Below are 72,089 nucleotides of genomic sequence, written 5' to 3'. Positions count from 1 at the left end.
ATCTCCGAAACTATAACACCTACAAACTTGAAATTTGGCAGATAGGCTCCTTTAAGGGCGTAAACATACGCTAAGAATGGGTTTTACGAAATTCGACCCCTAAGGGGGTAAAAAGGGGGTTGGAAGTTTGTATGAAAGTCCTATGTTTTTGAAGTATGAGACTTGAAATTTAAAATGTACGCTCTTTAGATAGTGAGAAGGTGTCCAAATAATGTATCTTTAGAAATCAACTCCTTTTTGGGGTTAAAACGGGGAATGGAGGTTGACTCCCTCATTACGAAATCTCCGAAACTATAACAGCTAAAAACTTGAAATTTGGCAAGTAGGTTCCTTATAGGGCGTAAACATCCGCTAAGAGCGGATTTTATGAAACTCGACCCTTAAAGGGATAAAACAGAGGGGTTGGAAGTTTGTATAAAAGTCCTATGTTTTTAAAGTAAGAGACTTGAAATTTTAAATGTATGCTCTATAGATGGTAGAAAGGTGACCAAATAATGTATCTTTAGAAATCAACTCTCTTTTGGAGTTAAAACGGGAGATGGTAGGTTGACACACTCATCACGAAACCTCCGAAACTATAACAGCTACAAACTTGAAATTTGGCAGGTAGGTTTCTTATGGGGCGTAAACATCCGCTAAGAACTGATTTTACGAAAACCGACTCCTAAGGGTATAAAACGGGGGTCGGAAGTTTGTATGAAAGTCTTATGTTTATGAAGTAAGAGACTTGAAATTTAAAATATATGCTCTATAGATGGTGAGGAGGTGTCCAAATAATGCATCGTAATCTATATATATAAAACAGAAAGGCCACTGACTCACTCATCACGAAAACTCAAAAACCGCTGGATGGTCTATCCATCCAGGTTGGACAAAGATAAAGTTTGGCAGGGATGTAGATTATAGTTAGCAGACGTCCGCTAAGAACGGATTTTACGATACTCCATCGCTAAGGGGGTTTATTAGCTAGGGGGGGGGGGGGTATAGTTTGTAGGAAACATTTACAGCCTGAAAATAAAACCAAAAATGTGGTGTGTAGAGAGGTTTTATAAAAATAACTATTAAATTATACTAAATTGTGCCTTTTAAAAAGTTACTCAGTTTGATAAGCATTTCAAGTGACTGAAATAAAAAAATAATTTGCGTTAAACATCTTAATAGTAATACATATCTTCATAACCACGAGGACGTAATCGCGGGCAACAGTTAGTGTATTATAAACAATGTCCCCAAAAGTGTATGTGATCGATTCGCTCAAAATTTACTGAACGGATTTTCATGCGGTTTCACCATTGTAAAAGGCTCCACCATTGGCAAGAGGAAGGTTTACGGAACGGCTAAGCCGATTTTGATGAGAGTTTCACTGGAAGTTTGCCGGCAAAACTTTGTGACACACTAATTTCAACGCGGGCGAAGCCGCGGGCACAGCTAGTTAACATATAATTGCGGCGATATAACAATGGTTAAAAATAATATTATAATTAAAAAAAAACAAGAAAAGCCGCCTGCGTGAAGAACAACTATTAGAAAGTCAACTGAAAAGGCTGGAACAATATAAAAATTCAATAATTACACAAACATAGCTAAATAAATCACAACAATTTCACACATTATGTACTGTACACTTACAAAAATCATGAAGGCGGCTTTTTCAATTATTATTTTATTTATGTGTTTTTAGTTAGACAAATTACGCAATCGATTCAATTTTTTTAAAGAGTGGTTGATTAACATGACATAACAATACACTTTATTGTACACCAACAGAAAATAATAATACGTATCAGATTGATTTTTAACCGCCTTTCAAAAAAGGAGGAGGTTTATTTATTTATTTATTTAATTAGAACCACCAACAGAATTGCATGTTTAAAAAAATTACAATTAGTTATATGTAAAGGTATTAAATATATACATATAATTTCTCTTAAGGGTAGTTACAGCATGCGCTTTAGACAATTGAGTCATCAGCATCCAAAGATTTTAAACATATAGGATTTAAATAAATAAAAATGCATATAAAATAAAGAACTAAATACATAACTATTACTATTGTAAATTAAGATAAGTTAATATTAGTGCTACATAGCTTTTGATTTGAGGAATCAAATGACTTTAATAGTTTCTTCTTAAATACAGCTAAGGCTATCTGCAAAGATGTCTAATTACTAGTTTTTAACTGTAAATTCTCTGTAGAGCCTACTCAGTCTAGTTAGTTCTTAATTCGACTGTATTTTTTTTTTTTGTATATATGTTACTTCAGAACTTTTGACTGGGTGGACCGATTTCGACTTGCTCGCAAACAATAAAACCAACTTCAATTACATCGACATGTAATACAACAAAGGTAGACGAAAATATAGTCAAGTAAATACGTGTTATTAAAAATTACTCAAAAAGTTGTTGTCAGATGTCGATGAAATTTAAATAAATAAATAAATAATCTATCTATCTATACATATATAAAAGCGAAAGGTCACTCATCACGAAATCTCCGAAACTATAACACCTACAAAATTGAAATTTGGCCGGTAGACTCCTTATAGAACGTCGACATCCGCTAAGAACGGATTTTACGAAACTCTTACGATCGACCCTTAAGGGGGTAAAACGGGGGTTGGAAGTTTGTATGAAAGTCCTATGTTTTTGAAGTAAGAGACTTGAAAATTAAAATGTATGCTCTATATAAGATGAGAAGGTGTCCAAATAATTTATCTTTAGAAATCAACTCCCTTTTGGGGTTAACGCGGGGGATGGTAGGTTGATTCAGTTATCACAAAATCTCCGAAACTATAACAGCTACAAATTTAAAATCTACAAGTAGGTTCCTTATAGGGCGTAAACATCCCTAAGAAAGGATTTTATAAAACTCAATCTCTAAGAGTGTAAAACGAGGGTTGGTAGTTTGTATGAAAGTCCTATGTTTTTGAAGTAAGAGACTTGAAATTTGAACAAAACTAAACAGAATAAAGAACAAAATAGAATAGAACAGAACAGAACAGAATAGAATAGAATAGAACAGAATAGAATAGAACAGAACAGAATAGTAGAGAACAGAATAGTAGAGAACAGAAAAGAACAGAACAGAACAAAACTAAACAGAATAGAGAACAAAATAGAATAGAACAGAACAGAATAGAACAGCATAAAACAGAATAGAATAAAACTAAACAGAATAGAACAGAACAGAACAGAATAGAATAGAACAGAATAGAATAGAATAGAACAAAACTAAACAGAATAGAGAACAAAATAGAATAGAACAGAACAGAATAGAACAGAACAGGACAGAATAGAATAGAACAGAATAGAGAACAAAATAGAATAGAACAGAACAGAATAAACTTATTAATTTAAAACTTATTAATTTATTTAATTTAATTGAGGTAGGGCACAGCAGGAATTTCCTGCTCAAAATATGGAGCAGCCCGACTGGGGTAGTACCTCGACCTTACAGAAGACCACAGCTAAATAATACTGTTTTCAAGCAGTATTGTGTTCCTGTTGGTGAGTAAGGTGACCAGAGCTCCTGGGGGGATTGGGGATTGGGTCGGCAACGCGCTTGCGAAGCTTCTGGTGTTGCAGGCGTCTATGAGCTACGGTAATCGCTTACCATCAGGTGAGCCGTACGCTTGTTTGCCGACCTAGTGACATAAAAAATAAGAATAGAATAGAACAGAATAAGAACAGAAAAAAACTTTATCTTTAACTACTTTGCATTATATTTCCTTTATATTTACACATTTCTTTTAACAGTAAGGTAAATGTACTATTATTCTGTTGTTTTTGTTTTGTTATGTTATTTGTTTCTAAGAGTGACTTCTGACAATGACATATTAATTATTGCCACAGATTATTACTGTCAGTCGTTTAGAAATGACAAGTGTTGTTAATATTTAATATTGTTGTTAATTTTTTTTTTATCCTACCTGTTAATGACTATATTGTTTTTTTTTTTTTATCCTACCTGATGATGACTGTATTGTGTTGTTTTTTTCTTTATTACTTTTTGCATATTATTGTTGTCTGGTACCAAAATCATGTCAATTTTTACACTTTTTTTTTTCTTTTTCTTTTTCTAATAGCTGGCGGGCGGGTCGTTAAATTGGACGTGTATATATATATATACACACATATATATAATTCATATTTATTTTTTATTTTATATATAAGTATTTTTTTCTGTAGTATCTCACATATATTAATTTATCTTGCATATCGTCTCATTTTGATAAATATAGCATATTTTTCTTATTTATTATATTTATATTTATCGTTAATGGATAGCGACAGCAACAACTCTTTCTATTCCTTCTCTTCCTCCTCTGAGGTACACAGCCTAGACTGTAGTTTTCAAAGTATTCCATCTCTTTCCGATAATCTTGTTTCTCAATTTCTCGATGTTCCTAACAATCTCAATGTCGTACACATAAACGCACAGAGTATTCCTGGTCATTATCCTGATCTTTTATCTAATTTTCAAATAGGGAATATTCATGCAATCATGGTATCAGAATCTTGGCTTAAACCTTGCTTAATGTCCACGTCCTATTCCCTCCCTGGATTCCATCTCATTCGCAACGATCGTGTTGGACGGGCAGGTGGCGGCGTTGCCATCTATCTCCGTGCTCACATCCCATATTCAGTCGTTCATAAATCTTTTTCTAATGATGGATGCGGGCCAGATCATCTCTTCCTCGAAATTTCGTTATCACGTACCAAGATTCTTCTGGGCGTGTATTACAACCCCTCATTGACTGTTGACTATTTCTCATCTTTTGAAAATCTTTTAGAGTTGTTTACTCCTTTATATAGTTATACTGTAATCATGGGGGATTTTAATACGTGCCTTCTAAAATTCGACGGGAGATCTTCACGTCTACGCTCCGTCATTAATTCTGCCAATATGCACATCCTCCCCCTTCAAGCCACTCACTCCTTTCCTAACTGTGTTCCATCTCTTCTTGACCTTATTCTTGTCTCCTCACCTGACCACGTTGAAAAACATGGCCAGTGCTCTGCGGATGCATTCTCGTACCATGATCTCATTTTTGTTTCTTATAAAATAAAACCCCCTAAAGCTAAGTCGAGAATCCTCCTGCAACGCAATTTTGGTGGTATGAACATGAACAGACTATGCGAAGATGCTGCTAAGATTGACTGGTCATCAGTACTTGGTGCGTCTAGTGTGGATGATAAAATTGCCATTTTTAATTCCCTACTAACCCATCTTTATGATGCTCACGCCCCGGTACGTCCCGTGCGTGTTAAGCATCTTCCAGCTCCATGGCTTACAGCTGATATTAAAGCTCTGCAAGACCAGAAAAACAGGGCCAAAGCGAAATACAAGTCCAATACAAGTTCGTCTAATTGGGAAAGGTATAAGATAGCTCGTAATCGCTGCAACAGGGCATGTAGAGACGCACAACGACGCCATATTCATAAATCTGTACTCGAAGAAATTTTTAAAATCACTTGGGGTTGGCAAAATCAAAGAGACTGTACTTTTTAATTCTTTCGACCTCAATGGTCTTAATAATCATTTCACAAATTCGTGTACTATCGATTCAGCCATACAAACTCCATTTGAATTTTCTCCCTTTAATTTTTATCAATTATCCGAGTGTGGTGTTAAGGAGAACGTACTGGCAGTTTGTTCTAGCGCAGTGGGCTGTGACGCCGTCAGTCGTAAAATGATTATCCCTATCATTGATCACATCATTCCTATCATAACACACATATTTAACGAATCCTTCTCTTCCAGTACTTTTCCTTCCTGCTGGAAAGACGCTCTAGTAATTCCCTTACCCAAAAAACCTAATCCATCTGAGTTTTCCGAATTTCGCCCCATCTCCATCCTACCTTTCTTGTCCAAGGTTTTAGAGCGTCTTGTACATCAACAGCTAACATCATTCCTTTCCTCGAACAACCTCTTAAATCCTTTCCAATCCGGCTTTCGGAGGGGTCATAGCACGGTTACTGCTCTTGTCAAAATTTCTGACGACATTAGACATGCTATGGATAACCGAAGTCTTACGGTTTTGGCATTACTTGACTTCAGTAATGCCTTCAACACTGTGGATTTCGATATTTTGCTTTCTGTCTTGCGTTCCTTTAATATATCTCCACCGGTCATTGATTGGTTTCACAGTTACTTGTATGGGCGCCGGCAACGGTTGCGAGTTCATGATACTTACTCTGACTGGGCTAACGTCGTTGCCGGCGTACCGCAAGGTGGCGTGTTGTCTCCTCTCCTATTTTCTTTATTTATTAATTCAATCAGCAAAAACATTTCTTCTCTCTACCACCTGTATGCGGACGATCTTCAAATTTATACCCATTCTAAGCTGGCTGACTTACCCTCAGGTATCAATCAACTTAATAATGACTTAAATAACATTCACAAATGGAGCAACTCGTTCGGGTTAAAAGTCAATCCTTCAAAGTCCCAGGTCATTATTGTGGGTAGTCCAAAGTTGATTAGTTGTATAGACTGGTCACTTATACCACCTGTAGTATTTAACAATACAATTCTGAACTACAGCAAGAATGTTAAGAATTTGGGAGTAACTCTAGATCAGTTTCTCTCCTGGTCACCTCAATTAACAGAACTTAGTAGAAAGATATTTGCAGCCGTCGGGTCACTTCGTCGTCTTCAGTTCTTTCTTCCTTTGCCTACTAAAATTGCACTAGCCCAATCACTCCTTTTACCGATTCTTGACTATGCAGATGCATGTTTCTTAGATCTTACAGAGGAGCAACTTAATAAGCTTGAGCGACTCCAGAATCTTTGTATAAGGTTCGTATTTGGGCTTCGCAAATACGACCACGTCTCCGATTTCCGCAAGAAACTCAAGTGGCTCCCGATTCGTTTTCGCAGGAATACTCATGTACTTTCCCTACTTTACTGTGTACTTTTCAATCCTGATGCCCCTCAATATCTTAAAGAACGGTTCACGTATCTTTGCAATTCCCATGAGCGATCCCTTAGATCTGATTCCAATTTACTTCTAAAAGTTCCTTCCCATAAATCCTCCTTCTATTCTAATTCCTTCACTGCTAAAGCTGTCCGCCTTTGGAATTCTCTTCCGCTTTCAATAAGACGTGCTTCTACTCCAGCCTGTTTTAAGCAACGTCTAAAGAAGTACTATATGTCCCTTAACATATAATATTCAGAATTTTAACATGCATATTTTATATTATCAATATATATTTTACATTTATACTCGTATATTAATACTATTTTGATTATTTATGTATGGATATTTGTACTTATATGTGTATTTGTATGAATTAATGAATCTATCATACACTATTTTTATTCATCCTTAAGAATATTGTACACTTCCTATCCGTCACTACTATATCATGTCCTGTGCCCAAAGGTTATCTGGAAGAAATCGCTCTTCAGCGATAAGATCGCCTTTGTACATCTTTTTTTTTGTAATTACTACTGTTTGTTTATATTTTGGTGTACAATAAAGAATATATTATTATTATTATTAACAGAAAAGAATAGAACAGCACAGAATAGTACAGAACAGAATAGAACAGAATAGAACAGCATAGAACAGAATAGAACAGAATAAGACACAGAACAGAACAGAACAGAATAGAATAGAACAGAATAAGAACAGAACTTGTGTAGGCCTGTGTCCAGGAGTGGACTGTATAGGCTGTAGTGATTGGCAGGTAGGTTTCTTATAGGACATAAACATCCGCTAAGAAAGAATTTTACGAAACTCGACTCCTAAGGGGGTAAAACGGGGGTTGGAAGTTTGTATAAAAGTCCTATGTTTTTGAAGTAAGATACTTGAAATTTGAAATTTATACTCTATAGATGGTGAAAAGGTGTCCAAATAATGTTTTTTTTAGAAAACAAATGGAAATTAAAATATTTTTAAATTTCAAGTCTCTTACTTCAAAAACATAGGACTTTTATACAAATTTCCAACCCCCGATTTTACCCCCTTAAGGGTCGAGTTTGGTAAAATCCATTCTTAGAGGATGTCTACGTCCTATAAGGAGCCTACCTGCCAAATTTCAAGTTTGTAGGTGTTATAGTCTCGGAGATTTGGTGATGAGTGACCTTTCGGTTTTATATATATATATAATAGAAAGGTCACTGACTCACTCATCACGAGAACTCAAAAACCGCTGGATGATCCATCCATCTAGGATGGACAAAGATGAAATTTAGCAGGGAGGTAGATTATAGTTAGTAGACTTCCGCTAAGAACGGATTTTGCGATATTCCACCGCTAAGGGGGTTTAATTGGGGTTGATAGTTTGTATGAGACATACCTATACAGTAGCTATAAGTTCGCCTGATAGGTTATTTATACTGCAGCCTGAAAATAAAACTAAAAATGTGGTGTATAGGGAGGTTTTATAAAAATAACTATTAAATTATACTAAATTGTGTCTTTTCAAAAGTTACTCAGCGAAGCATTTCAAGTGACTGAAATAATAAAATAATTTGCGATAAACATCTTGATCGTAGTCGTAGTCGCGGGCAACAGTTGATCTATTATAAAACAAAGTCCCCAAAAGTGTATGTGATCGATTCCCTCAAAATCTACTGAACGGCTAAGCCGATTCTGATGAGAGTTTTATTGGAAGTTTGCCTGGAAAACTTTGTGACACACTGATTTCAACGCGGGCGAAGCCACGGGCACAGCTAGTATTTACATATATGTAATATTATATACAGCTTTTCGCCTAGAAGAGTCAGAGACAGATACAAATGCAAAAAATATATACTAAATTACGCCACCTGATTGCCAACTAGTTGTTCTTGTAACACAGCTGTTCCCACTGCTTGGAAGACACAATTTTTTTCTGCATACCATCCGATATGTCTGCTCGACGAGGTTGGAAAGATTTTCGAGAAAATCGTCGCCTCTTTTCAGCAAACATCTGTATTATCTATATATACGAGCCTATAACCTGTAATGACCGACAACCAGTATAGTTTCGCTATGTCGTTCCACTTTTAACGCGATTATGAGAGTCTTGTATTTATCAGACTAAGCGATCAACCAGAGTGGTATAGCACTGGCGATAAGTTTGGCCATCGCCGACGCCTTTAACGCTACCTGCCTGCTACCCTGCGCCCTGGGCTGCTATTATACAGTACTGTTACATCATCGTGTACCAATGGACATTATGTACATGAATCCAAACGTGCCTATTTTTAACGACGCACATATTATGGTTTACATACAGATGAAGAATAACTATTACTACATATATATTTTTTCCAAAAGTATGCAATGTCCAAAACGCTACGATTTTCTTTCTTTTTACTACTCATAAAAGCTTAAAAAAGGTTTCCATTACTATGTATTTACAGATTGCTGCGTGGTTACATGGCGTAGCATTAAAGAATATAGCCACCCCCTCTCTTCCCCTGGGTGTCGTAAGAGGCGATTGAGGGATAACACAGTTCCATTACGACCTTAGAACTTAAAAAGCCAACCGATGGCGGGATAACCATCCGACTGCTGGCTTTGAAATACACAGGCCGAAGACGGGCAGCAGTCTTCGGTGCGACAAAGCCAGCCCTGCGGTCACCAACCCACCTGCCCAGCGAGGTGACTATGGGCACCACACATGAGTTCACACCATTTTTGGCGCGAACTTGTCGAGGCCTATGTCCAACAGTGGACTGCGATAGGCTGAAGTGAAATATATAGTTTGCAGCATATATTTTTTGTCCATATACGAACCAAAACATTGTATTATATTCAATTTTTACTTATATAAGCAACAAAACTAAATAATTAAATATTTATATTGTAATAATAGACTAGATAGATAGAATGGTTCTGTATTTGGCATTATTACATGTATTACACGTATAGTCAAAATAATTAAATTAACTACCTTCTAATTTGTCCAACTAAACGTCCCTCAACTTCATTCACGATAAAGTTTGATATCTATCGTATTGATTGACGATAGAGAGTAGGCAATATTTGACTCCGTGTACTTAAATTTTGACATTCTTTATTTGTAGCCATGGCCAACTCAGACTATTTAAGTAGTCTCTGGGCCCACGGAGTATTTTTGAACGAAATGAGGCCGCAAATTGAGATTTTTAATCACGTAAACAATGACGTCAGCATTTGGGGGTGCCTGCAAGCCGGGCACAAATGCTTCTGGATAAGCGGGTCTATCGTCCTTCTTCGTCCCTCTTCATTAATAAAATTTTTAACTAGGAAAACCATTTTAAATTAAAATAAGAGCGTTAAAATAAACAAACTCTTCAGCTATCTCATATTATTTATATTACTTTGACTATATAAAAACGACTGTCACTTTCTGAAAGTATTATAGTGTCATCCGACTATTGTTTGTAATTAACAAGTAAGCATTTAAGTGTGACGTCACCCATTCAGTCACATATTAATTACGACTAATTTTGAACACCTAAATAATATAAATATAATGAAATATCTTTGAACGACTTTAGAACAATTGTGTTTGCTCGTAAACAAAAAAAAACGGACTTCGATTACATCGACAAGTAATGCCACGTAAGCAGACGAAAAAATAGTCAAGTAAATACGCGTTATAAAAAATTACTCAAAAAGTAGTCATCCAATTTCAATTAAATTTAAATGTAACCAAATTAAAATAAGAAACATTAAAATTGGTATATCCAGTGAAAAGTTATGCGGTATAATACAACGTAGGTCAACGAAAAAGTAGTCAGGTAAATACGTATTATTAGATATAGCTCGAAAAGTACCTACTTGTTAGATCTCAATTAAAATGAAACATCACCTTTCGATTAAAAAAGAATCGAAATCGGTCCACCCAGTTAAAAGTTCTTAGGTAACATGTATTTTAAAAAACTACAATCGAATTTAGAACCTCCTCCTTTTTTGAAAGTCGGTTAAAAAGAGAATATCTTTAATATAACCAAAAATATTATCTTGTCTACGCTTACAACTTATGTTACATCCTCACCTGTTCAATGTAAACTGTTTTTAACATATTTATATTGACATGCTCATCCTATTTTTCCACAACTATTACGAAAACCATCAAGTGAAACTTCTTCACAAACGTAAATCGTTTGCAAATAATGCAATCGCATTGGATTGTTTTATAACTACAAATGTATTTTAATAAAGATCACTGAATTGGTTGTCAGTAATATTGTGTAAAAAGATTATTAGATTTTAAATTAACATGGTTATTTTTATTGCTCTCGAGAACAAGACTACTAATGTAGCTAATGTCGTAATATCGAGCTCCGCAAAATGAAAATAAAAAATATGGTAAATATCCCGTTTTTGAATAATGTTAGCAAAAGATTATTAATTCTTCGTCTATAGCTAAACCACAAGCACAAGCTTTTGTGTCTTTTGTAATTGAATAAAGGTATATCATTGGATTAAAACTTAGTGTACCTCAACAGTCTGAACGTACCTTTAATTCATTTAACTTATAACTTATTGACTATTATAGCGTTTCAATGTTTTTAATAATTTAATTTTTATATTTTGAATTTTATTATTATAAAGTAATTTGGTTATATAATTAGTAAAGAATTATGTATAGTTAGTTATATTTCTGTAAATGTGCTTAAATTAATAATTTAATTTGAAAAATGTATTATGAATATATTTTCATTACACAACGTTACTAATGATTAGCCTGTTAGCGTAATTTGAAGTAACACTACTTTCTGCTCCAGGGGTTGTACATACATTATATTGTAACGTACATATTATGTCAAAAAAATATTAATCTATATTAGACAGCTGTTTCTTAAAACACAGGTATTAGGTTGTCTACCTTAGCCAATGAATGAGTGTCTATGTTAGATATATTTATACGTTTATTCCTGATCATCTTTAATTTTTCATTATCAAATTTTTAGTAGTTTAAGACTAATTTTAACAATATGTTAACAAGTCAGAGACACGTCGAAGACGGCAAGCACTCGCTGTTGTTTGCAACTTTATCAACTACATAATCATTCATACAGACAGATAACTCCACTACTATATCAGCAGCCACCTGATACCTATGCTTATTCTAATTCATATCTATCAAACATTTGCAAATGCTGTTGTATGTCGATGTGAAGTTCTATCTTGTTGTTTGTTGTAGTTGTAACAATTTCAGTGTTTATTTTTTTTAAATTAAATTAAACCAGAATAAATTTGGCAAGTATACAGGCAAGTACGTATTGTTGTCCCGAAGTACCAGGTGATAGGTGTAGAAATTCTGTCAGAGATGATGTGTCATTTCGGTGATGGTTGGAGACGGCGAGTACGGCGACTCTCCCGACGACGGCGATGGGCGCACGCACGGAATGCAGCGCGGGGCGGGGCGCGGGCGGCTGCTGCTGCCGCGGCGACGCTCGCTGCTGCCCGCCGCCCGCCTCGCCAGTCAGCCGCGCGCCACCCGACACGACTGTTGTTCGAGCAGCGCGACCCGCCAACTCCGCTCGCACGCAGGTATGTACACACGACCTTCTGGTTACTTCAGTACACCCGTCCGAAACCGAGTAGGTGGGCGTTGTGAGAAGCGGCGAACTGCACGATTTTTACCACGCGATCCTATCGTCCGGTGAACAGAAATAGTCGTTGACCGCTCGAACTGGCCATTCTTCCTCCTCCATAACAGCGATGTCGCACCTCAAATATTTGCGAAATGGGAATCTCTAAGCGACTTACCGGTCAACGCTTCTGTGGCTTTATCAGTGTTACATATTTATTATTTGTCGGCGGTGCGGTGAGGTCAGCTAGCGCGCGAGGCGATGTGCGCCTTATCATGAAAGGCATAGGGTCGTACCGGGATTGCGAGCGCAGTAACGCGTCCGACCTCGGGCTGTTCTCTGTCTTTGCTCTGCTCTTGCGTCGTTTATATTTACTATAGGATTGAGATATAATCGCATTTATATCTTGTTTTATATACATAATGTAACAATTGATGACATATTATCGTAATAACATTACGATTGCAACTAATCCCTAACTGTGGCACTGTTATGTGCTGCATAGGTAATATAATTAGTCATGTCGCCAAATGCATAGGTCACAAAACATAGCAGATATCATATCATACCATAAAAAAGACAACATTTTTTAGATGTCAAATGATTAGACGAGTGGTAAGTGGAAACGTGACTTATCCATATAAGCTTGTTAAACTGTTGAGTATTTCTACACTACAATCGTTGTTTGTTACACGTATACATGTACGCATATGACGCCGATAATGTTAATTCCACGTGACTGCTGACTATGAAACCGTGCTGTAATACTATTTCTGCCAAACAGAAGCGAAGTAGTATAATGTATTTGTAAAGTGGTGCGTGGAGAGTTATCGAGGTATCCTATGCTCGTTCGACGGTGTCTTCGCCAGCACCGCGCTATGCGTGAAGCTTATACGGTAATATTACTGAGCGCGAGGTAACTTCGCCTTTATACATATAGAGTCACGTCATAGAATTGCGCGCTTTTCTCTTTGTACTTCGTGTACCCTCGACGCATCATTCTACAACTCACGGCCTCGTTATATTCAATTTACCCCAAACTCGCACCAATAGACAACCGCATTAGGGGCATATCTGCTTGGCAGTCTTCAGGCATAAAGAATTTTTTGTACCCGAGGCAGGATTGAGATCCCGTCGCCTAAGAGAGCAAAAGACGGGGGTGGGTGATAGGGTGGTAGCGTTCCCCGTAGGTCCGCAAAAGTGGTCGGCCCCGAACTAACAACTAGGATTTGCCAAATCTGCAGCTTTGACAGTGAAGCTGTGGTAAAATTTCTTGTGTAATGCTTTATAAGACGATTTATTTCTACATCTTTTGTGATACCTTTATGTAAACTGTTATGTTATAGTGATAAGTTATGTGAACTATTATGTTTAAATAATAAACAACTTTAAATGTTTTAAATACAGGTAAGGTTTCATGTCAGTGCGCAGACAAACTCGTACTTAATCCAATGGCGAAGTAAGTCCCTGCCACCTTGTAGACTGCTGCTTATTCTGTTTTTCATTACAAAGAAAAAAATATCAAGCAAATATAAATATAACTTGATAAAAAACGTAAATAATTATAATTACAACAAATTATAATTATATGTTGGTGTTAAGTACAATTATTACTGTGTGGTTGTAAATTTCCAAATTTTTTGATTACTTAATTGCAATTACTTACCATTATTCTATTTTAAACTTTTGATTATTATACTTACGTCATAAATAATAGGAATTAAAACACGGAAGTTTTTGTGTTTTATTTTTCATCGTTATATAATAGTTAAGCATTTTGGTAGGAAGCGAAAATAAAATAACTTTCGCAGATATTTTTTCCTAACGGAAGAGGACGACCAAGGACATACCTATCCGAGTTGATTACGTAATTGTCGGCTGCCTCCACTGTTTTCACGTAAAGCACCTAGAAAGTTCAATTTAGAAAATATATTTAAAACAGCATAATATCACATGCTGTTATTTTATATATTAAGAGTAATCCTCTTACTAAGATCATTTGTTTTAAAGATTAAAAAATAATTATATAAAAAAATATTAGTTATAATTCAAGTAGATGCATTCGGCTTTATTAAAATTAGTTATGTGGTCGCGTGCTACAAGGAGTAGTTGATTTAATAAAACTTTACATTTAACAGAATCGCAAAAAAATAAAAAAAACGAGTGTGCTTTAGACCACACGACTGAAGTAAAACTTACTAAACGTAACTCTCTCTTACCTATATCTCTCTCTCAACTTCCGTTGGCCTCGCCCGATCACAATTTTTGGTAACGCTCTCATTACGTCATCATTCACCAGCTTACTCCCCAAGAAAAGCGCGCGTAAAGAAGTTTTACTTCAAATACACGAATATATCTAATAACTAGCTTTGCTCGCGACTTCGTCTGCGTTGAATAGTGACTACATGTTTAACGTGATTCTTTAATTTGGCATAACTATTTTATTTATGAACCGATTGACATGTAACAAACACTAAATGTTAAGCTGAACTTGCCACAATATATTAGTAAAACTACACCTAAATCGGATAAGCCGTTTCAGAAGTTAGCATGCTCAAATGCACAGACAAACAGACGAAAATTCAGACAATCATTATTTTGGGTGCTATTTGCGTTTATAAAGGTCCCAATAATATTATTTCTCATATATCTTAAATGTATAGACCGCGACCCGTTACATTTTGATAAATTTGATAACTAATAAACATGATAAATTTAGCTTTTTAGGGTCCCGTACCCAAAGGGTAAAAACGGGACCCTATTACTAAGACTTCGCTCTCCGTCCGTCCGTCCGGAAAATATTCCAAGAAATATTTTACCTAGTCAATGGTACGGAACCCTTTGTGCGCGAGTCCGACTCGCACTTAGCCGATTTTGTTTTGGTTTACGCATACAATTACTTACAAGTACTACTTTTCGGTTACGTATCCATTTAACTTCTATTTAAAACATAATCAGCTAGCATTTTGCCGACAACAACGTGACGAATTCGCGAGTTGAATAAATAAGATGCTTTGTGTACGACACCTGGATTAGATGGTCTAATAATTCGAATGTGTCGTGGTGAGATTGTTGGGCGCCCTCGAGCGTGCGGCAGCTGCATTGCAGCTGACAAGCGTGTACTCTTGTTTGTTTTGCAGCCACCGATAGAATCCTGCATATACCATATCTGTGTGTATGGAGGTTGAATGTCCTTATTCTAACTAGTCTGTTCCTAACATCTGACGCTGGTACATACTGATTAAATATAAGCGCTGCGGACGATTAAATTAACAAGAACAACTGGCACTGTTTTTGTCCTAAATTTTTTTTCGACGTAATTACATTTGTAATTTCATTATTATAATTATAATCCGAAATGTATTGATTTAAAAATTATTTTCAGTTTGTAAATGTCTCTTTTAGCTATAGCTCTTTAATTTGCTTAATAGTAATTTTCTAACTCTTTATAATAATAATAATTATGGTAGTACATATCGACAATACAGTCGAATTTTCCGGGTTCTATAGGCACGGACGACGTCGCGTTGACACAGCTGTCAAAGAACTGTCGGTTGCGCTGGCGGTCGCGGGATCAGTTTTATTGTTGGAGCTATTGCTGCTGTTGCTGTTGTAGTTGCGCTTATTATATTGTTTTACTAGCTGCTGCCCGCGACGTCGTCTCCGTCAACGCTATACAGCACCAAAAATACCTACGATTGTACCTTTTAAAATAACATTCATTTACCCGTTTCTTCTTTACATTTCATATCTACAGAAAAATCTCATAGATGGCACTGCTTTAAAATTGTCTTGTCTACTTATATTCATTTAATTATGTTTATCGGCTTAGTAACTTATATTGCGTGATTTTTATAATGTGAAGCTAGCTTATATAGCATGGTTATTAACATAATAACAACAACATTCAAATATGCGTCGTTAGATTACACGTTGTTACAGAATGCGTTGAGGAAATAAAGGTTCACTGCTCGTTCCCGGTAGGTTAGGTTAGGATAGCATGATAATATGTAGCCTATATGTTGCCCCGACTTCTTAATAATATTCGTGCCAAATTTGAAGTAAATCCATGGAGTACTTTTTGAGTTTATCCCGGACATACATATAGAAAAACAGACAAACAGACAAAAATTCTAAAAACTATATTTTTGGCTTTAGTATCAATTGTAGATAACACCCCAAGTATTCTTTTAAAAAAATATTCAATGTACAGTTTTGACTTTCCTACCATTTTATTATATGTATAGATTTACCAACGGCAAGCCGCATGAGCGCTGACATATATCGTCAATTCAGCACGCAGAATTTTGGCGTTTGACAATAAACCCGTGAATCATAATGATCCAGTATAATAAATATATTCTAGGTATTTTTGTTTATTTATTTATTATTATTATATGCTTAATTTAACTTTAAGTAATATAAAATTCACTTAATTTTTCCTAATACGTAATAAGCTTTGTATATCTTAATCTTCATTTAGTGATGTGATAAAATAATAATAATAGGTATACATAGTTAGATAGAAAATAAAAGTTCATAGATATTTATCGACCGATGGCGGGATAACCATCTAACCGCTGGCTTTGAAACACACAGGCCGAAGACGAGCAGCAGCGTCTTAGGTGCGACAAAGCCAGCCCTGCAGTCACCAACCCGCCTGCCCAGCGTGGTGACTATGGGCAACACACATGAGTTCACGCATTTTTGGCGCGAACTTGTGGAGACCTATGTTCAACAGTGGACTGCAATATGCTGGAATGATGATGATGATGATATTTATCAAATTACAAAATCTATCTTAATGATGATAAAAAATTTGCACAAGTTAGAATTGCTTAGGATACATGAGACAGCGCGTTGCATATACATTGTCGAAGCAGTTTCGATCCGGTTCGCTATCGGTACAACAGCGGTCTACTTTCGGTAGGTTTTGATTGTATACAGACAAAAGGCCCGGTCCCACTACGACTGCAGCGCCGGCCGTGTAAACTTAGGCTGAGTACTAATTATGTTATTGAATATTTTGTCCGTTTATTTACAAAAAAGCACGCTATTAAAAAGTTTCTTAATAAGTTCTATAAACAATAAATATATTTTTTACTCCACTACGACCTGAAGAGGCAAATATTAAACATTTTAGTCATATTATGATTTGGCAATCTTACTAAGAAATCATATGTAGGTGTATAAAAGAGTTTAAAACTTATTCCTCGTACGGCAATTTACGCACTATAGGTATAGTCTCGTAAATCTATATTGCCTGAATGTTATGTTCGTTTACGTAGAGATATCACATATTATATTCGTGATAATCTGTATCTTTATCGTACTATACGGGAAAGATTACTCAAGCCCTTTGTAACAGCTCAAACACTGCAACGTTATATCCGGCAAGTAAAAGAATGTGGACATCACATGGCTATGCGTAATGTAATACGTAGGTTGGGGACCGAGGGTCGGCGTTTACCAGCCGAAGAGACGGGGAGACGACCCCCGTCGTTCCCGGAGGCCTTACGATGTAGACTAGGGGGTTACTTTCCTGCTTCGTTGCTACACATACAATTACAAAGCCGAGGATGTGAGGTCGCCTCTTATTTAGCACCATTCTTCTAAAGTTCTAACCTGCAAATAGGTCAACAGATAGCACACGAACTCAATTGAATGAGTAATTATTATTACAAACATAGTTACGTCGCATAAGTAAATCTCTCTCAATTTTTTTTAAATTATATTTTGCAATAATTTAGACGACGATACAAGCCTAACAAAGTACCTAACCGTAGTACGTTGCTAGATTGCAATCATGGTTTTAATTAATGGAAAAATTTAATTTTCTTTGTTGAATATTATAGAATTGGTAGGAAAACAATTCCAAACTCGCCTTTAGTCGCTACAAGATGCTGAGGCGTCATCGTTGTCATTTAGCTGAGATAACGTTATCAACGATAGCCTCGCGACGAGTATTTTTTGAAGCCACATAGGACCACGTATGTGCGTGGTGCTTGGGCCTTTCTCTTTACCACTTTTGATTTTTATATTATGAGGTTCGTTGATCAAGTATTGCTATAAATTAGAGTGAATTTTAAAACAATTATAAAGCGACAATAATGTTAATATCAGCGGTTTTGCTACAGGGCAGAAAACATTTTTAACTCATTTTAACTCATTAATACCGCTCCCTGTAAGTTATATCCGTGTCGCTGAAACGAAAAGAGGCCGTTCGTGTTCGCGCCAGCCATCGCGCCCAGCCAACAATGAAGAGCGGCACGCGTCGCCAGTGCTATATTCAACAACTTACTATAGATACAACAGTCTGCGTGCAGATAGACGGCCGCGTGCTTTGTAGGCGGCATGTACCAAATACATACGTATGCGTTGTTGCTCTCGGCTGACTACTCCATGTGTTTTCAGTGCAATACCTAAATATGACCTAAACGCGAAAGACTCGATATTGATTGAAACTAAATCTTATTATTATTTTCGGATCCGATTTAGAATGAAAGTAACATAAATCGACTGTCTTTTTTTAATTGTTTATATTTCTTGTTCAGGAAAATCGTACAGATTGCGTAATATAATTATCATAAACAGTCAAATAAATAACGTGCAATTGCTTATATTAATTAATATTCATAATACCGTTTAGCTGCGGTTATTATTTGGCACATGATGCATTAGTTTTAAGGTAGCACGCTTCTTATGTTGTATCCACGAGGCCACACAACACCTGACATGATAACAGCTGGCGGTCGGCTGGTTGCGTTTGCGCACAACGAAACTCGTTTCTAACCAGGCAGACGATTTAACATAGCATACCTACCAGATACACCAACAACTCAGATAATACGTAGGCACCTATCGCGGTGTTACAGTTTTTGTGTAGAGTTTACAATGAAACGTGCTGTTATATAATAATAAAAGTGTCTGTGTACGTATGTATGTACGCACGTAAGAAGTTATACTTCATTAGCTAGCTAACTTCTTCGTTGACTAGCTAACTTCAGAGTGTTGGTTTTTTGTGACGGTAGGGCGCGCATCGTAAAAAATTTACTCTTTAAAACTAGAAATAATAATAATGTACGTACTATTAATGTGTAAAAATTTTAATCATTTTATCTCGGCGTCTTACAGAACTTGCTTCATCTACAAGCGTATTTCCAATGTACGAATACTTACGAAAAGGCAACGTACTGAGTTAGCCAGCGACGCACGGCAGTTGTTTACACGAGTGGCTGTAGGTACTAGGTGCTATATAGATAGATGTAGGTACATAGCGGTGTCGTAAAGATACTATAGATATGTAGAGCTGCGTAGGCAGCGGCGGTCGTACCACAAACCCACGGCGACGGCGTCGTCGGACGACCCTGATAAATTGCTGCGTTCACGTTACTTCAACGGCTTCTTACGCCACAGAATTCCATCCTTCCTAGGCTTATTTTATGCAATCAATATGTAGTCAGTAATAAATAGTATATAGTAGTGAATTAAATAAAATTATGATACAATATAAAAGAAAGATTTTTATTGAATAAATACTACGTCTATTATTGTTAAAGTATTATATAGTAACAATAAAGAACCTAATAATTATATATTAATTAATCACTGTAGGTTGGTAGGTAGGTTGACCAGTAAATTTTTGAAATATTATTTTAAGATACATCTTTTGTGAGTCGTTTACTTTACAATGATTCAGAGTTATACGTTGAAAGACTGCTTACATTTAGAAAGCTGAATAAGAAATGAAGATAAAATCAAAGATGTAAATGAATGTCAATGTGAGCGGTGTTAGAGATAAATTGTTTTCTAGCGACGTTGATATTGACTTCAACCTAAATTACCGAAGTACCCAACAAACAGCGTGACTACACTCAGGCGCGAGTCGATCGGTCAAAGCGTCCATGACACCTAAATGAGCGAGCAGCACCTCTACTATCTGGTGCTTTGATAAGACACATTATCTATGTGCCTCGGCGCGGAAGGGACATGAATTGCGATCGGTTGAATGTTGGGTGGCGCATGTCGGTTTCGAGTGACTCGGGGCACAGCCAACGTCGCTCGCACATGTTGCGGAACGTGCAGGCGGCAGAGAGGCAGCGGGGCGGAGGACGGGAGAGCCAGGGACGGCGTCAGGCGTCAGCACACCGGCTCACTGCGGCACGCACACACGCGCATCACCGACACGACGCCCGCGGCCGAAGAGCGTCATTGCGCTTTATCGTAGCCATCTTTAAACGAGCACGATGCACGCCACCGACGTCGGTACAAATTCCTTTCCAGAACGCTGTTGCCATGATCGCCGTCGACAACTGCACTCCTTTCATTGTCCTTTAAGAACGCGTCGCTTGGCGGTCACCTCCTTCAAGGTTATGGTAATTACCCGTCGAACCGGTGATGTTAACGAAACTTCATATTAACAATAATACCAGATGCATTCAGAATGTTTTTATTATTTCTTATTATAGAAATGGGTACATATCTAATTCATAATCTCTAATTATCTTTATTATATTATCTAATTATTAAAAAAAATTACGATAAATCGGTAGTTATGCGTCACAACATCACGTTATCGTCTTACAAAAGTCAAGCCGTCTTAAAAGATCATTTGCGCTAAGTACCTAGGTAGGATGTTGTGTAGGTACATATCACATCCATTAAGATGTTCTTGTGGCTACCATCTGTACAGTATCGATCCCCGGAGGGTGGAGTGGGTCGACATCCCGTCGAATTCATCTCTACAACGACAGTGGTTTTAGTTAGGCTTTGGTATTTTCCTGCAGACTGTCGGGCGGTTGATAAAGGAAACTGCCTACGTTGCCGGCCCCTAGCGGTTGTTCGGTCGAAGTACAGAGTATGTTGTCGTGTGGCTATATATAGATCGTGTTGGCGAAGCTGCGAACTGCGACCGCGCCCGCCGCCGTCGCCGCCGCCGCACCGTCGCACCGCGTCGACGACACCGCCCGACGAAAGGTCAATTGGCGCGCAAATTATTTGCGTCGCAAAATCCGCAATGTCGCCTACCATTCTACAGATCTACATATAAGATACTGTACATTATTAGCCGATAATGAATTTTATATTTATTTCCTGTTAGGCCTACATCAAGTTTCAGTCATCTGAAAATACTTATATGACAGATACATTCTATTAGTATTACCTCAAAGTAAAGTGTGCCAACATTAACTTTACTAATGTCGCGCAACAATGGTCTAGGTATGGTAATGGTCTGGTACATAAAAATATATGTGTAATTATATTTAAGTTGTACATAAGTTTTGTTTCAATGTTGACGTTTTACTTCTGTGTCGGTGTGGTAGGTATTACTCCGCCTCGAACAGTCTGTCAGGTTTGTTGGGCTTCGAAACGAGTTTAGTACAAGAAGTGGTGAGACTGTCGAGGTCGCGCCGAAGCGATCGCTTTGACACTAGTATCGCTTATTTGCACCCGTGATTAGTCACGCTTGAAACGCCTAAGCGGACTCAACCTCCAACCACTATAAGAACATCGCGTGAGACGAACGATACATAACAACACAATACAAGATATATGAGTAAACAGTGCGACAGTGGATCATTACGTACACGTCGCTGCCGATCCGTAGAAATATTCTTTCCTCTTATATGAACCATTCTATACAGCTACTGCACATAAACGACTAAACAAAAACTTTACATAAATGTGACTAATATTTGATTCTGATTAAAGTGTTAATTTCATAATGAAATTAATTCGAGTTTTCTTAATAATTGATGGGTAATGTTTGGTTAAATAATCAATGCGACTTCTTAGATCAAGTATGCACCGATTTACACACTAGCAGATTTTTAAGAAGGCATATTCTTACTTTTAAAATTTAGCCGAAGTCGGGTATAACTCAGATATATACGATTCTTTGTTAGAATACACGTAGTAAGGCTTATTTATCTATATAAATAAAACTGAATGTTGCTAAGCCCGTAACTCGAGAATGGCTCGACCAATTCGTCTAATTTATTTTTTTGTATGTTCCTTAAGCCCCACGGAAGATTTTAATACTAAAAAAATTAAAAACAAAAATTGCGTAGACAAAATTAATTTTTACTATTAAGTATTGAAAGAACGAAGTCTGTCCGGGCAGCTAGTAATATCATACAAATAGTATGAATAAATTAATATAATAGATTTGTACTACGAAAATTTAGAGGTAGGTAATTAGAATGATATAAAATAAAAATTTAGCAGGGTTTTCTTAAATAGCTTAAACATGTAATTTTGTGCAGCAGTTATAAATAGTAGACTAACCCGTTGGCGCAGTTTGTAGTGACCCTGCTTTCTGCTCCGTGGGGTAATGGGTTCGATTCCCGCATTGAAACTGGTTGTCATATATGTATTTATCTAAAAAAATATGTAGCTATATCAGCCGGCTGTTACCCTTTAGGAACAGACGACCGTGTGTGTATTTATATAGATATTTATTATTATTAAATTACTCAAACGTCTATATAGATACGTTCTGTGAAAGTACAAATATCTTACAATTAATAAACTAAAGGCAAAATTTGATTTATTTGGTATGCCAGCGTTTTAATTTTATTTAACGTATTTCTATAGAAATATATGTTATTAACACCCCCTTAATCCCCCCGCCCTTATAACTTGGGGGTATGAAAAATAGATTTTGGCCGATTCTCTGACCTACCTGATATACACACAAAATTTCATAAAAATTAGTCCAGTCGATACGGAGGAGAATGATAACTAACATTGTGACACGAGAATTTTATATATGAGATGTTAACTTCTTAGCTAGAAATATTAATTTTTGAGCCCTAATAGAAATTCTCGAATCTTATTCCATAATTATAACTTTAACGTCAAATGTGTGCAGTTTTTCCACAATAACTTACTAATTTGCTTATTAGGGTACCGAAAACTATACTACAATTTAAGACTGACCAAGTTTCATACCTTCTGAACTTGATTAAAATTTTAAAACATGTTTAATAAACTAATTGATATATTTAATATTATTTATTTAACAACTAGTTAAACGTAATTGATAATTAACAAACTCGTTTGTTATTTCAATCGCATAATTGTTCTTAATAATACTTTACTACGTTCTTAATAATATTTGAATGGAGTTAAATCAAGAATCCACATGAGTATGTCGAGAGCGTAGTATACCTAAAGTAATAATTAATGATTTAGAAATACTTTCCAAACTATTTATGTATTTTAAATTTCTGTTACATTAGTATTTTACTATGAATCAAAGAAGAGCAAAAAAGTTTCCAAAAACACGTGACTCTACTTACATTCTTTTAGAATCTAATTTATGTTACATAACAATATATTATGCACGCGGGAACCCGTTCGTTGATATTCGTCACCTTAACTTTATGCGACCGCTATGATATTGGAGATCGCGGGATGACTCGATTGAACTCCCGTACATGTTTGGTTTTACTCCATTAAATGTTATCTATAATACTTCAATATGAACATTTTATCAATGTTTAGGTTAACATGTTTTAAATATAATATTACCTAGTAGTTTACAATGTAGGAAGCCATATTAATTGTTTTAAACTAAACTGCAACAGAACGTAAGCGTTCAAAAGCTAATCTCCATATTATGTATTTATGAGAAGGGTTAGAGACGCTGCTCCATGGCGGTTAACGCATATTCATGTCTCTTATTTAGTTTTATTCTAGTTCTATATTTTTTATTTATTTATATATATACATATTTTTATTTCAACAGTAACAATGCCATTAAACCCTTATTGGGTATGTTGTCTATTCTATAATTTAACTCTTGTACACAAGTATGAATAACTTTTCGAATTCGAACTTAATAATATTACATTATACATTGTAGAACAAAACTTAAATGTAGAATACTGAGGAATATTGGAGATTTCGGCTAGCTCGTGGACACAGTTTGTAGTGGCCTGCTTTCTTCCAGGCTCGTCTTGGGCTCGATTCCCGCCTGAGTCTGGGTGTAATATTTTTATATACACATTATTTCCATGTATATTTATCAAAAAAATACGTATTAAGTATAATAATAACTATAGCAGTCGGCTGTTACCTATATCAAGCATTGAGTTGCTTACCTTAGGTAAAGACGACCGTCTGTGAATAGGTAACAGCCGACTTGGTATATAGCTACTTTTTTTTCGATAAACATACTTATAAATAATACATATATAAATATATAAATAACGATTTGACGACGCGTTTGCGCAGCGGTCACAGTACCTACTGACTGTTGCGCTGGCGGTCGCATGTTCGATCCCCGCTCACGACAGATATTTGTATTGGCCATATAGATGTCTGTCGTGGTCTGGGCGTTTGTGCATGTGTATTGTGTGTGTATCCGGACCCTCAACACTGGAGAAAATCCTACTAGGGGCCTTTGAGTGTGAAGCGTTTATATAAATAAATATTTATATAACATCCAGACTCGGGGTGGGAATCGAACCCACAACCCACGAAGCAGAGTCACTACAAACTGCGCCAACGGGCAAGCCAATTAATCATAGAGAGTCGTAGAGATTTTAATCAAACCATGTTCTGGTTTTGTTAAACACATACAATATCGAATGAAAGCAAGAGTCTGATGTCTTCCATAAGTCCAAACGACTCGATATGGCCGATGCTCGCGATAGGGGAGTCGAACTTGAAAGAGACGAGAGTGAAAGGAATACTTGATTTTATTTTATGAACTTCGGAACGACGCGATTATTATGTTATTGTTTATTTCCTACCTCAAATTTAACGATACAGTTAGTACACTCTTAAATATTTCGTTCATTGATTTGATACCACTTTAATATATGTACATGCTCGTATAAATAGGTTTTTTTTTTTTTAATTAAAGACATTAGATTCTTACTAGAATGCTAGTCAAAATGGACAAAGTTAACAAAGATACTTTGACAGTCAATTCTAGTAGGGTTTTTGTGTCCCGTCTGTGTATTCAACACCATAATTGTATATTGTTTTCTAATGTTTACGCGAAATTTTCTCATTATAATGAAACAACTTTTTTCAGATTTTGGCGCGATTTATTAAGTTTTTTAAAGGCCCGACGTTTCGGATACCTTACAGCAACCATGGTCACGAGATATAATTGTATGTTTCGTCTTTACGGTTTTTGGTATATTTTCGTACCCGCTAATCAGTTTATACCTACGTTTAAACAATTTAAAGTGTTAATTTTTTTGTTTGTTATCAATTAGCTATAACCACGGCGCACAATTCAGCATCTTTGTCTTTAACATTAAACAGTGCTTTCAAGTGGAGTGGTTGCTATTTTTATATTCATAGTCATAATAACACGCGAGTGTCACCCGCATCGTGCAGCGGTGTGCGAACATTGTAAACATACGTATACGAGAGTACATAGGTACTAGGTAGTGGCCGAAGCCCGTGGTAGCCGGCATCCCTACATCCCCGGACAGCGCCGGCTGTGCCGCTCTATAAATACACAGCAGGTGTGGTGAGCGAGCGGGGTCGGAGCGCGCGGGGCAGGGGCATCCGCCTCTGCAGCGCTCCAAAGCGTTCGCAGCGGCCAACGGACCTTAGCGACGCCATATCGATTGCGAGGGCCCCCCCTGTAGCGCGCCGTCGCTCATTGTGCTCGGGCTGGGATGCCTTCTCCGGCGTTTCCTGCCTCTGGCTCGTCAAGTTGTCTGTGCGGCCCCGTCCCGCGGCCCGCGCCCCGCTGCCGCCTCGGCCGGTCGCACCAGGACGTCCGCCAGCTGCTTTAACTGCATAAGTGCTTACACGACGCGTACTCAATTTTAAAGTATTTCACCCTGCCACGATGTATATATAAATAAATCGCCCAAATGTTTGTATAAAAGGAAAATTTACGTTACTACGTTCGCTGGATTAGCTACTTTAAAACAAAAAACTTAATCACAAAAATTTTTATTTTCATATTATTTACAATAAATAGTTATAAACTTGTCATAAAACAAAGTAATTTGTAGTTAACATTAAGAACTTGTGTATCAAGAACCTGTAAAGACAATCGGAATAATTTATATGTTTACATTTAATAAGACAAAGTACTTACTTAAAGATATCAGATGTAGCTGCAGTAAATGAATAGGTATACCATGACATACCTATCGGCAATAGTAAAAAATGACAACTCAAATACAATACGGTTGATTTAATCTAATCATTTCTTTAAGTTTTTACACGTAATTTATCAAAACTGCATTACATCGAGATTTGAACCGGCACCCCTTTGGCTGGCGCAACATGCTAACAATAATTCTGGAAGACGTAAAAATTTATCTCATCAAAAATTTCTTTTGCATATAGAAACTTAATATAGTTTAAATATATTTAGTATTTTAAAATATGTTAATAATTGAAAACATATAAATTATAAACCATTTTTAAATGTTATTACTTGAAGATTTTACAGTGTGGTGTCGCAATATGTTTAACATGATATAATTGTTTGGGATTTTGTATATAAGGAAATTAAACATTTTCTTTATGTTTGTGGTTTCTTAGTAGAATGCAATAAGTTCTTCGTCGATAGCCATCCCTTGGCTAAGGCGAGTGAAAAATAAACAAAGCAAAGCAGGTAGACTGTTAGTTTTTACGTGAATGCTTTACAAAACTTAACAATATACACGTTTTCTTTTGTTAGATTATGTTTTGACGACTATGAGGTGCGTAGTAAGAGGACGTAAGAGTAAAATTAACACTCACTAGATGGTGCTTAGTACTCGTTCCCAGTACATAGTGTTTGTGTTTCATGTTTTCTATAATTTTTGTTATCGGAATTGTTTGCGATCAACATGCGAATAAACACTATTTTAATTCAAGATTTTTTTAGTTATGTCCTTTACTTATTTTTAACCCACTTCCAAAAAAGGAGGGAGGTTCTCAATTCGACTGTATTTTTTTTTAATGTATTTTACTTCAGAACTTTTAACTGGGTGGACCAATTTCGACAAATTTTTTGTAATCGGAAGGTTGTGTGTGTCGTTTGGTCCCATTTAAATTTATTACGTTGTATAATACCGCATAACTTTTTACTAGGTGTACCGATTATGATTACTTTTAATTTAATTGAAAGCTGATATTTGTCATGTGGTCACATTTAAATTTTATCGAGATCTGATAACAACTTTTTAAGTATTTTTTGATAACGCGTAATTACTTGACTATATTTTCGTCTACCTACGTTGTATTAGTCGTCGATGTAATTGAAGTCGGTTTTTTTTTTCGCTTGCGAGCAAATACAATTATATCTATAAAAAGGTTATCCTCCATCATACGTGATTTTGGTCAGATCATCTGCTATTTTTGCACTATTCGAAACAATCGAATTATAACAAATTAAATTGAAATGAAAGATTAAGTAGATGTCTTAACTCAGATAGGAATTCTTAGCGGATATATTGACAATGTAAAAAGGTTGTCTATTTCATAAATAAATAATTATGTTAAAATTATATATACATTAATATACATTATATTTGTTGCCAAACTCCTCCGAAACAGCTGGACCGATTTTTATGAAATTATATTTTCATATTGGATAGGTCTGAGAATCGGCCAACATTTATTTTTTATACCCCTAAATTATAAGGATTACCCACGCCTAAATATTTTTTTTATTATTTTTTTATTTTATTATGATTTGGCATTTAAATATACAACAACCTTAATTTTCACCCTTCTACCAGCAATCCCTATTTTTTTAATACCGTTTAGCGGCAAAACAACGTTTGCCGGGTCAGTTAGTGTATTAATAAGGGTAATTATTGATGGTAACAATGATTTAAAGATATGACTTTCAAACGCTTCAAAATGTAACGATCAATTAACATAGGTTATTTGTGAAACTCGCTTAAAGCTGCCTATTTAAATACGTTGGTATATAAATAATAAGATGACACAACAAGAGTAAGATAAAATTTTCAAGTAACTTTTTAATTGTAATAAATATGTATGTAATTAAAAAGAGATTATCGAAATTATCGTATTGGTTAATAAGGCACGCCTGTGATTAGATTTCGTTTTACAGCATTCTATAAACTTTTAAAGCATGTTTTAGTAGTTTATATAACTGCTAATACTTCGCGTATGTCATGAAAAAAGATTATCAAAATTATTGTATTGGTTCATAAGGCACGCCTGTGATTAGATTTAGTTTTACAGCATTCTAAAAACTTTTAAGTATGTTTTAGTAGTTTATATAATTGCTAATACTTCGCGTTTACGTAAAGAATGACTGGCTCACTGGAGATCGCCTGCTGCGGCGACTCCCCTAACCGCGCTCGGTGTCAAGGAGGAGAAAAACATAGGATCATCACAACGGTCGACGGACCCTCCGCACCCGTCCCGCGCCCACGCGCCCTCGGGCCGACCGCCAGCCGCCACCGGCGCTTGCCGGTCGCGGGTCGCCTCATCGCCTGCCAGCCGGCGGCCTCATTCAGCCGGCGACGTTCTCGCGCTTCACACACGCGGTTACGCGACCGTTGCTGCTCGCTCCTCGACTCGACAGTGCACGACTCCGCGCCCCTCGCCGCACGCCGCACGTCACGCTCGCCTCGCGCCGCAGACCCTTGTCTCGGAACGTTTAACCGACACCGAGCATTGTTTTGTTGCAGTGGAGTATGTTACAACAGATGTCCTCGCCGCAAAGCGCGCAACTCGGCGAGGTCGCGACGCTCGTGCGCTCCCTCGAAGGCCGCCTGTGCGGCGACGCATCTTCGGAGACTTCCTCGGACGCTGCGGAGGATTTTGAACTACCACAGTGCAAGATAAAAAGAAACTATAACTGCGCCAAGTGCACATTTTACACACAGAATCCCCGTGCTTATCTCGTACACACCCGTGATGTACATTTTGAGAAATTAAAGATATACGATTGTCCATATTGTGTTTATGCTTCGCGACATCATCAAAAACTTACACGACATATAAAAATGGTACACGAAAGCTCGAACTTTAGTAAAGAATCAGAAAATTTACCGTCTACGTCGGAAAACTTGGAACAACCAGAAAGAATAGAAGAACTTTTCGAAGAAGTCGAAGAATGTGATGATTCGCAGATGGATATCGATGACGGCAACGAAGAGTCACTGGAGCGCACATTTGATGCAGATACTGTAACTTCGGGCCTGTCATCAGAAAGAAGTAAATTCTTTTCTTGCACTAAATGCAACTATGTGACACATATTAGAGCTAGATATACAAAACATGTTAAATATCATTCAATGCCAATGATTAAGTGTACTATGTGTGATTTTCGAACGCCTTACAAGTGGAATTTGGATCGTCATATGAAAAATCACGGCGGCAACGGAAGCTTCCACTGTTCAATGTGCAACTTCACGGCCGATATAAGACAAAGTTTGACGGTACATGAAATGAATCACCATACGCCGCCTGCTGGTCAATCGAGTTCTAGCCGACGTCGCAACAGGGTGGGCGCCAGTGACATGGCATGTGTTGACATGACGGACGGAAACGCTCTCATCTTGAAAGAGGAGGAAGGGAGCGGAGACTCACGATCCTCACACTCTGCATCGGTGAGTGTCGCGCTGAGTGTAGAAGCCACGCCTAGGGGCCGCAGTGGTTGGTGACGTCATCCCCTTATCACTTGGAGTGACTGTTCTGCACTCCACTCGGCCCCTCGCGCGCTCTTGCATCATGCTTAGATCAATGCATGTTGTACAAGTTTACATTACGTGCATGAAAATTTTGTCAACAAGTCCATTACATATACACAAAAATACACAATTAATAATAATACATATACATATAGTTACATATTATACTTCTTTCATATATATTTCAAATTGTTATGTAAAGAATTTAAGCAGAATAAGTAAACAATTAGGAACAATAAACATTTCACCAGAAATAAATCAATAATAATTTGTTATTTATTTATTTAAAAAAAATATTATATTTCGAAAATAAATGTTAATAAAAGAACAATATTATTCAAAAATTGATATAAATATTAAATACGGTACATTGGAATATTAACAACATATTTAAAATTAAGAACTCTTCCTTTTTTAAAAATCGTTTTAATTATGATTCGTCATTTGTAAATTGATATTGCGATAAATATTTTATCTAAATCATTAATTATTAAACAAGCAAACATAACTAGTAACTTATTTATTCGGCTCTTGTCTCCGAATTGGAAAACTTAAATTTATTGTTTTTTTTTTTTTAATTTTTCGTTACAATAAAACGTCAATTTTTTTTATAATCTGTAAATTAAAACATATATTTTATATCCTAACATTTTAGCACTGGTAGCATCACAATAAGTTAATAACATAAACCATTTATTTTAGAATCAAGTTTTTATTCATGCATGTGAAAATTTGAAAGCTTTTGATTATTCGATTTTTTTTTAATTATTGATATAATTATTAAATTTTCGTTCATTTAAATGGTAATATCTTAGTCACAGGCTTGTCTAGTTCTTAATACTTACAATCACAAAAGTTTGATGTTAAAACGGCTTGGGCATATACTTATATATACATGGTTTATCTTTTTTACCTTATTATTTCATTTGTTAAAAAAAAATGGTAATATTTTGTAATGAGTATCATCATTTACTTTTCAAATAAACATATAAAATAATATTACTTTTATTTTGAAAAGTTGTCATCGTGTATCAACTTTAATATAAATAAGACTTTTTAATGAATTTACAATAAATTTAAATATCTATTTGCTGGTATCTTCTTGCCGGTAATTCAGAGATTTATATATATATTTAATATTCGAATATTTTAAACACCTGTGTGTAAAAGCTCTACGACCTCTTAAAATTGCACTTTGATATAAAAAACAGTAATAATTTATAACTATTTTTAATGTATAAGTTGACGTTATAGTAATAAATATTTGTTTTGTAAGTAATGTAATTGCTAATCGTCAATTTGTATATATACAAGCAAAGCTTACACTTTTCTAATATATAACTCTCATTCACCGAGTTCGCTTGATTTATAACTTTATAAAAAAAGTCTAAATTATTGTTAAATAATCTAATTCAGGTTTTTGTTTTATTAGTCAGGGACAGTTCACAATTGTTTTTAAAAGGTGCAAGTTCGATGTTGGACATAATACAGCGACATATAATATGAATTCATACCGATTGTGAATAAAAACTATCGGTCGATATATGTTTGTGGTCTCAAATTCTCTTACCTTAATGTTTTTTTTTTACTTTCAATTTTCAGGAAATGGGTTTACAGTACATGGATAAAGAGATCGTGAGTTGTAACAGCGATTCAAACGAGGCCTCTTCGTCTGACGTTGTAAAAAATGATAATTCGCAAATAATAAAAGAAACAGAAAATGAAATTACCTCAGATGAAACAAAGAATCAAAAGCAGTGTAAAAAAATACCAAGACCTATACCACAACTTATTCCTCTAAACACTTCAACGCCGAATCAAAACAAAACATTGTCCGGAGAACCGCCAGCTAAAAAACTAAAGGAAAACATCTCAACAGATACTAATGCCCTTCCAACAACTGATAATTTACTAGTAGAAATTACTCCAGTAAACAATGCCACCGTCAAAGACACTTCTGTTCGTAAAAAGAATGAATCATTTTTTGACCGATTGAAAGAAAGACTGTTAACCGAAACTGGAGAAGAAGGTTCATTAATATGTAAAAATTGCGGTTTTGAAAGTAAATGTTTATCAGAACACTCGGTTCATGAAAAAAATTGCACATCACAATCAAATCGTTTGCTGTCAAACGGTTTACATTCAAGCTTAGGATCAACGCGATGTCAAAATTGTAGACATCGTTGCAAGTCAAGCGCCGACTTATACATACACATGCAAACATGCGGAAAGAAAAATAATGCTTTTGAACGTGTTTCAGAAGGGCATAATCAAGATAGTAGCGAAGCTGTAACTGTAGCTGAAGAAAAGGATTCAGAGCCTCACCCAATGGAAAATGTTGTATTTGTTTGGAATAATATTAGCCACGAACCAAATAAATTCGATACACCATTAGATATAAGTATCAATGACGACTCTACCTTACCAGAACAAAATAGAAGTTTTGAACTTGACATTACTGATGATAACGAAACAATGAACTTATCACCTAGTCAAGCTGTCGGAAAAAAAGTTTTTAAATGTCCTCACTGTTTATTCTGGGCATCAACTGCATCAAGATTTCATGTCCATATAGTTGGGCATTTAAATAAAAAACCATTCGAATGCTCTTTGTGTAAGTATAAATCGAACTGGCGTTGGGATATAACGAAGCATATTAAACTTAAATCCGCTCGAGATCCTGAACATGCAGATGCAAAGGTACTTATGACGGATGAAACTGGTAGGCGCAACTACAGCAAATACAATAAATTTTTAGCTATGCCTATTATGAATGAAAATGGTGAAAATGAATTTCACTACATTGACCAAAATACATCTATAGACACAGCGTTAGACGATGACACATTTAATGACATTACAGATGAAATCAATATTCCGTTTGAGATGCAACCCCTTAATCTACAAACTTTAAATAATGACCAAAAATATGAATTAGATAATAGAAGTCTTGACGCTAAAAAGCCTAAAAAAACTTTATGGAAATGCAAGAAATGCAATTACAAGTAAGTATATTTTTTTAACGCTTAACTACAATTACAATTGAGCAGTATGATTTCCACAATTATTTTCAACTTTTGATTAATACTAATTATTCGTGGGTTATAAATGATTTTTATTAAAAAGGCTAAGGCTGAAATCTACTAATTTAAAATCGCAACTTTAAATAATTTAAATTTTTTTTGCAGAGATTCATCAAAAGAAGCTCTCCTAGAACACGTCCGAGAGCACTCAAAACCAAATGAAAGCTTAGAAGAAACAAAACCTCCTCCGATCAATAAAAAACCTGAGAATATGCCTGATCCAGCGGACTTGGCGTACCGATGTGGACACTGTAATCAATTATCCAATTGGAAGCACGTTATACAGGTGAATGCCAATAAGACTTAACAAATTCTAAATAAGAATTTATTTGCACAAATACGTTCGATCCAAAAATAAAAAGTACCTCTATTTTTAACCGACTTCAAAGAGAGGAGGTTCTTAATTCAACTGTATTTTTTAACTGATTTTGATAACTCTGGTAATTATGTCATATGATTATGTTTAAATTTGATCGAGATTTGATACTAAGTACTTTTGGAGTTATCTGTAATATATTTATTATTTGTAGTAATAATGCTTATTAATTTGACTATTTTTTCGTAGTATTAAAAACATTGTGTTATTAGTTTTGAAACAAAAATTCATCTTACACGCTTTTTATTAGCTTCACCTCTATGTTTGTATGGTTTTTCTTTTTGTACTTGTTTGTTGTTGTTGTATTATTAGCTTCACCTGTATGTTTGTAACTGACTCCTTTAGAGTTCATTTTACTCATTATATTATGTTGAAAGCAAAAGTTAACTTTTTGTTATATTCGTTATGATTTATGTTTTCTACATCATGTACCATAAGAAATTATTCCTGACAATATTATATTTTCCGTTTCAGAGACATTGTCGATTAAAGCATGATGGGGTAATCAAAGTTATAACAACTGTGAAACCAAAACCCGATATGAATGCAATATCAGGAAATGACATAAGTTCTGACACTTGTACCAAATGTCCATTCAAAGCAAGTGATAAAAACACTCTCTTGACGCATTTACAACAACACCAACCTTCATCTCAGTCAATATTTAAGTGTTATTTTTGTCCATTCTTTGTCAAAGATGAACATGAATTAATTCAACATCTTATTTTACACGGTATCAATGACCCAGAAGAGTATATATCAAAAGCTATGGGCTGCAAATCACCTTTACCAGAGCAAGGGACCATTACTTTACCAACTACATCTTCAACGAAAAGACATAGATGCACTGAATGTCCATATGAAACAAATAGTAAGTCACAATTTATGTATCACGAGCAATTTCACCGACTACCGGCTGACACTCCCTATAAATGTCAAGAATGTAATTATAGTGTTTCAAAAAGACACCTACTTCATCAACACATGCGGGTTCATGGCATTATTACCAAAAAGGGTGAAATGGAAAACGAATTAGAATGTCTTTCTTCGAACTCAAATCAACTAGAAAACCAATCTGAATTTTCAGTAAACTTAGATGAGATTCCATTTGTATGGGTTTCGGCAAAAAATGAATTTCACAAAATGTATAAATGTCGTTATTGTTCTTACGTAAATTCTCAAAAATGTAAGATACCTAATCATGAAAAAATACATTGTATTGTTTTTGAAAATAGTGATATAACAATCTATAAATGTCTGGAGTGTAAATTCACATGTGATAATAAAGTACGATTATCTGAGCATTCGAAAACTCATGGAGAAATATATGGCCGTATATACTGTCCTGTTGAGCCAGACATACCAGATGAAGAGCAAATAGCTAAGTTACGTAAAGTAATAGACAGAGAAAAAAGTAATATTGATGATGATTTTGTTAAGGAAGGTGAAAATCACGGGGAGGGTAAGGAAACTAAAACATTATTCTTCTGTCAAAAATGCCCGGCTAGGTTTTTCGCAGATAGCGAATTAAAAGTTCACGATAAATTTCATGACCTTACATTTTCAAATAAATGCAAGAGTTGTGAATTTTCAGTGCCACAAGAAAATGAATTGAATAGCCACGTTTTTGTACATACTGACGAATATAATACAAAAACAAAAATGTTAAAATTCGTTCATAAAATTCATAGTATGTACAAGGAACCCAAATTACAGCTTGTTCATTGTCCACTTACATCAGATGTAACATGGGTTGTAACAAATCCTGGAAGAAATTATGAATTTCATGAAAATAGTACAAAAAAATTCACAGATACAAAACATGTGCCAAAACAGTATTTCTGTAAGGAATGTCCAGCAAAGTTTTTTAAAACTTCTGCTTTAAGTTATCATATGGGATTACATGGAGGTGAAGGCGAACATAAGTGTAAAAAATGTAGTTATGCCGTCAAAAACATTGGAAATCTCGCTAAACACGAAATATTGCACGAAAACGAAAATAAAAACACTACTTGCGATTATGAATCTGGTGATGATTTAGACTTTAAAAATATACCATTATCAGGTACTGACTTATTCCAGAGAAAGACGGAAGCCCAAAAAAGAGTCTTAACAGATAAAGATAAGCTTGTAAAACCAAATGATCATTTTCCGCCAGTTCTTCAAGCTGATCCTCAATTTGGCTACCTAATGCATGGTAATCCTGAATTCATTTATCCTACTTATCTTAAAAATGGACGACAAAAGGAGAAGCGTTATAAATGCCACAAATGTCCATCAGCATTCGAAAAACGCGAACAATACAAAATACATTTATCATTGCACGGCTCGAAACAAAGATACAAATGTGAAATATGTGACTATTCTGTAAAGTACTATGCTAATTATGTTCAACATATGAGAAAACATCAAATGAATGATGAAGCACAAGCAGAACGAAAGAAGGGTGTGAATGGTTATGTAGAATCTGAAGTTGATAACATTGAAAATAAGAAAGACGAAAGTTGCGATAATATAAAATTAGCTATTAAAACAATGCCTCGAAGACCTCCTCGAAGTGACTTCCAACAATTTTCAATCCGTGATCAACAAACACTCCGTTTGTTGCAACGCCGAAGGTCAATGAACCAAACAGGAAAGGACGCTGCTGCCTTAGAAACTTCCCCTACAAAGGATCGAAAATTACACATGTGTCTTTTATGTCCATACACTAACCAACGACAAGATGCCCTCAGTAATCATTATAGAAGACACGATGAAAATGACATTCTTAATGCTGGTAGTCATAAATGTTCATTTTGTGATTTAGTAGTGGTACAATCTCATTTCCTTCGTGAGCATTTAAAAACTCATTTTAATTATCAAAAGAACTTGACTCCCGAGTGTTTTGTTGCTAATGAAAACGTAAGTTTCACTATTACAAAACTGGAAGAAAATGAAGATACTGAAACTTCATGTGATCTCAAATTAGATATTCTTAATCAAAGTCATATGTGCAATGAAAACAAAATATTTGTAAAAATTAAAACTGGTGAACTATTCGTGGAGTAGTTAAATATTTTATAAGTAGGTATAGATTAGATACAAATTTAAACAAAATTATTAAGGATTACCTATAAATAAATTTCCAGACAAGGAGCCAAAAAGGGAAACTGTCGATATTCACCAAAGTATAGCTTGCCATATTAGATTAGAACACTTCACGGATTTTTTCAGATCACTATGGAGTATGTTATATTTACCTACTATATATATATCATCTGGCCAGTAACAGTTAAATTGCAAAAATCGTAATATTTGTTTCTATTATATTTTGTACATTGAGTAAATCTAGAGAGTTCAGTTAGAGATCAACAGATAAAAATCTAGTTTTAGATTAAGTAATTGTTATTTTACATTTAGAATGAAGATGAACTGATCAAATAATAATCGCACCTAAATTACAGAAGTTTTAAGTGTTTGTCATAATATTAAGAATATCTAAAATTAAGTATAATTAACAATTTGTGATTTGATATAAATAACTAAACCTCTTCACATACAATGTTGACTAGAGAAATATATTTGGTTCATAAGTTTTTATCATTTTATTTTTATTTGACTTTTAACCATAAAAAATAGGCCATAAAGTTTAAGTTTTTATGAAAAACTCCAATCAATACCCCAAAATTATCACATAGCATTATTTTAAAAAGATTACCATACCTATAACTTTATTTCATATATGGATTAAAATTAAGACTTGCTTCTCACGCAATATTATTTTCAAAAAAAAATTGCAACTGGTAAATTAAATATTTACCTTCTATGTAATTTCTTTGCTATACCATCATGTTGTATTTTTAAAGAATATATTACTGTATAAGATTTTAAATTAACGTGGTTATTTTATTTGCTAAAATTATTCAAATCCCCTCGTGTTCTCATCCGTAGCTAATGTCGAAATATCGAGTTCCTCAAAATGAAAATAAAAAACATGGTAAATATTCAGTTTCTGAATAATTTTAGCAATATGTTTCTAAATCTCAATTAGTTTAATGTTAGAATAAGTTCTTGAAACAAACTCCAACTCAAATTATTTATACTTAATCTTTTTTTAGCTTTTAAACTTAATTTAAATTTTTAAAATGCAATTGTAATTTAAAAGTTATCAGTATATTTAAATTATGAAAAAATGATTTTGACCACCAATTTGAAACAACTGGACAATAAATTGTTAACATTAAATGATATTGCTAACTAACAACCGCTCTGGTGTGTGTAATCGCCTAAAATAGCAACGGTTTACAGGTGCAAATCCTGCTCGAGATTGTTACTTGTATTTGCACAAATATTTCTTCAATAGTTAGGATGTCTGTCCCTACCATGCCTCGGAGAGCACATTAGGCCGCCGGTCCCGGTTGTTATCAAAAATACCTGATAGCGATGGTTACTCATAGTACATACTACATATCCACCAGTTTGCAGTGGAGCAGTGTGGTGGATTAAGGTCTAATTTTTCTCCTACATTGGGGAAGAGGCCTATGCCCAGAAGTGGGATGTTATAGGATAAATACGATACGAAATAATATTGAAATAGATTTCCAAAAATATTATTTTGTAAAATTTAATGTCACTTATTTATTCTGATTGAGAAATCATTCAAAAGAAATATTTTTGCAAAACATTTTGATTGTTGTTTAAGTAGCAAGTTTTACAGATGTTGATTTTTACATTGTGTGTAAAATTTAAAGCCTGTTTCACCAGTTGTGGATAATGCTATTTGATGGATGACAGAATCCGACAGTCAAGTTATTAGTTATTATTCTTTGTTACTATCAAATTCTACTATATTTATGAGATATTTCTATTTGCATATATCGTAAAGTTATAGTATTTTCATTAAGAAGAAATAGCCGTCAAATAGCATTATCCACGACTGATGAAACAGTTTCTAAGAGTGCAAATGTATGAAGTTTATGTATAGAAAGCTAGGGATTGTCAAACCAATATTATTATACATGAAAACGCCCTAAGGGCACATTCCTGTTGTAAGCAAAGAATGTAGAAAAATATAGCAATGTGATAAAAAACCTTGTAGTTTCTATCATTTATATGGAACCCACCCTTAAGTAACAATAAAAAAAATTGCCAATCACTTAAAGCAAGTAAATTTATTCAATATTTTTAAAACTAAGAACCTTATCTATTTCACATAATTTCAATTAGAGAAAAAGGTCAATGCAATGAAATGTGAAAACAATTCATAGTAAGTTTATAATATTTATTTGATACTCCAGTGTACCATAATATAAAAGATACACTATTTTTCTCAATATTTTAAATGCAGTCTTAACAAAATTTCCAGCGGTTGCCACATTCATTGCATAAAACAAAAGTTGTCATAGGTTCATCAGAACTTCTTGTTTGAAGTTGGTTGTATGTGCAGTTCTTTTTCTTACACTTACCACATTTAAGCATTTCTGTTTTAGTACCCTGTACGGTTGCAAGTTGAGCATCATCAATGGCTTCTTTTATAAACTTCTCACGAAGTTTTTTCATTTCATCACTTGCCATCTCCTCTGGTGTCATTTTAGCAAGACGTGAAGCAGCAATGACTCCGTTCAAGAAATTTGTTCGTAGTGTAGGATTTTTTGGATCCTTAAGATTGGCTACTCTAGATCGGACTCGGTTTTTGTATCTCATATCTGTATTTTTGAACTCTGCATAAATGCATTCTTCTAGCTCTTCGGCTAGTTCCTCTGGAGATGCGCAGGCATTGGGGTTTTCACCATCAATTTTAAGCGCTTGCATTAGCAATTCTCTGCATTTAAGTCTAACAGCATCGGTTGTATTTGATTGTGGTGGAAATGATGCTGGTAATTTTTTCTCTTTTTCTCTTTCATCCCTTTTCTCTTTATCTTTGATTGAATCTTTTTTAGGCTTCGATGAGCCACCGGAGTCCTTAGATGGTGTAGCTGGTGTTGACAAAAACTTTTTCCAGTTCTTGATTAATGTTTTGCACAATGATATCACTTCTTCATCTTTACTGGACTTGCGTAAAGCATTCACTGTCATGCCTATCCTCGTTTTCGTGAGGACATCTAAATTTATTGCCATTGTTTGAAGAGCCTTTAAAAGCTCCAAAGCTTCTTCTTGACCCTAAAAAATATATATAATTCGTAAATCAAATCCTTAACAATCGAACTACTATACACTGAATTTAAAATTTTATTAATTAACATCAAGTATCTTTAGTTTTGCTTTTATTAATATGGCATTTTGAGGACACGCTAAAATTATTATTGGTTCTTTATATCTATTACCACACCTACCGTGCCATCATCCGATGTCATCTTAGTCAACTTCTTTTGTATTTTCATTACATCTTCTTCAACACTCATTTTTATTTCTAAAATGCCAAAAACTGCTTCCCGCCTTATTTAACAAACAATTTGTGAAAAATATTTAATCGACCACCTTTGACCATATCAGTCAAACATAGACTAAAAATATTGACACCGGTTTTATGTCATGTTCAGGGCTGCCAGGTGCAAAAAAAGTGTGATCGTACGCCAACAAAGAGCAACACGGAGGGGAGTAGCCATGTACAGGCGTTCCCCTCTGTCAAGGTATAAGGGCAAATGGCCATATGCGTACAATAAAACTAGTTGCAGCCGCACTGATCACTAGACTAAATCTAGTTACGCGATTGAATCAACGTCCTTCAAAAAATGCCAAATTGTTCTGTTTTTTGCTTCAAAAAAAGATCTGCCACGTCAAATTTACTAAAACATGGCGTTACCTTTCATACGTAAGTATTTTTTAATCACATTATTACTTGTATACTACTTTTAAACCTTTTTTAAACTTAAAAATTACAAATATTATCGGTCGTGTTGACTCGATTTGTTTACCAACATAGGCCGCTCGCCCTCATACAATATGCGGATCGGTCGAGCGACTGATCGGAGTCTATTTCCGAGAAGTCACTGTCGCCGAGCGATAGTGTTGTTACCGGTTTGTTTGTAGATAGTTATCGATAAAAACGGCAAAGGCAAAAGAGGTGACAGACATTTTTGAGATCTTGATTTATTTATAATATAATATTGCTAGTTTTTTTTAATAAACATAGTTATATAATAAAATTGCATTAAATTAAATATAATACGCGTATTACGAGTATTAATACATTTTACTAGAATTACTTAATGTGAACTTCGACCATAATGTTTTATATAAAAATTTGGCAGGTTTTCTGAAAATCCAAATTTAAGGGATACATGGAAAAAAATTGTATTAACAGACAGACCTGGACGCCCACAAAAAATAGTGTAGTTTGTTCAGATCATATCAATACCACTAACTTTCAAGTGTTGGCGAACAATAGAAGGATTAGTCGAGGGCACCAAACCAACACTAACGCCACACTGTTTTTGTCCCGTAAGTTTTTTTTTTGTCTCATGTACAAGGTAATCAAGATATGGTTCACCTTTGTCATAGTAGTGAAACGAAACTTAGATTTGTCAACTTTGAAAATTAACAATGTTAAATCCATCCTTTCAGAGTCATCAACAAATCATTCAATCTAGCAGATGACAGGCTATCATCTTATGATGCCATTAGTGCTACGCTCCCTATTCCTGATTCGTTGACATCACAGTGTACATCATCAACTCCTCAAAATGTGGGTTAATTTTAAATCGTTTATTGTAGACTGGCATTGTTTGGCACAACAATGTTGCACCAAACGTATTGTGACATAATTATAATAGTTAGACATATGCTGTCGCGACACTTTTTAACCGACTTCCAAAAAGGGAGTAGGGTCTCAATTCGGGTGTATTTTTTATGTATGTTACTTCAGAACTTTTGACTGGGTGGACCAATTTTGATAATTTTTAATTTAATAGAAAGCTGATGTTTATCATGTGGTTGCGCTTAAATTTCATCGAGATCTGATAACATCTTTTTGAGTAACCTTTGATAACGCGTATATATTACATATATTCTATTACTTGTCGATGTAATTGAAGTCAGTTTTTTTTTTCGTTTGCGAGCAAATACAATTATAGTAGATAATGATGTATTCTACAAAGTCTTATTACATTTTGTATTTCTATTATCATTAGTTTTTGCAGCGCACGCAATGTAAGGAATTTTTTAGGATATTTTTTTATCCCTTGGGTTACATTATTGGAGTTTTAGTAAAGATCCCTAATATTTTTAAAAATATTGTATAACCTATGTCGCTCAAGGATAGTGTAGCTTCTCAACGATGAAATAATTTTTTGAATCAGTCCAATAGTTTCGGAGCCTATTCAATGCTAACAAACAAACAATCAAATCTTTACTCTTTATAATCGTTTAATTTACATGAAGATGTTTGATTTGTAGTATATAATAAATTAAGTCTATTTTTATAATAATATCTTACCTTTGTATCACTTTAAAAACATTATTTCCCTAACCGAGTAGTTGAATTTATCGATAATGCATATCGACAGTTGTTACATCCACGGCTATTAGCAACTTTTCAGTGTAGTTGCGGCGTGTCATTATACTGTAATGACATAGAATGTATCTATGTGTGTGTGAAAAATGTAAGTGTGATTTTAATTTAGTATGTGTGAGTTTCGTAGTGACAGACGATTATTTTTGTGTGGGAATTAGATAAAGTGTGCATGTGTGTAATTTCCCCCCGCAAAAAATGACAGAAAGTTTTGTATCGGTAACAAACGCAATGGCCACTCCCCTCCGTGTTGCTCTATGTACGCCAACTACAAAAAAAAAATCGTATACCAAGGAAATTTTGAAATAAAAAGATCGTACAGCCTTTTAAGACTAAGTACTAATTTTTTAATATAAATTATCAAAATTCACTTAGTTTTAGAAAATAAATGCAATAAAACTATTTGTTACACTCATACAAAATTTTCTGCGGTCATATTTTTTAACAAAAACATTTGTTCAACTTCGTATAATTTACGTTTCTTCTTATTATAATTGCTTGCCTAATAATGTGCCCTTAAGTATTATTGGACAAACTGTTTCTATGTTTTTTTCTAATTAAATTAACTTCGTTAAATGCTCGTTCACAATCTGTACTGTAATGGGGAAAACATAACAAATTTAAAGCAAATTGAGCCATTGTTTTATATTTTCAAATTGTTTTTTATTTATTTCAAAATGTGTTTTTTTTTTCAAGTCACAATTATTTCCGAAAGAGAAATTTCGTTAGATAGAAAACAAATACAGCCTTTATACGATATTTCAAAGAGTCATCATTCAAGTAAAAGATCTAGGCACACGTTAGGTAGTTAAGGCAAATCATGCTTGCCGGTGGATAACGTTTCTTTAATTATGAAATGTTTCCAGGTAATAGGAATATAAAAATCGTACATTTTGCGTACGATCTTAGTCTAGCGATCGTACATGAGTAAAAATACAAAAAAATCGTATGAGTACGATTAAAATCGTACATCTGGCAGCCCTGGTCATGTTATAAATATTGCCATAATTATTGTAGACACCTCAGAGGCGGTCAGCCGTCAGGTCGATGAAAAGTGCTACGAAGTAACTTTTTAAAGATTTTTCGTAGCACCTTTTTCAAAACCAGATAAATGTGACAGCATGAAATTCTTTCATCCTTATTTTTTCTTTGTTCTTAGTATATCATATTTTGATATAATTATAATGCTGAAATAGTTGGTTAGACCAAGAAATTATTATTAAATAAAAATGTATTTTAAAATCTATTAGCGTTCAAATATCATAGGCATCATTTTATAATATTTAATTTTTCCTTCACGTGCTTACTTGTTACTATTTTACTATTAACCTTCCTATACACGCGCAAAAAAATGTAATATGTATATTCGCGCACGGTTTGTAGGACCGTAAGTATTAAAGTCGTTTCAGTTAATAATTTACTAAAATATAATCATCGAATGCAATTTAGATATACATAGTCTGGCCACAAATACTGTTACAATTAAAAATAAACAAAATATTACTTTTGAATTTGGAATCTGTCATTTTTATATGATTGATTGATTGATTGATTGGTTTAATGAGTTTTATATGATTGTTCATTGTGATCATGGAGCAATTGTGATTCATCATGATTGTTCATTCCAATGTTGCCAGATGGGGCGATTTGTCGCGAATTGAGCGATTTTTTTCATGGATACGCTCCTTTTTTTAAGTTTGGGCGACAAGTCGCAAATTAGGCTCTTTTTTAATCGTTTTGTACTTTTAATCAATTAAAAGTAAAAAAACCGTTACAAAAATTTTGTTTTTTTTTAAATGCCCCAATAAGCTTCCTTTAATTTTGAAATTGAGTAAAAATTAAAAGCCTAAGTCATTGAAAAACTGACAGACTGATGCTAGTGTATTTTCAAACTTTCATTGGGCGACTGCTAAGAATATTTTGCGACTTTCGATCATAGATGGAGCGACTTGAATCAAAACTTTCTGGCAAGCCTGGTTCATTCATAAATTTTTCATTTTCGCGATACATTGTAAACGTAAAATGTCATTGTAAATGTAAAAAAATATATTGTAAAATATTTTGTGATATTAAAACGGAGTGGGATGATAAAGATAACCGAATCGCTGTGATTGGGTTATACAAAGTAAGTATGGAGCCAACTCAGGGAGCCAAATACAATTTTTAAAACTCTCCATACGCTTGGTATTAGTTAAACGTTTGTGTCGAGTTTTATTAATAGGTACAATGAGACCTTCACTGTTCTTGACAGGAAGTATGTACAAGTATTGATAATTCTAAAAAATACATCGCGTTGGGGGACTGTTCCTACTTATTTGTTACCTAATATTTATTTTTTCATTAGTAAGTATAATGCCTACCTAAGTCTTTTACCCGAGCCTTATTATTTGGGCAGACGTCGTTGACGTTGGTCGTATCCGAAACACAATATTTTAAAGTAATTTTATAACACTTTTCTTTTCTTAAATTTATTTTTAAATTCATCTATGTTGCTTAGTTAGGTTAGTTTAGACTAATTGTCATTTTTTTTTTGAATATCATATCAAAAATTGACCGCTCCAGCGGGATTCGAACCCGCGTCTCCGACTGACCGTGTCGGCGCTCTAGCCAATTAAGCTATGGAACGATGTACCCGCCAGAGCGAAATTCTTGATATGATGATTTTTATTTTCGGTTTAAGCGAACCGTGGCGCCGTCTATAGTGAGTTCTTTACAGAGACCCGTAACTATTCAAAGTTTCATATTACAATGAAAATCTTTGACAGGAGACGACGCCATGCTATTCTTAATATGTACGATTTTATTTTTGTGTTACCCACACATTAGGGATTCTAAACATTTTTTTTTTTGAATATCATATCAAAAATTGACCGCTCCAGCGGGATTCGAACCCGCGTCTCCGACTGACCGTGTCGGCGCTCTAGCCAATTAAGCTATGGAACGATGTACCCGCCAGAGCGAAATTCTTGATATGATGATTTTTATTTTCGGTTTAAGCGAACCGTGGCGCCGTCTATAGTGAGTTCTTTACAGAGACCCGTAACTATTCAAAGTTTCATATTACAATGAAAATCTTTGACAGGAGACGACACCATGCTATTCTTAATATGTACGATTTTATTTTTGTGTTACCCACACATTAGGGATTCTAAACATTTTTTTTTTTTGAATATCATATCAAAAATTGACCGCTCCAGCGGGATTCGAACCCGCGTCTCCGACTGACCGTGTCGGCGCTCTAGCCAATTAAGCTATGGAACGATGTACCCGCCAGAGCGAAATTCTTGATATGATGATTTTTATTTTCGGTTTAAGTGAACCGTGGCGCCGTCTATAGTGAGTTCTTTACAGAGACTCGTAACTATTCAAAGTTTCATAGTACAATGAAAATCTTTGACAGGAGACGACACCATGCTATTCTTAATATGTACGAAAAAAATGTTTAGAATCCCTAATGTGTGGGTAACACAAAAATAAAATCGTCACGTCAAACTTATAAAACCCTTCTTTTTGCGTCGGGGGTTAAAAAGGTATCAAAACATCTGCAAGTGTATCGATACCATTCTTAAGCTAAGGGGCTTAACTAACTTTGTTAAGGAACAACATCATGTTCAATAACCAAGAATGGTCCTTTCAGCAAGAGTTAGCGCTGGGTCATAAAGCTCGATCCACCCAATCTTGGTTAGAAACCAATGTTCCAGACCTCATCAGAGCTGAAGATTGGCCATCATCTAGTCCCGATCTTAATTTATGGTCAGTTTTAGAGAGTATGGCTTGCTCTAAATGTCATGATAATTTGGAGTCCTTAAAACAATCCATTCGATTGGCAGTGAAGAATTTTCCCATGGAAAGAGCGCGTGCTTCTATTGATAACTGGCCTCAACGATAAAAGGACTGTATTGCAGCCAATGGAGACGACTTCGAATAATCTTTATATATTTTTAATTTAACTAACACAGTGTAATAGTAATAAATGTTACGTACAATATAAAAAATGTTTTTTCTTTGTAACACATAATAATATTCAGGGCAAGACTATGTGATAGGAATGAGAAAAATAAATGAAATAGAGGATTATAGAAAATATTTTTATTACCAACTAACAGTCCTTCTTTACAACCTTGGAAAAAATTACAGAAATTTCAGTAGCTACAAAAACTTCAGTAAAAATATACTTATTTTTGTTTAAACTAAGAAAACCTCTTAAAGTTAAAAAAAAAAACACAGAACTAAAACAAAAAACACTGTAAACCATTTCAGATGACTCAACAGAGCATTCAGAACATGACTTAATAGCGTGATCTAAACAAAAATATTTTTTTTTATGTTGGTGAAATTATATATTAGTGCGTAATGATATAGCTCATAAGTCATGTAAAGATGTTGTAGCACTCTCTGTCGACCGAACTGTGTCTGAGTTGTCATGTGTGTGTAACAATGTTACATTATAGGTACTTTGCGTGTACCGGCCTCCTATGAGTGTTTTTACTGTATTTGAGACAATTATGGAAAACACTCTTAAAAAGTTGTTTAAAAGTTCTAAATATAATTTTTATTTTGTGGCGATTTTAATGTAGACATGTAAAAGGACACCATGATTAGAGGTAGATTAAATAATTTGTTTAGCTTATTTAATTTAACACTTAGATATTGTGATTGTGAACCAACTTAAGTCATTACGACATCTTCTACTTGTAAAGAGTTTTGTCAACTGATATCATGAAGTTTAAAACAAAAACAACAACAACAACAAACAACAAACCAACCTACTAGAAATTTATGAATTATGTAAATAATTAATAATAAATTAACAATTTATAGCATTTCGTTATACACTCCTTAAAGATTGCACTGAACAAGTAGCAAATCAATGTGATGAAAACATTCGTTGTACATTTTACATGCCTTAAGAATAAAGTTATTTTGGGTATATTTGGTCTTAGTTTTAGGTACATAAAATAGGGACTGTCTACGTTTTGGGACACCTAAATGATACATTGCTTAGCAGATAAAGAGAATCAGTAAAATTACGAAGAAACTTAAATATAACTATTTGGTCTCTTTCTAATCGACGATTTTCTAAAGAAGGAACACACAGGATTTCTTGAAGAAGCGGCAAAACTTAAGAATTTTATAAATTTACTAGCTGCTGCCCGCGACGTCGTCTGCGTGAACGCTATACAGCACCAAAAATACCTACGATTATACCTTTTAAAATAACATTCATTTACCCGTTTCTTCTTTACATTTCATATCTACAGAAAAATCTCATAGATGGCACTGCTTTAAAATTGTCTTGTCTACTTATATTCATTTAATTATGTTTATCGGCTTAGTTACTTATATTGCGTGATTTTTATAATGTGAAGCTAGCTTATATAGCATGGTTATTAACATAATAACAACAACATTCAAATATGCGTCGTTAGATTACACGTTGTTACAGAATGCGTTGAGGAAATAAAGGTTCACTGCTCGTTTCCGGTAGGTTAGGTTAGGTTAGGATAGCATGATAATATGTAGCCTATATATTGACCCGACTTCTTAATAATATTCGGCCCAAATTTGAAGGAAATCCATGCGGTACTTTTTGAATTTATCCCGGACATACATGCAGACAAACAGACAAACAGACAAAAATTCTAAAAACTATATTTTTGGCTTCGGTATCGATTGTAGATCACACCCCAAGTATTCTTTAAAAAAAATATTCAATGTGTAGTTTTGACTTTCCTACCATTTTATTATATGTATAGATGATTACTTAATTGGTTCCAATTGAGCAACATGACATGTCTAAAATGGATTCCATACGGTTGAGCAATATTCCAAGATAGATCTTAGAAAAGAGTTATAAAGGAGAATTGTGCCGACATTTTTAAAAACACGTCCCACTCTTAACACAAAGCCAAGCTTTCGGAATACTTTAGCAGTAACAAAATTAATATATGACATAAATTTTCTATCGATGTATAACCCAAGTCTCGCCCCCTCGGTAACTCGTCTTATTGTCACCTGATTTAGTAAAATTAATAATGTTAGTGTTACAAGAAAAGGATATAACGTAGCATTTTTTTATGTTCAGATACATGGAATTCACTGAGCACTAATCTCACGATTTGTTTAAGTCACTCTGAATTTTTAGATAGACACCATAGACATACATTAGATACATTATACATTATATAGACATTAGATAGCAAGCCGTAGCAGCCGATTAATAACACTCGAATCTGCAGTGCTCATTTTGTTGGAGCTAAGCGAGATAAGCCTGCCTTGCTAGTACACTCAATCCTTCGTACCGTACAATCTAGTTACACACAAATGTATACACAAACAGGAATTGCAAAACTAAATATACAGTAGTCAATATCCTTTACTGTGTTAGCAGTATTCGTTATTTTGAATTAATACATGCGCCAAAACTAGCACAAAAAAAGCGAAACCAACATGCAGAATGTTAATTACGGACGACATCATGTTTAATTCTTAATCGCACATGAAGAACATTCATAGAGCATCATGGGCAAGTTATTTTTTTTATTCATTGCTTTATTATCTATACTTTATTGTAGATAAAAAACGGTGTCGACAACACGGAGACCCGCTGTAAGTGTAAGGGCAGCTGGCTGCGTTTTTTTATCAATCAATCATCATTACAGCCTATACAGTCCACTGCTGGACATAGGCCTCCACAAGTTTAGGCCAAAAATAACGTGAACTCATGTGTTTTGCCCATAGTCACCACGCTGGGCAAACGGGTTGGTGACCGCAGTACTGGCTTTGTCGCACCGAAGACGCTGCTGCCCGTCTTCGGCCTGTGTATTTCAAAGCCAGCAGTTGGATGGTTATCCCGCCATCGGTCGGCTTCTTAAGTTCCAAGGTGGTTGTGGAACCTTGTTATCCCTTAGTCGCCTCTTACAACGCCGACGGGAAGAGAGGGGGTGGCTAAATTCTTTGTGCCGTAGCCACACAGCACCGTTTTTTTTAACGTGGGGAAAATTCCCATGGACACCCTCCGGCGAGGAGGCACCGGAGGGGAGACAGACTCTTACTGAATAAAACCATCCACGTGTGAGCAGACCTCCGCATAAGTGGGGCGAGATGGGGTCGAGCTAGCATGCACCACCTCGCCCTGGCGGCCGGTCCGAATGAAACCATCTGGGCCCCGGTACCCAGAGAGCGGCGGCACCCACAAGACCACCCCTCCCGACGATGTGTGGGGTCTCAAGCCAGCCGAAGGTCCCCCCACCCCTCAGCCGGCCACCCCATGTAAGGGGCGCTCAACCGGACCAGTCTACCGTCTGCAGAATTGGGACACATGTCCAGGAGCGTCCCCCCTCCAAGCTAGGCAGGCCTAGCTTGGAGGGGGGCTAGGCAAATACCCAGCGTGACCCGGCAACTACCCCACGGGTCCGCCGAACTGCACTGAAAACCGAGCTAAAAGCTCTAGGGAGCCAGCACAGCCCGACCCTTACGCAACTGGTCTGCCGAATTGCACCAGCAACCGAGCAAGCTCCAGGGAGCCAGTACAACCCGGCCAGTATTACGCGCCTTAGCGCTACAGAGCGGGCGAGCTAAGCCCCCTGGACCCACCCGCCCTGTTCCTCCCGGCCAGGCAAATGCCCGACCTCAAATGCCGGATCGCACCGAGCAACCGAGCAAGCTCCAGGGAGCCCAGCGCGACCCCGTAACTACCCCACGGGTCCACCGGACTGCTCCAACAACCGAGCTAAAAGCTCCAGGGAGCCAGCACAGCGTGGCCCTCACACATCAGGTCTGCCGAATTGCACCAGCAACCGAGCAAAGCTCCAGGGAGCCAGCGCAACCCGGCCGGCTCACCGCGCTTTCACGCCACACCGCGCTTTCGCGCCACAGGGCGGGCGACCGAACCACCCACCCCGTCCGTCCGCCGGTTTTTGGTCCACGGGGACCAGGACCTAAGACCCCTACCACTACCAGGCGAGTGGCATTGCCCCATCCGCCACCTAGGGGACGCGCCCAGTAGGAGATCCGGCAACTTCCCCTGGGAAGGGCAGCTGGCTGCCTGCCTCAGGCCGCTGTCATTATTCGGCAACACCACGCTCAGGAAATCTGAAAAAAAATGCGGAATCTTGTATTTTATATGTAAGTCCGAGATTGACCAAATTATTTTAAGCAATTTGATGTCAATTTATAAAGAAATATGATTGAAATAATAAAATATAAAAAAAAAACGAACGAGTTAATAGACGACCCCGAATATACATAATTATTCTTTATATACAAAATAAAAGGCGTTTGATCATCAAATTCATAACAAAGATCCTAAAAACAATCGCCTGCCGGCATGATTAATGTGAAATAAAATAATAAGTCGGTATATGTATAAAATAACAAAGTAAGTTGGCAGATGTATTCCTACTATGAGTAATAATCGCTGTCAAGTGTACATGATAACAACCGGGACCGACAGCTTAACGTGCTCTCCGAGGTACAGTGGGGAGACCCACAAGGACTAACAACCACACCGGAAATAAATGTTTGTATAAATACATATATCCGCTCACAGCGTCAATCGAACCCGCGACCGTCGGTGTTTAGGCACCGCCGATATATACGCACGCCGGCCATATACGCATTACCACACCAGAGCGGTCGTCATATTATGTATTTACTTAAAATTTCTAGTTAGAATGCAACGTAGCCTAAAATTAAATTTTACAAAGTTTCTCAACATCACAACTAACTGTGCGTCAGGGTTTAATCCGCGGTAGCTTATGGATTCATACTTAATAGCAAAGATTTGGTAATCTATACCAATAAAAAGAATCGCTTAAGTTGTTGCCAAGCGCAAAACTCGAGGACGGCTGCTTAATTATGTTAATTTTATTTTAAGTTTTGTAACACTTTCTAATCTTTTATAACTTTATTAAACCACAACGAATGTCATTCTGAAAATGTTGAAACAGATTAGTTTTAATTTTTACCAATCATACTTTAGTAAAGAAATTTCACAAATTTGAACCCCCATAATATATACTACTCCTTTACGGAGGAAGTTCCCTGAACTCATTTCTTAGCCCACGTCTTTTACTCATAATCTACGTTCGTGAAAAATTTCGACTTATGGTATTTCGACTAAGTTTACAGAAGTTTTTCGTTGAATCCATATGTGTTTTTATCGTATAAAAATGTATGTTATATTTAAAATAGTGAGAAATAAATTGTATTGTTTAAATTGTTTGTAAACTTCAATCCCAATTCTGAACAATAATATGTTTAATTATAAGTTTTTTTTATTAGTTATATTATATTTTTTAATATAACACGAAAAATAAATAAATAAATGAACAAAATAGCTACATTTTATTTGCTCTCTGAAGACAACGCTGCACAACACAGTGGCACATCGCTGCGACATATCTGTTTTTATTGCATAATCTTCAGTTCCTTCTAATGTGTATGATGTTTTATTCGTACGCATGTTGATCAATGGCGCCAAACTAACAAATAATATATATATTACAGTCAGAACTCTTAACCAGTCAAAAGTACTATTGACTAGCAAAATCAGTCAAAAGTACTTTTGACTAGACAAGTTGGTCAAAAGTGGTTTTGACTGAAAATTATTGGTTATTAGTACTTTTGACTGCAAATTCGCGGATAAAAATACTTTTGACTTAATAGTGCTTTTGACTGACGCTTTTTTGCAGTTAAAAATACTTTTGACGGAGAGTGTCAGTCAAAACTTTTGACTGACACTCTCCGTCAAAAGTATTTTTAACTGCAAAAAAGCGTCAGTCAAAAGCACTATTAACTCGTTAGATGTGAATAAATTTAGTCAAATGATCCTGATAAACCATAATAAATTTATGCCCGCGATCTTGCGACTGCATGTCAATCAGATTGACTTGGCGGCGGCTGTTCATTTCAGTGTACAGGATCGGTTTCCAAACCTGACCCATCCTTTTTTTGCTTTTCTTCCTTTGGCATACTTCGCACATTGATAAATATATATTAATCATTTCTTTTGTAACATTATCGTACTTTTTTGCCGTTTCATTCTTAAGTCTATCGCGACCACCATGCCCTATAGAAATATGAGCAGCATCAATAATGTCGTAGATTTCCTCAGCCGACAAAAATATTTGACAGGTTCTGTGTTTGTAACTAATTTTTCTTATACCACAAACTTCAATGTGTTAAAGCGTTGTAGTCTACTGTACTGTAATGGTGTTTCCTTTTCATTAAATTTTGCGTCTTCCACATCCATTGCAAACTTTTTAAATTTTTCTTTTGTCATCACATTGAAATGACTATCTTTCATATCTTCCATCGCTAAAATTCTTTGCAAAAAGCCTTCTTTCTTTTCGTAGTCACTCATTTTTGTTCTAATATCAGCACGTTCTCCACTAATAATGAGTAATATAAAAGTTTATATGTGCGTTTGTCGTTATTTTTATCGACCACCTTAACTTTTTAAGAGTTTTGACTGATACAACCAGTCAAAACCACTTTTGACGGAATCATTTAGTCAAAAGTACTTTTAACCAGCTCCATTGGGCAAAAGTACTTTTAACTGTTATTTTAGTCAAAAGTATTATTAACTAAAGCAAACGGTCAAAAGTACTTCTGACTGATTTTGCTAGTCAATAGTGCTTTTGACTGGTTAAGAATTTTGACTGCAACATATACACAGACAAAATCTTCAAGGTCATTGAATAATGTAATGCCCTTAAAAATCTAGTAGTTATCGAAAAATGTATTATTTTACAGTGCCTTAAGTCTTTAATTGTTACGTAATCCTATTTACGTTATTTGCAAATTAGCCATTTTTTTCATACAATTTTATTTAAAATATGCACTGTCATGTTTATTTGAAGTAATTAAATTAACTTTATTACTCAATACAGTACAAAAACTGACGTAAGTGTTTAGTATAAACGACACGTATAACGAGAGACTATCTAACTACATCACAAACAATGATTAAGCATTTTTGAATACAAATGGTTATAAGGTCTAAGATCCTAACCTAACCTAAATCGATCTTTACCGAGCTGATAATAGAATGAAACATACTTTATTATAAATTTAGTATATTAGATAATATATTAAAAATAGGTTGCCTAAAAAAATCCTGGACTGACTATTTTTAATTTTTTTTAAAATGATTATTGAAGTGATAACTTCTTTAGCGGCGTTGTGCACTTTTTAACTGAAAATTGCAACTTCAAGATGATAAGAAAATAAAAAGTATAAAAAAATGTTAAGGTATGAAACATGAATGTTAAATTATTTACCGGGACAAAATACTGGGTTGCCAAATATAAACAGGTATGTCGATGCCAGTTACATTCACTTGATTGGATAATAGCAAATTTTAAATCAACGTAAGCGCTGTTTTCTTGCGAACACGTTGATATAGAGTTGTCGGCAGAAAATCGGTCCTAATAGGGGTTTGCGAACTTTAAAGATTTAAATGCTAACACGAGTGAAGTGTGTGACAGAGAGATCCCAGGTTGGTATACCGTGTAAATAATAAAGGACACAACAAACAGTCGCACGCGATAGGACCCCTAATATGTGCGCATGCTCGGTATGTAAACTACAGAGGGTACCATCAATACGGGAATTATAAAACTACCCGTAAAACTGAAAGGAGGTTAAATGGGGCCTTATAACGAGTCCATTCGCAATATTTAAGAACCGTAACAACGCTGAATAGCATTTTCCAAAAAAAAACAAAATAATAAAATTATTATTTTCACTGATGTGCAAACCCTATTTAGTATAGCAGTAAAATTAAAGAGAAAGAAACTACGCAGAATGTACTCACTTTCTACCTAATTCGTGGAAAGACAAAAATTTTGAAAGACCTAACCTAATTAAAAAACCTAAACGATCACTTAATTTTTCATAATAAACATCAAATTTCCAGAAACGGCTCAAAGTGTACTCCGTCTTGCTCAATACACAACCTCGCTCGTCGGGATATGGCTTGTGTGTAATTTCACACCATCAATCTAACACGCTGTTCGGTCATTCTCCAGTTCGGCGTTCTTTGCCTAATTACCTTGACGTTTTTTATTTTTCACTGATTTGACTTAAACACATTAAAATATGAAACAAATCAAAAATACGAATTCAATAATTATTTTGGCATGTAACAGTTAATTGTGGTTTTCTAGATAATGAGACTTAAAAAATTTATGGGTATGGTAATTAGAAATTTTTTATATTTAATGTAACGGTAATTAGAAAATATGCTGTGTGGTTACGGCAGTAAGAATATAACCACTCCCTCTCTTCCCGTGAGTATCGTAAGAGGTGACTAAGGGATTACACAGTTCCACTACCACCCTGGAACTTGAAAGTGCCGACCGATGGCGGGATAATCATCCAACTACTGGTTTTGAAATACACAGGCCGAAGACGGGCAGCAGCGTCTTAGGTGCAACAAAGCCAGCCCTGCGGTCTCCAACCCACCTGCCCAGCGTGGTGACTATGGGCAAGACAAGACAAGACACATGAGTTCACGCCACGTTTTTCTTGAAATATATTCTCTCTTGCCAGGACACATGTGACTGATCTCATCTTGCTCTACAAAAATTTGGACGTCTTGTTTGGTTTTCTCTACAGTAGTCCCTATATTATTATTATGTAAATACTTTGGTTCTATTTCTTTATCATGACTTTGTTTTGGTTTTGGATGTAGCGTGTTTTATATTTCAGTCTTTATGCTTGCTTCCTGTACTTTTCTTTTGCCCTTCTTAGCTCTATTGTTTTGTCTCAAATATGACATTTCTTTATTTGTTTTCTATACATGCCTTCTAAATAACAATAAGAGTGAGATTTTTTTACGTATCGGTTTCTCGACAGTTATCTTTGAAGATGGTGAAGTTGGTGAAGTTGGTGTTGAACACAAGGAAGACGCTCGTTCTGTAATATTCACACTTGTATCTTTATTTTCGGTCAAATGCTCATTATTGATTAATAATAAAATAACATACTTTCAGTAGAAGATGATGACAGAGCACTAGATGGACGCGGCGTTGATGTGGATAAAGAAGGTTTAAAATTTGGTGTCTTCTTCAAGGGAACTAATTCTTTTTCAAAAGAAGTCGACTGCAGAAAAAATTCGTCTTGCTGATTATCTTCTTTTTTTGATTTGGGATTTTCGGGACAATTTTGTACTCTTTTAGTGTACTTTTTAGCGCAACGAGTATGATAAATCATTGAGATGTGGTGTGACAAAGTTTCAAGAGGATCTGTTATATTGTTATCAAGCACCTCTATATCTAAGGTCACTTCTTCCTCGATTGTTTTCAATTTTCCCTTTTCCTTTTGTCTTTTATAGTAAGCTCTGAAATTTTCTCTACCTCTTTTTTGAGTTTTCTTCCGGCTTTTGGTGACATTTCGCAGATAGGCAGTATTTTTTTATTTTTTTTATTGTACCCTTCTCTCTTTTATTTTTTTTTGATTGCTAATACAAAAAGGGGCATTTTTAATTCGTTCTCGGCATTGTCGCGCGACAAGCCTTCTATTTTCTTTAACTTCCTCTTTGGTCTTTTTAGGTTTTCCTATCTTATAAATTAAATAATTTGATGAATGGTCAGCATATAATATAGAAATATTTACGGACAATAATAATAATAATCTACGAAAACCGCGGTAAACAAGTATTACTTTTTCATACAACGGTAATTATAAACATATGGTAACTAGTATACGGTAATTAGAAAACGATAAATTTTCATAAAAATGTTTCAAACCGACACAGTATACAAATTCTAGCTTATTACAACGTACGGAGGCCAAAGTACTGTCTCCATTTACATGATCAACTTGGGTCTATCTTAAAAATCTAGTATTAAAATAAGAACAACGGTAATTAGAAAAGTTTTTAACCAAGGCTACGGTAATTATATACTCACGTGCTTCATTGGCGGTACACTAACATGAGAGTCATACAACTGCTGATGGACCTCGGTACACACTGAGGAGACGCGATGCGTACGGTAGTGATGTGCCAAATACTTTTATTTAGGGATGTGCACTCGAGAACAGCAGATGTTACGGTAATTAGAAGTTTCCATTGGACACGATTACTTCATAATAATTATTTGTAGACTGATACGATTACTTCATAATAATTATTTGTAGACTGGTCCTATTGAGTTGATATTTTGTTATGCGATAGACGCTGCTTAATATCGTTTAAAACGTTGAATGGATCAAAGTAAATCTATACGCTATAAAAATTACAAGCAAGTTTTAAGATTAAGTTGGTGTGCGGACACGCCACGGTAATTAGAGAACAGAGGTTTTTTGAACATAAGTTAAATTAATTTAGTCTTAATTACTTAAAACAGAAGCCAATATTTTTTTTACAGCTAGGTACGGATGCTATCTAAAATATATAAAAAAGTGCATGATTGAATATGATGATATTACGGTTTAAACAAGCCCGGACACGAAAAATTTGCTAATCGGAGAATGGCCGTGTTCCATCTCAGCAACCGTTGGGCAATCGGAGAAATACACTCTGTCCTTCACATAACCCCACAAAAAGAAGTCCAAGGGCGTGAGGTCCGGAGAACGATCAGGCCAGCTTTTTCCTATAGTAAACAGTACGCGTTATTTTGGAGCAACTGACATTTGAGTTACAAAGAAATAATTAATTAAATATACAATAATCAAATATCTATACAGATAAATCAAATTAAAGTGTCTGCTTGTATAATTAAAATAACAGCTTTTTACAAAATGCATATGGATGTATACATGGTACATATACAGGGTGGCCGATCACTTGACGTCATAAAAAAAAATTTAGGTCCGGTATGTTGTGGGGTATCCGAATCACCCCCATGTATGTTACGCGATTTTTTATAGTTTAGGAGTTATGAATTTTTTTCGATTTTATGAGAAATTTCGACTTGACCATCTTAAAAAATTTCTAAAAAAAAAAGACCTCCTCCAGAAACAATACAAATTCTATACCGTCGTAAAAAACGGCAAATTTTACCTGCAATAACAATGGGCTGAAAGGATAAGAAACTATATTGCTATCTCCCTCACTCTCGGTGGCATAAGAGGCCGATCGCAACCGATCAAAGCTAGTTCGTTAGTTACTGATCTCAGTTGTGCTCACATTGTGTTAACTGCTACTTGTGTCACCATTCGTTATTTCATAGCTGCTGAAGTTGGCCACGTTGAACATTTATTATAAATTTTAAAAATATTAAATGATTTTAACATTATGATCTTGTTCTTACTTAAAAGCCTAAAACTTTTCTTATCCAACCAACACAATAGGTTTCCAGCATTTTCTAATCATTAATTAGCCTTAGGAATGATAAAAAACTTTTTTTAATCAATAGGCAAATTTTAAGAATTCTCCACCTTGCTGTCTTTGAAGACCGATTTTAGCCAAATTTTCCATATTAAGTACGGCTTTTTTATTATTATTATGAAAGCTGAGAGTCTGGCGCATTTTTAAGACTAACTAAGAAATCATAAAGTCACCTGTTTAGATTTTTAATTTAAAGTTGAAAATTTAAGTCCTAATTCACGGAACGTAAATTTTTGACTTTAGACCGCCATTTTCATAACTTTCATCAAAGCTACGAAGCTGATTATTTTATGCATAAAAGTACAACTTATGCGAATTCAGTTGCAAAAAATAAAACTCTAAAAAAAAAATTTCTTTTTTTTTTAGAAATTTTTTAAGATGGTCAAGTCGAAATTTCTCATAAAATCGAAAAAAAATCATAACTCCTAAACTATAAAAAATCGCGTAACATACATGGGGGTGATTCGGATACCCCACAACATACCGGACCTAAATTTTTTTTTATGACGTCAAGTGATCGGCCACCCTGTATACCAAAATCACATTTTTTACAATTTTTGTCTCCCTGTCTGTCTCCCTGTCTGTTTGTTGGTTTGTTCCGGCTAATGTTGAAATGGCTGGGCCGATTTTGACGGGACTTTCAGTGGCAAATAGCTGATGTAGTAAGGAGTAACTTAAGCTACCTTTCTTTTAGAAATTTGTTTGTTTTATACCTCTGCGAACTGAACATAAACGTTTTTGTTAAAATCCACGAGGGCAAAGACGCGGGCACAGCTAGTATTTATCTAATATAATTTTAAAAGAAGTATTGAACAATATAGCATATATATTAACGGTGAAGGTCGATTTAGGTTCGGATCTTCTACTATAATTACCAAATACATTATTTATATAGAGTAGACTGGGTACGGTTGATACTACGCGAATATCTCGCAAACCGTTATTGGGAATATTAAGGTCTTAGGGTCGAACTCAGTAATATATCTAAAGTTCAACTCAATGTCTAAGTTTTTCCCTAACAATTCATCTATCTCAGAAAAAATATTGCGAAGTAAGGATAAAGATAGGTAGACTTTTACCCTTTATTAAAGTGTACTCGTTTTTCATCGTAAAAACAAACATGGTTTCATGTTTAATATTGGTTAATAAGTGGTTGTCTGTAAGTGATAACAATTAGTGATAAGACGAGCCTTGCATTTATTGTATTAAATAACAATATTTTTATTCTCCTTTATGTCATTTCAAATGTTCAGTAAAATATTAAATAAATAAATATTTAAATTTAACGTAAATACAATTATATTTATACAAATTTGACAATAGGGCAACCCTACAACCAATTTTAAAATGAAACTTGCCGCGTCATTCTTATACGCGTTTTTATACGTTTTTTGCTAAATACCATATTACTTCCTGAGGAAGGTAAGATGTATAATTGTTTAATGTTTTTGAGTAGATTGTATGATATATAACAACTCTTAATTGTTAAAAAATCGGAGTAAATAATGGTCACTTGGAGCTTTTATCGCAAACGTTACCTAAACCCTTTTAAATATATATAAAAAAAAAATACAATATAATTATGGTCTACAAAAAAGTCTGCGATGGTATACGTAAACACTAAATACTCATTCAACTTTAAAAAAATTCTTACGTTCAATCCAGTAATTTGAACGTTTTTTAGACGGAGACAGTATTAATCCTTATAGTCCAGTCATTATATACATTTGGAAATGCAAATGAACCGAGAAAGCCAAATTTTGGATATTACGTGGGGGATGGCTAGAAAAGCTTAAGTTCAAATTGTCGACCAAAATAACCTTGTGGGTTATCCGCCATCTTGAAAAAAGGGTTAAACTCAGTTTTTTTATCATAACTCGGTTCCCCGTTGAAATAAAACTTGTAGAGCCTGTTCAGACCTACAAATTCGTTTTTTAATTTTTCATTTTCGAGAAAAATTACGACCTCTAGCGCGCCGCAAAGTGAGTAAGACTGTGCCCGGTGTCGATTTAGCCGCTCGCATGGTTGTATCCACAACGTAAAAATGAATGAATTATTTGCTTAAGGGAATTATTGTTTAAGGGAATTATTGGTTAAGGGAATCATTGCTATACGAAATAAATGAATAAACCAGCCAATTATAAATCAAAAACAAGAAATTTATTAATCAAAAATTTTTTATGCAGCAAAAATAATAATTACACGTAGTCATTATTGTCACACGTTTTTCTCCGTTTTGATGGTCCTGGCTGCTGTTGAAGTTCCTCCTCGGTACACTCTTCGAGTCGTGTAAATTCTTCAATCGCAGGAAATGATGCTGTGACGGTCGAAAATTCGTAATCTTCATCTTCGTAATCGTCGTTGAATAATATCTAGACTTTGGCGACATTGTCGCATGTCTGTCGGACGTACGGCTGTTATTATGGAGTGAGCTATCGCTGTACATTTTTTTTCCATTGTACCAATGTACCACGTTTATCTTTTATTATCATGGCAGCAAGAAAAACTTGCAAAGACTCAGGAACAGCGGCTTCGACATCTTTCACGAGTTCATCCGATGGGGGGTAATTGTTTTTATCGTAAACGACACCTCTAATGTCCTCACGAATTATCGCAGCAGCTTCGCGAATAACTCTTAATCTTTCTTCGTGATAATCCTTTTTTTTTCTTCGTACCATTTCTCTGAAAGTATTTTAAAACCGGTATTTCGGAAGCACACCACGCAATCACGTCCTTGTTTTTCTATTATGAGAATGTCGTCTCCATACTTCTCTTGCAAATGTTTTTTGACAGTTCTAATGTCGGGAACGAAATCTCCATTTATTTGCCGCATTAACTCGCTAATAGAAAATTGACATTCGTCGGAGTTTTGTTTCAGAAAGGAGTAAATTGCCTCCATGGCCCCGTCTACCTTATCCCCCGTAGGCCGTCCTTTCTTATTTCCCTCCTCAGGTAATGCATGATATACGTGAGAAATACCGGTCATTCTCCAATTCGGCGTTCTTTGCCTAATTACCGTGACGTTTTTTATTTTTCACTGATTTGACTTAAACACATTAAAATATGAAACAAATCAAAAATACGAATTCAATAATTAATTTGGCATGTAACAGTTAATTGTGGTTTTCGAGATAATGAGACTTAAAAAATTTATGGGTATGGTAATTAGAAAATTTTTATATTTAAGGTAACGGTAATTAGAAAATATGCTGTGTGGTTACGGCAGTAAGAATATAGCCACTCCCTCTCTTCCCGTGAGTATCGTAAGGGGCGACTAAGGGATTACACAGTTCCACTACCACCCTGGAACTTGAAAGTGCCGACCGATGGCGGGATAATCATCCAACTACTGGTTTTGAAATACACAGGCCGAAGACGGGCAGCAGCGTCTTAGGTGCAACAAAGCCAGCCCTGCGGTCTCCAACCCGCCTGCCCAGCGTGGTGACTATGGGCAAGACAAGGCAAGACACATGAGTTCACGCCACGTTTTTCTTAAAATATATTCTCTCTTACCAGGACAAATGCGACTGATCTCATCTTGCTCTACAAAAATTTGGACGTCTTGTTTGGTTTTCTCTACAGTAGTCCCTATATTATTATTATGTAAATACTTTGGTTCTATTTCTTTATCATGACTTTGTTTTGGTTTTGGATGTAGCGTGTTTTATATTTCAGTCTTAATGCTTGCTTGCTGTACTTTTCTTTTGCTCTTCTTAGCCCTATTGTTTTGTCTCAAATATGACATTTCTTTATTTGTTTTCTATATATGCCTTCTAAATAACAATAAGAGTGAGATTTTTTACGTATCGGTTTCTCGACAGTTATCTTTGAAGATGGTGAAGTTGGTGAAGTTGGTGTTGAACACAAGGAAGACGCTCGTTCCGTAATATTCACACTTGTATCTTTATTTTCGGTCAAATGCTCATTATTGATTAATAATAAAATAACATACTTTCAGTAGAAGATGATGACAGAGCACTAGATGGACGCGGCGTTGATTTGACGTTAACTAATTCTTTTTCAAAAAAAGTCGACTGCAGAAAAATTTCGTCTTGCTGATTATCTTCTTTTTTTGATTTGGGATTTTCGGGACAATTCTGTACTCTTTTAGTGTACTTTTTAGCTCAGCGAGTATGATAAATCATTCAGATGTGGTGTGACAAAGTTTCAAGAGGATCTGTTATATTGTTATCAAGCACTTCTATATCTAAGGTCACTTCTTCCTCGATTTTTTTCAATTTTGCCTTTTCCTTTTGTCTTTTATAGTAAGCTCTGAAATTTTCTCTACTTCTTTTTTGAGTTTTCTTCCGGCTTTTGGTAACATTTCGCAGATAGGCAGTATTTTTTTATTTTTTTTATTGTACCCTTCTTTCTCCTTTATTTTTTTTTTGATTGCTAATACAAAAAGGGCATTTTTAATTCGTTCTCGGCATTGTCGCGCGGCAAGCCTTCTATTTTTTTTAACTTACTCTTTGGTCTTTTTAGGTTTTCCTATCCTATAAATTAAATAATTTGATGAATGGTCAGCATATAATATAGAAATATTTACGGACAATAATAATAATAATCTACGAAAACGGCGGTAAACAAGTATTACTTGTTCATACAACGGTAATTATAAACATATGGTAATTAGTATACGGTAATTAGAAAACGATAAATTTTCATAAAAATGATTAAAACCGACACAGTATACAAATTCTAGCTTATTACAACGTACGGAGGCCAAAGTACTGTCTCCATTTACATGATCAACTTGGGTCTATCTTAAAAATCTAGTATTAAAATAAGAACACTAATATAATATATAAGGCTACGGCACTAAAGAATTTAGCCACCCCCTCTCTTCCCGTGGGTGTCGTAAGAGGCGACTAAGGGATGACAGGGTTCCACAACCACCTTGGAACTTAAGAAGCCGACCGATGGCGGGATAACCATCCAACTGCTGACTTTGAAATACACAGGCCGAAGACGGGCAGCAGCGTCTTCGGTGCGACAAAGCCAGTACTGCGGTCACCAACCCGCCTGCCCAGCGTGGTGACTATGGGCAAAACACATGAGTTCACGTTACGAACTTGTGGAGGCCTATGTCCAGCAGTGGACTGTATAGGCTGTAATGATGAAAATAAGAACAACGGTAATTAGAAAAGTTTTTAACCAAGGCTACGGTAATTATATACTCACGTGCTTCATTGGCGGTACACTAACATGAGAGTCATACAACTGCTGATGGACCTCGGTACACACTGAGGAGACGCGATGGGTACGGTAGTGATGTGCCAAATACTTTTATTTAGGGATGTGCACTCGAGAACAGCAGATGTTACGGCAATTAGAAGTTTCCATTGGATATACGATTACTTCATAATAATTATTTGTAGACTGGTTCTATTGAGTTGATATTTTGTTATGCGATACACGCTGCTTAATATCGTTTAAAACGTTGAATGGATCAAAGTAAATCTATACGCTATAAAAATTACAAGCAAGTTTTAAGATTAAGTTGGTGTGCGGACACGTCACGGTAATTAGAGAATAGAGGTTTTTTGAACATAAGTTAAATTAATTTAGTCTTAATTACTTAAAACAGAAGCCTATATTTTTTTTTACAGCTAGGTACGGATGCTATCTAAAATATATAAAAAAGTGCATGCTTGAATATGATGATATTACGGTTTAAACAAGCCCGGACACGAAAAATTTGCTAATCGGAGAATGGTCGATACACGTTCTATGGTATCGAGCTCCTACTGCGACGAGATCAGGTATACCATGAATACGCTCGATGATGGAAGTGGCAAATTCATCGTCACGTCCAGACAAGTATCCCATAATTTTTTCATTCATTGATATTAGAAATATGAATGGACCACGGAATGAATTTTTTTCCGTCTATGCACTGGAAGTCGTGATTCGTCGCAAAATATTTCCCCACAAAATAAACACCGATTTTTAAAATCAAAACCTGCACTTGTTCTTCGGGTTCTAATTCCTGCGATGGAGACTCGCTTCGTCGAGAAGCAATAGACGCTAGCCGTTGGTTTCCATATTTCTTGTAGCACGAACTATGAACACTCACGGAATCAATATTTTGTAGCATCTGCTGATGATCCACACGTCCTCTTTTCACGCTCGCCGCTAAGAGAGTCTGTACAGCTCTCTTTTTCACCACATAAACATTGTCAATCAGCCAATTTGTCAATTTTGGCTGGTTTATTCATTTATTTCGTATAGCAATAATTCCCTTAACCAATAATTCCCTTAAACAATAATTCCCGGCTAGGTAAAATCGAATTAGAAAAACCGAATTATGGGGTTTTTGGGTGTGGAGGGTGGAGGGTGTAGGGGAATCTATACAAGGTAACACTGTCACACCTCATAACCCTATGGTTATGGAGATATCCATGGTTAAAGTTTTGAGGTTAGAAGAAGAATTTAAAGCTATTATAATACCTTTGAACTCGTACTGTTTGCATTGTGTGACAAATCGACACTTTTAAACAAAATAACGCGTCAGACATAATATTCTAATAAAATTAGTAACATTGTGTGCTAGAATATAGGTTTAGAAATTCGAAAAATACCCAAAACTGAATCGGAGCACCCCACTGTCCACGTGGTCTTGGTCTGTCCTACCCCTAGAGTGTTTTTTTTTTTGTGCCGCGGAGGCGCGGAGGGAGGGACGCTGCGGAACGGAGCATGAGTGAGCGTGCTTTCGCACGCAAGGGCGGAAGGACTGCACTTCCCGCAGCGCCGGAGCCAAGCGTTCCTCTAACTTTCGAAATTCTTCTTCTAGCCTCAAAACTTTAACCATGGATATCTCCATAACCATGGGGTTCTGAGGTGTGACAGTGGTACCAGGGGTAGCCCCCCCCCCCCTCTCTCTCCCCCCCCCTTCCCCCCAAGGTCCCGAAATTCGGTTTTACCTAATCTAAAGCTTTACCTAATTATTCCCTTAAGCAAATAATTCATTCATTTTTACGTTATGGATACAACCGTGCGAGCGGCTAAATCGACACCGGGCACAGTCTTACTCACATTGCGGCGCGCTAGAGGTCGTAATTTTTCTCGAAAATGAAAAATTAAAAAACAAATTTGTAGGTCTGAACAGGCTCTACAAGTTTTATTTCAAACATTTTTCGATATTTTTCACGAGAAAAAAGAAAATAGTGAAAAACAATTATTTCTCCCAAAATTTGTGGCTTTTTTTAACGATATTTCGATAAAGATGATCGATACGTGAAAAATGTATAGGACTTTAATTGTAGATCGTAAAAAGAGCAACAAAAAAGTATTCTATAAAAAATTTCGTATCTCAATGGGGAACCGAGTTATGATAAAAAAACTGAGTTTAACCCTTTTTTCAAGATGGCGGATAACCCACAAGGTTATTTTGGTCGACAATTTGAACTTAAGCTTTTCTAGCCATCTCCGACGTAATATCCAAAATTTGGCTTTCTCGGTTCATTTGAATTTCTAACCCCATTTTTCCGACGTAATGACTGGACTATTATCAACTTAGGTACTTTAGTTACCTTGAGCATTTTACAAACATGTGGCTAACACAACATACCAGAAGCGTTTTACCATTGTTACCACTTCACTGTTATATCGCGTTACCGTTATTAAAACAAACTAAGTTACATTTACCAAGAAACAAGAAGTAGTTCTGAAAAAAACTTTTGTGTTTAAGAAACAAGATGCAGTTAGTTCTGAAAAAAACTGCTTTTGACACGCGCGGAAAAGAGACACAGAGCCGAAATACTAATTTTCTGAATTTTGAAATACTATTTTTGTTTTTACATTTTTGCTCAATAAATTATTCTTTCTTCTGATCGATACTTTAATTCCGACACACATAAGTCTCTGAAGTGGTAATCCGACGAAGAACTAGAGGAATCCCTGCTTAGCATCTTCTACGACGGATAGGCGATTTTGCCCGTGACAGAATAACTGATGCTACTACTACGCTTCGAATTCTGTGGACAAATCACTTACCTCTACACATTCACTCCGTCCTAGCCGTCAACGACTCCTTCAGCACGACGACCGCGTTGGAAGAACTCGCACTGCCCGTAGATAAAATTTTAGAACAAGCTCGTGAAGTTGTCGCCATCAGCAAAACACTGACAAAAAAATCTGAATCTGAAATTGCCGGAAAAAAAGCAAGACCATAGCATCAAAACTTCAGAAGAAGCCGTCTTAAAAGTCGCAACAATAATCTTCCATATAAATTCCGGTCAAGAGATAACACACCATCGTCAGTGAACTACTACTATCATCTTTTCTGGGCCCAGGCAAGAAAATTCAGGACACCGTGTTCCTTCAAGTCAAAAGAAAAGGAAGGGGAAAACTAGAAACGGGAAAAAACTCACTTCACTAGACTGCTGCTATTCAAACTCTACGCCACTAACAACACAACCATATCGACATTCGGAGAAAAACAAGTTTATACCTTATTTTATTTTTTTTATTATAAGGTGTTTTCATACTCCAACCTGTCGTACATCCTATAACGCTAATTCTTTTTTGATCAGAGCTTGTCGTGAATACAATGAGCATTTTGAGAATTTTGATTTATTTCATTTATCTTTGCCTGAATATAGAAAGCAGTTGTCGAGTTTCATTGGAACAATTTAATGTAGAATGAATTTTATATCGTTCATTTGAGCTTTTTTTTTTTGAGTTTTTGATGTTGATTAATTTATTAAAGCTTATCATTACTTTGGAGTGCTTTTATGAAATAATAATTGGTGGAAACTTTGCTGGATTTTGTAAAATTAATTTGTGTTAATATTTTTTTTATTATGTAATCTGTTTGTTTCCCAAATATTAAATAAATAAATAAATAAATAAATAAATAGTCACTGACGTGTCAAATCTGATACTGGGAGCCGATATTCTCAAACATCATCAACTCATCGTGGATCTCAAAGATAAGAAGCTTATCGACAACATCACCCAACACGCCGAAAAACGATAACCCACCCGTCCATACGTCCTATAATACCACATCGCTACAAAAAGGTTAAGAAAGAATTTTAATTATGATCGGGCAAGGATTATGTTGCCCCAGCAAAAGTCGATGGGCGTCGCCTCTTCACTTTGTAGTAAAGAAAAATGGACACATATGCGTCTTTGGTGACTATTGTCATTTGCTATTCGATATCACGCGTCAAGTACTACCTATCAACTTGCTGAGAAGACCATTTTTTCGATAACAGACCTCAAAAGAGCGTACCAACAACTGAGCGTCCGCGAAGAGGATATTAAAAAGACTGCAATAATAACGTCATGGGATTATTTGAATTTCCGAGAATGCCCAGTGCAAAATGCTGAGTGGGCTGACCAACGTGTTCCCTTTTATTGAAGACCTGCTTTTGGCATCGAAAAACGAGGATCTTCACCAAGAACACCTTAGAACCGTGATAAGGAGACTGGAGGAACATGGCATCACAATAAATCCGTCACTTTGGTCAAGCGGAAGTTCAATTCTTAGGATACCACGTTTCACAAAGAAGGTATCAAACCCCTAGTGCGAGAGGATCGACATCATTATGAAGTATCCAAAACATACATTAAAGAGCTAAATCGTTTGAATATATATCGCTACCACATACCTAACGCCACAACTATTCAAGCGTCACTCAAAGCATATCTCCACAACGTAGAGCGAGACAAGACCGTCACATAATGGACAGAAGAGTCGACACAATCATTTGAGGCACGCAAAACCAGCATTAGCAACGCTGTTTTGTTTGCACATCCATCAAGCTACATGTGCGATATTCTGGAACGCATCCGACAAGTCAGCTGGCTCCGTCTTACAACAATACGTCAACTTAACTTGTCAACTTCTCAGCTACTTTTCAAAAAAAATCTATTCTAAAGATGAAAATACCACCATGGTCCATAAATCCATTTGATGAAACAAAAGTAGAGAATGTGATATTAAAAGAGTCACTACATTTTGACTGCAGGAAAAACTACCCACTAACATTCCGGGACTGTGGAAAATTGCGAGTAGCCTTTGATAGCGTTTACCTCGTCATATCTCGTCGAAAAAGTTTTAGTGTGCTTCAAACCTTTTAACAAAAAAAGGAATAAATTGAATATTACAAAACGAGGAGATTTGCGGTTATTATACCTAACAAAGCTGAAACCAATTCTTGATAATTTGCTGTTATCCATCAAGTAAAACCCTCCTTGTGAAACAACCCCTTGTGATTGTCGTTGCAGAAGTTACGTTACTTTATTAATGTTTAATCTATGCTAACATTATAATTGATGAAGAGTTTGTTTATTTGTTTGTTTGATTGAACACGCTAATCTCGGGAACTACTGGTCCGATTTGAAAAATTATTTTTGAGTGTTAGATAGCCCATTAATCGAGAAAGCTATAAAATTATAAATCGCTAAGAACAATAAGGGTGGAGCACCAATGAAGAATGTTTCAAAATCGGTGTTTTTTTTAGAGCTTTCCTAAAGCTTAACTCAAACTAACTATTCCACGCGGACGAAGTTGCAGGCAGAAGCTAGTTTTAATTATATTCCGATTGTTATGATCAGCAGCATGGGTTCGTGGACGGGAGATCAACGAAGGGTAATTTTTTGAGTTTGTCCATCGTATCGCACGGGATGCTTTCCAAAAGGTAGACATATTAATAATTGCGTCGCAGTATATTTATAACAATATTATATATATTCACCAAAATATTCATTGTTTTGAAATAAATAATAATAATCGCATTGTAAACACGAGAAGGAATAACAAAATTGTAACTCGAAGTTTCCGACTGCGCAAAGTAAACATTTCCTTTCTAGGTCATGGTATTCGCATATAAATCCCACAAACGATTTTGGAAATGTCTCAACATAAATTTAAAGTTTTTATAAAAAAGAAATTAATAGATAAAGCTTATTACTCGTTGCAGGATTACATAGTTGAAAAAGATGAGAGTATGATTAATTTTTAAATATTTACTAGCTGACCCCGCAAACGGTGGTTTGCCATATATCGACACCAGCAATTTATACTAAGCTAACTCTTAAAAGTGAACTTTACAATAGAGACTTATAAAATGGAAAAACGTGATACCTTTTATATTAATTAAGAAACTTATTTGAAATTTGGTATCTTTAATAGTTAATTTATTCATTGTAATTTCACAATTTTTTTTTATTACATATAAAAACACATTTTATCAAGTTCGCATTAAAAAACAAACTTATCGAAAAATCGAATTGGCGTAGTATAAATTGTTGGTGTCGATATGTTATTAACCCCCTTAATCCCCCCTCTTATAAATTAGGTTTATGAAAAACAGATGTGCCAAGATCTGTTTTTCCTAATTCTTAGACCTACCCGATATGCACTCAAAATTTTATAAAAATCGGTCCAGCCCTTTCGGAGGAGCATTTTAACTAACGTTGTGATACGAGAATTTTATATGTAAGATTTTATATTTTATATTTAGTATCAGCATTACACCTATGCAAAGCTGGGGCGATTCTCTAGTATTGTATAAAACCTAATTTGTTATCTTTTAATTGTTTATTATTTAATTGATAATTGTATGAAATGTGAGAACATTTTCGTATTTGTTTACCTAATTATTCAATTTACTAGACTTTACAGGTGTTTAGTGAGGAAAAGTGTTGAAAGTGGTCTATGAAAAGAAAAGTTCGGGCACTTCTGATCTAGACGAATGCAACGCACAACTAAAAATGTCTACGTTTATTAGGCCTTCAAAAAACATCGTAAAACATATTCATAATATCCTAAACTAGCACCGCTTTGCTGCAAGAGACAGTTCAAATTATGCACATTTTCATAATTGTACCAATGTTATTACTAGAGAAGATTATTTATACCATATTTTTAAATATATTTCTATGATATTTAGGACTACTTTATTTACTACAACAATGTAGGTAATTTTGTATAGTAGTCACAATTTTAGTTTTTTAGACAATATTTTAATATTTAGTATAAAGACAAATATAAAAGTTATGAATATTATTACATATTTTTAAGTAAATATCAGAGAAGCAACATTTTCATCTTACAATAAATAAAAATATCATAGCAACGTCTACCATAATGCAGAGATAAATAAAATCAAAGATACTTATTTAATTACTTTTTTATTCAAGTGCGCTTCAAAAGCACTTTACGAATCGTCATTAATCGATCTGAGAAACAACATTTTCATCTTACAGTAAATAAAAATATCATAGCAATGTCTACCATAATGCAGAGATAAATAAAATCGAAGATACTTATTTAATTACTTTTTTTATTCAAATGGGCTTCAAAAGCACTTTACGAATCGTCATTAATCGATCTGATAATAATTAATTAACGTGGACTTAAAGATCTTACGCCGAGTTGCACGAAAAAAAAATTAAAATTTAAGAAGAGATTAAACTAATTTAATCACAAGAATTTCATACAATTCTTACGATTAAATTAGTTTAATCACTACTTACTTAAATTTTAATTTCTTTTCGTGCAACTCGGCGTTAGATAGGTGTTTGAAAAAATCTTACAAATAAAATAAAACATGATAATCATTCTATTAATTTAATACATAGAATGCAAAAAAATATAGAAGATCCGTGAAGAAGATACTTTAAACTTGAAAATAAATAATTTAGAATTTTAAATCATACAACTTACTCTCCACTCTCTCTCTTTCTCCTCTCCTAGTTCCCTCATCAATTACCATTTGATAAAAACTAGGAAAGCCTACTATAGTATAAAATGAACTAATAAAAAGCTTTTTAAAATGATAAAACTTGTTTTTGTTTTCGTGATAAGTTGCCATTTTTTTTATTTTAATCGTTTTTTTATACAACGAGATTGACCAACAAGCGTGTGGCTCAACGCCTGCAACACCGCAAGCATCGAAAAACCTACCCCGACCACCTAACGGAGCTCGGCCACCTTACTCACCACAGGAATACAACACTGCTTCAGGGCACTAAAAAAATTTATTTCTTTATTTTATGTTGTTATTAATTACTGAAACTGGTAACGAAAAATTTTGGGGTCCATTATATAGGTTTTATTTTACATATTTGAAATCTTTTTTATTAATTGTTACAATGATCAGTCAGTTTACTTTGAATTTATATCATCTTCATCTTTGACTGTTCTGTAAATAATATTCTTTGCTAATGCGCCCTTCCTAAGCGAATACAGCGTGGGGCGCAGTATATATTCTTAAAAGTTGCGAGATCGCACCGTCTGAACCATTCACGTATTAAGCAACCTGCACTCCGCTTCTATAAGGTAAAATCGCATTTCTTGAAATGAAAAAATTTAACTGTTGAGAAGTATTAAAAAAAATTACTTTCAAAAGTTTAGTCATTTTTAGTAAGAGTAATTGTGTTATTAGTGAGTTAATATTTTTATTAATATTTTTTACTGTATTATATTAGAATTGTGAGTCAGTATTAGATTGTGAGTAAAATCTTTATTTGTTTTTACTATTTAATATAAAATATTTATTAGTTGTTTGTCACTGTGACGAATATTAACTATTTTATATAAGGGGTTTACTATTAATCACGTGATGTTTTCTAACAACTTTTGACCCCCTTGGTGATATTTTAGACTATTGTATATTGGGTAAATCGTAGTGTTAAATAATTCAATCTTGAGACTTACAGGAAACATATTCGAGATGTGGTTCCCGTACATCGCTACGATTCTCGCCGTCGTGGCTTACGCCCATGGATACTCTTCGGGTGCCCCACCAAGTACTTGTCAAAACATGACCCCAGGCCACCCTGCTTCTCCTCAAAAGAGTCAGTCTCCTTATGTTATTACAACTAGTACTAAGGTAAGTTTGTAGAAAATTAATATTCTATCTATCTATCTAACACCTTCCTATCTAAAAAAAACGGTTCACATTTCTTAATAATACTCACGAAAGATCTCTCCGCTCTAACGATAACCTAATCCTAAAGATTCCATGTCATCTTCATCCTTTTACTCAAAATCTTTAACTGTCGAAGCGTTTGGAATTCGTTGCCGCAATCTAGAAGACGAGCTCATACATTGGAACCTTTTAAGAGGTTAACTAAGACAACGTACTTGTCATCATAATAAAAAAAGATTTATTACTTTTTCAATTTCTTTATTTTTACTTATTTCGCCTACTATTAAACAAAACCTTCTTTACAAGGAAAAAAGGCGTCTAAAAATAAAAAAAGTTTAATGATTAGGTACAAGCAACCTACACTAGAAGAAGTAAGTTTTAATAAGCACATTAACTACTATTGTGATAGTAAAGAAAAACTTAATATAAATATTTTTTTTTTTTTTGTAATTTTTAACAGGAAGTCAAGGCGGGCCATTCCATGACGGTGACCATTTCTGGCAAGACCGCGAATGACACCATCCGTGGGCTTATGGTACAAGCACGAGTGGGAAACAAGATCGTGGGAACTTTTGATGTGGACCCCAAAGATCCTCTCATCACAACCATGAAGTGCACGGCTGATGGTGTAAGTACTATCTAGACGTAAATGTTCATTTTAAGCCCCTAAGGTCTTAAACTAATTTTTGAAATTACTTAATATAAATCTGATCATATTCTTTTTAACATTTTATTACTTTTTTAT

At 35.2% G+C, this 72,089-nt stretch overlaps 3 protein-coding genes and 1 long non-coding RNA gene across 5 annotated transcripts in view; 3 read left to right on the top strand and 1 right to left on the bottom strand.

Annotated features, from left to right (window-relative positions):
- Window positions 1–12,364: 12,364 nt before the first annotated feature.
- Window positions 12,365–37,199, top strand: LOC123669345 (zinc finger protein 208-like). The gene is made up of 5 exons (XM_045602950.1): window positions 12,365–12,479; window positions 29,161–30,084; window positions 31,768–33,170; window positions 33,354–33,534; window positions 34,099–37,199. The coding sequence occupies exons 2-5, from the start codon at window positions 29,167–29,169 to the stop codon at window positions 36,673–36,675; spliced, it is 5,079 nt and encodes a 1,692-aa protein (XP_045458906.1). The 5' UTR covers window positions 12,365–12,479; window positions 29,161–29,166; the 3' UTR covers window positions 36,676–37,199.
- A 1,559-nt stretch (window positions 37,200–38,758) lies between these two features.
- LOC123669346 (transcription elongation factor S-II) lies at window positions 38,759–40,145 on the bottom strand. The gene is made up of 2 exons (XM_045602951.1): window positions 39,939–40,145; window positions 38,759–39,765 (listed from the first exon to the last, which is right to left on the bottom strand). The coding sequence occupies exons 1-2, from the start codon at window positions 40,005–40,007 to the stop codon at window positions 38,956–38,958; spliced, it is 879 nt and encodes a 292-aa protein (XP_045458907.1). The 5' UTR covers window positions 40,008–40,145; the 3' UTR covers window positions 38,759–38,955.
- Window positions 40,146–44,112: 3,967 nt separating this feature from the next.
- On the top strand, window positions 44,113–46,194 carry LOC123669128. The gene is made up of 2 exons (XR_006745691.1): window positions 44,113–44,240; window positions 45,753–46,194. It is a non-coding gene; the product is annotated as an uncharacterized LOC123669128 (long non-coding RNA).
- A 24,505-nt stretch (window positions 46,195–70,699) lies between these two features.
- LOC123669127 (putative defense protein Hdd11-like) overlaps window positions 70,700–72,089 on the top strand; it is a 3,995-nt gene continuing 2,605 nt past the window's right edge. The window contains exons 1-3 of one of the 2 annotated variants that reach the window (XM_045602761.1): window positions 70,700–70,752; window positions 71,133–71,305; window positions 71,805–71,972. In XM_045602761.1, coding sequence (XP_045458717.1) covers window positions 71,147–71,305; window positions 71,805–71,972 — 327 coding nt within the window. In that variant the 5' untranslated portion in view covers window positions 70,700–70,752; window positions 71,133–71,146. Of the gene's footprint in view, window positions 70,753–71,124; window positions 71,306–71,804; window positions 71,973–72,089 lie in introns of both variants that reach the window. The other variant, XM_045602762.1, reaches the window with a different exon arrangement.

This window comes from Melitaea cinxia, chromosome 3, assembly GCF_905220565.1.
Source record: "Melitaea cinxia chromosome 3, ilMelCinx1.1, whole genome shotgun sequence".
Taxonomy (NCBI): domain Eukaryota; kingdom Metazoa; phylum Arthropoda; class Insecta; order Lepidoptera; family Nymphalidae; genus Melitaea; species Melitaea cinxia.
This window is presented reverse-complemented; position numbering and strand designations above follow the sequence as displayed.

What these genes read in the sequence shown, in the direction of transcription:
- LOC123669345 (XM_045602950.1), top strand. Translation starts at nt 29,167, where the DNA reads ATGTTACAACAGATGTCCTCGCCGCAAAGCGCGCAACTCGGCGAGGTC. An exon ending in GATCCTCACACTCTGCATCG is followed by an intron (nt 30,085 to 31,767) that starts GTGAGTGTCGCG and finishes TTCAATTTTCAG; the next exon opens with GAAATGGGTTTACAGTACAT. An exon ending in TGCAAGAAATGCAATTACAA is followed by an intron (nt 33,171 to 33,353) that starts GTAAGTATATTT and finishes TTTTTTTTGCAG; the next exon opens with AGATTCATCAAAAGAAGCTC.
- LOC123669346 (XM_045602951.1), bottom strand. Translation starts at nt 40,007, where the DNA reads ATGAGTGTTGAAGAAGATGTAATGAAAATACAAAAGAAGTTGACTAAG. An exon ending in TGACATCGGATGATGGCACG is followed by an intron (nt 39,766 to 39,938) that starts GTAGGTGTGGTA and finishes TATATTTTTTAG; the next exon opens with GGTCAAGAAGAAGCTTTGGA.